This window comes from Lissotriton helveticus, chromosome 6 (genome assembly GCF_964261635.1).
Source record: "Lissotriton helveticus chromosome 6, aLisHel1.1, whole genome shotgun sequence".
NCBI lineage: Eukaryota > Metazoa > Chordata > Amphibia > Caudata > Salamandridae > Lissotriton > Lissotriton helveticus.
In genome coordinates, this window is record NC_136067.1 from 1,513,010,925 (window position 1) to 1,513,083,013 (window position 72,089).

Here is a 72,089-nt window from a genome sequence, read left to right on the forward strand (position 1 = left end):
TACCATTGTCACAACTTTACAAAAGTCTCTTCAGCTGCTTGATGGATGACGACGGAGGAAACTTGCAGCTGGAACTACTAGTTCACATGGGCACGATGTCCTGGTGCTCCGTGTATGTGCCCTTCTGGACTTTCAGCCTCGCTCTTGTGGTGACGACAGACAGATGCCAAGATGTTAGATCTGATGGATGTTGTTTTCTACCAGTCCGTCTGGTTTCTTCACTGGCGGCAGCGTGGCTTCACTTCGCAAAGGAGGGAGTAGTTGAAAGACATTCTTCTCACTAGGACGCCCATCTTGCGGGTGGTCCCCTGCCACGAGATATCCCGAGGCCCTCTTCATCAGGTTTCCACTGGGCCGGGTGTTCTCCGCAGCGTTGCTCCAACTCCACAGTCTGCGTGTGAATGGAGGAGACAATGAGAGTACTACCTCAAAGTCCGAAGCTCCACCTGGAGGGTGGTTGTTGACTCCTGCCTTTGCGCACAAGTTCCTCTTCTTCCTGGGACGTACAGGATAGATGGCGGTGGATCCATCTCTCTTATTGGTACCCTCTGCCACTGGTGTCCCTGAGGCCTTTGCCCCTTGGATATCCACGGGCTGGTGTGGAGTGGTCAGTTCTCCTTCTGCCGGACATCTGAGCGCTCTCCCCATCCAGACTTCCGCTCAATCCCAAAGGTAGGTGTTGCCAATGGTCCAGCCTGTTCATTCCTGCAGTCGACAGGTTGTTAGAGGACTTGTAAGTAGATGCCTGTTCTTCTCCTAGTGCTACCGATGTTCCCCTGGACATGTATGTCCTTGTACTTGATATTGCGGCACATATCACTTTCTCTTTTGGTGTTTGTTGGCTTGCCACACCTCTTCACATCTTAATGGACGTTGTTGTTTCTGGTGGCACCATGCCCTTCGATTCCTTTCTTCCTTTCTTTTCTTTGTGGCGTTGCGCCACTCGTTTTCTATCTTCCTGGACGTTGTTGTTTCTGGTGGCACCATGCCACTCGACTCCTGTCTTCTTTTCTTCCTCGCGACGCGGTCCGGTCATCTTGCTGCTCTTGTCCTCCTGACCAGGCTTCTCCGAGCGGTGTGCACTCCGCCCGTTTCCTTCTGGTCTGGTCCTGGCTCTTAGACATTGTCTTCTTTTCACTCTGTGACTGGACCGGTCGCCGCAACCTTCTTCCTTTGACTGTTTTACTTCTGGTTCTTGATGGGTGTGGCGACCGTCTACTTCTGCTCCTTCTCATGGATCCCTTGTGTGTCCTCTTCCGGACATCTGCTCCACGAACTTCTACTTCCCTCTGATCAGACCTCCTGCCAGGTCTCTCATCGCAGGCGACCATCTTGCTGGTCAGATCCTTCTTTTCTTCATGGGCGATCATCTGGCTTTATCTTCCTTGCGACCAGACTGGGTGGTCTGCTTTCTCTTCTTTGCGACCAGACTGGGTGGTCGGCTTTACCTTCCTTGCGACCAGACTGGGTGGTCGGCTTTACCTTCCTTGCGACCAGACTGGGTGGTCGGCTTTATTTTCCTTGTGACCAGACTGGGTGGTTGGCTTCTTTTCCCTTGTGACCAGACTGGGTGGTCAGCTTCTTCTCCCTGGCAACCAGACAGGGTGGTCGGCTTCTGGATGCGCTCTTCAGTCGCTTCTGTGACTTGCTGGTTTGGGCTTCTGTCATCTGCATGGCTGCACATTTGCGTCATGCGCCTTCGCATTTTCCTGTTGCCGAGTTTCAGAACCACCGTCTGTTCGTGTGGTGGTGCTCCTGTCTTTGCCATAGATCTGCAGCGATGGCCTGTGGCCACCAGGCATCGCTGCACTCCATACCGGCGTGGTTTCAGAGCTTCTGGAGGGTTGCGTCACCGCTCCGTCGACCTTTTCCTGGTCACTCCCTTTTGTGCGCCGATGGCTGTACTCTTCCTTCTCTTCTTGGGGTCCTAGTTCGCTGTCCTTGTGCGCTGTGTGTAGCGTATCTATACTGCCTCTGCGGAGTTCCTGCGCTTCTGGCGCTTTCCTGCGCCATCCCCTTTTTATCCTTAAAGGCTGTGTGGTGACTTGCTGTCACTCGGGCGCGGCAGTGTTCTTGTGCACTCTTCACACACTCACTGTTTTCTTTCTTTCTTTTCCCCTGGTGGTCTGTGTTCTTCAGTCACGTGCTGCACCAGTGGGTTCTGTTCTGTTGCTGTGTTTCCTTGGATTGTTGCAGGTTTGTTTGTCCTATTTCCCTGCAGTACCAAGAAACGGCCAGTAGATGGCAGGGGAGCGCTTTCCCAGGCGCCAGTAGTCTTCTTCGACTTGGGGCCTTTTCTCATTGCAGTCTGTGCAGGGCTTCTGTGCAGCCCTTAGGCTGGGTGCAGGGCCTCTCTCTGGGACTCATGCATGCAATCTACCGGTGCCTCCCAACTCCTTTCTCCGGACTCACGCGTCACAGCTGGACCCCTCGTGCCCTATCGGTGAGTCAGTCCTTCATTACTTTTATCTTTGCTTTTGAGCAGTTGGGCGCACTGTACCTCGGTGCATTTCGCTCTTTGCAGCCGGCTCCTCGCGCTCAACGGTCTGCGCGGGGAGCAGCGCTGCTGAGGCCAGTCTGTTCACTTTGTGGAGGTGGGGGGCTCTTTTCATTCTATTTGCATGGCTCCTGGCTTGGCCGCACACGGTCTCTTTTGTGAGATGCACACGGCCCCTGGCAGCAGACACTCTCGCTGTTCAGGTGGTGTGTGGGGGCTCGTGTGTTCACATATGCGGGTGGGCTCCACTTTAACCTCTTGTGCCCCTCTCTGTGGTGTCGCTGGCACCCCTTTTTGCGCCTCTGGCTGTTCAGGGGGGGTTTTGCTGGCGCTGTTCCCGCCGGCCGCTAGTCAGACTTCCCTTGCTCTTTCCAGCGCTGCCCTGTGGCTTGAGCGGGCGCTGGGGATTTCTGGCTCGATGGGGGCAGTTGCACTTTGGGCTCCGTTTCGAGGCGGGCCGCCTTGCTGCCTCTTTTCTCGGCCTTCTCCCCCACTGCGGCAGCTCTTCCCAGATCACACACTGCGTGGGGGTCCGTCAGTGCTGCTCTGCTTGACCGTAGGCTGGTTGCTGGTTCCTCGCTTTTCCACCCCGCTTTGTCTGTGGCCCCTTACCTTCACGCGGGTGGGCTCCGCATGTAGGGTCACGCTAGTGGGGCAGTCCAGTTGCGGCCCGGTTGCGGCTGATGCGGGTGGGCTCCGCTCGGCTCGCTTTTCTCTTTGGGGTCACTTTGTCACGGCCGAAGCGGGTGGGCTCCGGTCGGTCCGCTCTTCACTCCCAGAAAGGCCACGCTGTCGCGGCCGACACAGGTGGGCTCCGGTCGGTTGGCGCTTCTGTCCGGGGCCCTTCTCTCGCCAGGGCGGCTCACGGCAGGGCCCAAGAGGTGCGGGGTAGGCTCCCGGTCACCTCAGGTCGTGCTGCGGGGCTCGGTCCTGCCCGCAGGCTTCACGGCACGTCATGTCTCAGTACGGGGGTGCCCTCTGCGTGGGCAGCTCTCTCCCCCTTTTCTCCACCGGCAAGCAGTGGCTGCACATGCAGGAAAGACCCGCCTCGTCGCCATTGTAGTGTTGGGCCCTAGGCCATCAGTATGTAAATCAGCGAGACACAGACACCAGGATAGTGGGTTGGTTAATGGGCCACGAGCACGTGCGCTCAGCCTCCTTTATTGACCGGGTCACCTGACTCGTGACGCCGGTGGTGGGTGGGTGTACAGTGTGGGCTGCATTTACATAAGACTAGAACATGTCCAGCAGGACACTACATTCGGCGCCAACAAACATTTTCACACAGAGCGTCACAAATGTTAAAGCTGGCCCTGCTGTCATCCCATGTAAACTCATGGCAAACTCGCATTATCTATACTACTATTATAAAGCGAGAACTGTGAACCTTTGAGGCGGGTAAACTCGGGAACCACAGCGCCAATCCAAACACCCAATACATCATTGGAATTGTCAGGGTCTGCAGAGTGACATAGGCTATATACCACAAAAAAATATATGTTCCTTAAAAAATATACGTTCCAAAAAAAAGTAGTCCCTTGGAAGTAGCGCCGGCCGTGTGCGCTAACGACGTGCGTGCTGACATCATCAGGAGCGCGGGGAGGAGCGGCGGACAGGAGTGCTTGGAGGAGCGGCGGACAGGAGCGGAGGAATGGAGCGCGGGGAGCTTTGGCGGACTGGAGCGGGCTGAGGTAGGTCAAGCAAGGGGAGGAACGGTTAACTTTGGCGGACTGGAGCGGGCCGTTTGGAGCGCGGGAAGGAGCGGTAAAGTTTGGCGGACTGCCTGCGCGAAGCCTGATTGCCCCCGGAGGGTCAAGCAAGGGGAGGAGCGGTAAACTTTGGTGGACTGGAGCGGGCCGTTTGGAGCGTGGGAGGAGCGGTAAAGTTTGGCGGACTGCCTACGCGAAGCCTGATTGCCCCCGGACAACGTCGGGGCGGGCTGCTAGTAGTATAATATATGGTATTACCACAGATTTAGCATCTGCCATACTGGAACCTGAAATGCCTAACAATAACAACATTTATCTTATATCCTCAGCATTTTTATGCAGAAAGGCTAAAGGATGCCTATAGCTGATAACCTGCATGTTTTTTCTGTGTACAATTTTGTATTATCACATTTCATTAATGCAATAGTTCTGCAATTCTTAAATGAGTGTATTGTGTTAAATATGCAATAATATTATGGGCACATTCATCACTTTTTCAGGGCCCTATAAAGAAGATATTATATTTTTGGAAACGTAGTGAGTTGTATCTTTAAATTTGTTTCTGCTGTTGAAATACAAAAAGCAAACATCGAGTTTAAAGTATAAATAACTGCCAGATCTCATCACCCCTGCCTATTTGTATTATCATCATACATTTGTGTAGCTTTTGCCACCATGAACTGTACAGTTAACTGGAGACCTCTAGGTCTGTTATACAGACATTTATACATGAGGTTAGTTCGCGGACAATCACGCGCTGCTCATGTGATGTAAACCCAGATTTCACAGTAAAGTTAATTCAGAGAATACTCTAATTTCAGACACTCAATACCTCATGTGAGTCTTTCGTCATTAGTTCAGATGGGGATTACATTTTTTGAGAACTGGAGCCAACCTTCTATCTGTTCCCACGCAAATTCCTGTTTATTTTTTGTTTCTTGGCTCACCCTCTGGTCCTATTGATACTGTCATGTGTCTATCTCTCCTGATTGGCTGTTCGTGTTGCTTCGGTTTCAATTGTGGTAGTTCCACGCAGCTAGGTGGAACTGTAGCTAAACAGGCATCAAAGGGTTGGCAGTGATCTTTCCTGGGAGATTTTTAATTTCATTGTCATTAATTTATCACTTTTCAAGATTAATTATGCCCAGCGTTAGTGGTCAACCCTGAGAACAAGTGCAATAACTTTACCAGCATGTGTAGTTAACCCACCTGCAGTTACACAAGGGCTCAGTTAATGCCACAGCCAACTAGCTGTATCGCAGTTTGGATCTGACCCCTTAGATTTTTTTAAATCAAAGTCACATAGCGAAAAAGTTATAAACGACATTTAAGTAGATACCAAGTAAACATCAAAACAAAACAAAAATATCCTTTTTCATACTCATATCTGCAAATTCCCCAATTACATATGTAAATGAAATAACTACATTTTATTTTGGTTAATTCATTTTTTTCAGTTTCGATTCAGTCATGCCAAATAGGTTAATTCTGTCTTTGCATAGTTTCATGGGTTAAGTTGATATGATTAAATAAAGAGAGCTATATTTGTAATCAGTCAAGGCAGAGATGTGATGGACTGAACGTCGCAGAGGGATTGCAACAGTTATTTGAAAACCAGTTTCCGCATTATGTTACCAAAAGCAAGCTGTTATCGTGAGCTTGTTCCAAAGGAGCCATTTACTCCGCGTTCATCAATAAAATATATATTTTCAGGCCAAAGCACTTGAACAAAATGAAAACAACTTCAGTAGAATCTTTAAGGGAATAGAATGTTCTGATCACGTGGGGAGGAAACTGTGACCTAGTTATAAATAGCTGGTCCTGCGGTGCAGTGGCCAAATGCTAGCTGCAGATTAACAATGCAGTATTTCAGGTCAAATTTAAGATTTAACATTTATTTAAAATGTGATTGGCACCATTATCACAATGTAAGAATATCAGAATAGCACAGGTCGTCTGTTAGGTGAATTATATATTTTTTGATGATAGTGATGCTGCAAACAGGCACACATTGGACACTTATTAGCAATGTTGCTATATACGCCTTTAAACATTTTAGATTAGTATGTTTCACGCTATCAGCTTATATATCCATGTTTGTGGACAGAGGCTCTTCCCTGCCGGTGTGGGCTGTGCAGCATACACTAGGCACTTAATAATTGATCACCATTGATTTCAGCCTTGTCCCAACCGGGCCAAGATGGCAAGTCCGCTCATCTTTGTCCAGGAGGGATATGGAAAAACATTCCCCAATACACATCTTTAAAAGCTTTAGACAAGAGCAGAAGATAAAATATTTAGTCTGAAAAAGCCTTGACCTCTCTATTCTAGCCAGTTCTCAACTTGAATTGATTTCCGACAAGGCAACAGGGAGATGATTACAACAAAATGCACTAAAGCAGGGCAGCCTTGCTTTTAACATCAGAACAGCTTAACCTGGGATCAACAGCTATTGTTTAGGTATTCTACCAAATGATGTAATGCGAACACTCACAGTTTATAACAAAGCAGGATTAGCATATACTGTGCACGCATGTCCTGTGCGTGACAACACTGTTACTGTTTCATAAATCTTCATATAGTTTAATTCTTAACCGGGTTTTATTTGAAACTCCAAAAATGCAGAGGAGGTAGAATATACATTTTATTTTCCTGTTAAACTGTTAGTTTGAATATTTTGTATTAAAAAATAACACCTGTTGTTTTCGGTACCCTCCCTTAAGTACTTCTATTGGGGTCATCACTGAACAGAGGGCAACCTGATTGACGAAGCTATTCACACATTTGTGGACACAAAATACACACAGCACGTGTGCTGGTACAGTTTCTGAACGTTCAGGTCACAATTTTCGGTTTGGATGTGTGGGCAGAGAGAGCTATTGCTGACTTTACAATTTTGACCACACCTTCTCTGCTTAGCAAAGCAATTGGCACGTGCCTGTTACCTACCTGTACATTGGCTCCAAGGAGCTATGTGATGGAGTGATGGGAGCCAGCCGATGTCATCAGGCTCCATCTCTGCACCACCATCACCCATATAGAGCATTGGTACGTATGGGCTTAGTAATTCTGTACTCCACTTCTCACATTTCATGGTTGTTGGGTATACAAATCTTGCAACACAGGCAAAGGATATTTGTGCGCTATGCCTGGATTGCATCTTCTCTTGAGGCAGCTCTTTGCTAGGTTTAATTTGTGAGGGGGAACAGGAGTTACCCGAGGGCCAGTCAGATTCAAGAGCAATCATATGTGAATGAGTTTGTTTCACAAATTAGGTCTTTGTGTGACATTGTTCATTTGAAAATGGTCGCTTATGTGCATTAAGAAACCCTGCTTCTTTTTTTCAATTTGTCACCACTGCTATGTTGATTCTTTTCCACATGAGACACAGAGCACGGTCTGCATGTTTACAACACAAACATACTATTTCTTCTGCAAAACACTATTTGGTCTCTTTATTGTGCTCTGTATATAGTTTTGCCAAATTTTATTAGAGCACATGTGCAAAAGACACCATAATGCTGATCTGTGGTGGTGCAAATCAGGAAAATATGTTTGTGATTGAGGTTCCACATATGTTCATCAGGACGGATTGCTCTAAAGGAAACTGACATTCATTTTAAATCTTCCTGTGACTAAAGGTCCATAGGAAGAGCCATGAGTAAACCAGTGCATTGAAACAAAAGTGGTATACTGGCAGTGCCCTAGCAACTCTAGGGACAGCAGCATGGAAAATGCTAAACTGTGCTATGGCTATAAAATCAAAAACACAAACCAGTTGATAACAGTTAAATCAATGTAATTTCCAGTAGTTACTTCAGTTGCATTGTTTTTAACTTTTTTGTCAATACAGAAATCAAACAGTCAAAGCCCTATCAAAAAAGTGAGAAGCCATCGAAAACTGCAATGCTGGATGTATATGCAATCCCATGCACTTCTCGTCCAATTTGGAACATACATCAGGAAGATGCAGCTTGAAACTATATGCTTGGGTTACAAACCACCTAAGATCTTGGATGGAGCTGAAACCTTCACTTGTCTTTTGTTTCACATCATGGAACATTGAATGTTATGGCACATTTTGCAGAATTCCGAACTATCCAATACACTCACAACTTTGAGATAAAGATTTGGCTGAGGTATTGGAAAATGTTTAAAACTGCTTATGAAAACCCTTGGTGGTGTTTATTAACATTTGGGTCCCATGCCAGGTTTAAAACCAATAGATGATTCTCAGACATAATTATCCTTTGAGTCAGTAATGGGCCGACATTTTATCTATTATTATTCGGCGAGTTCTAAAGTGGGCTCAATATCCCATCGTAATTCACTTTATATGTGAATAACATGTAAATGTAGATAGTGGTCTCACAAGTAGTTTCTGTGTTGTGTGTTGCCTAATACAGGAAAACAAACAAGACATAAACCACAGTATATAACATGAGCATATATGTTCATTGTTGTTAAAAATACAGCTGACATTGGTGGTATTGAGATCCATTCCATTTGTTTCTGTGAGGTAAAACAGTGGTACTACGCAGCAAGTAAAACGCACCACACACAAACACAACGAAGTTAATGGTTGTGTAAAAATGTGTACAGTAGTTCATGTCAGGTTCATGTGAAGTCTCAGCTCAACTCACTCTTGTTCAAAAGTATCCGGGCATGATGGAGTACATGGACCTGTTCATGTCTTAGTGGAGGATTCCTGTTCGATATAGTGAATTGTTGTTATTGTCATATAGTAGGCCTCACATCCCTCATATCTGTAGCTGTATTGAATGTAACTTACTGCTCCAGGAAGGCTGACCAGCTAAAGCACCTGGATTTGGGGCACTTATCCAAGGCCTTGGGGTAGGAGGTGAAAAAACCCTTGTACTCGGGTGAAAAGACTCACAACTTCTAAGGTAAGGGGAGAGATGAATTGAGCTAGTCCCTGCTAAAACGGCGATATGTACAAAACTCCTCATTGTTGGGGTGAGAGGCTGCTGGCTGAGGAGAGAACTGTGAAATGCAGTTAAAGCTACTCAAAATCTTCAGAGCCTGTAGCAGCCTAGATTGGAAGGTCATAATGAAATCACTGACATTGCACATAAATTAAAGGACATTTTAATAATAAATATTAATTAGATAGCCAACATCAAAAACGTAATTGCTTCTTGGAACTTGCATCATCGAAAGCACTGAATTTCAGGGATAGGGCAAGTTACAATTTGAACTGAATACATTGTGTAAAGTAGGTGGTGCATCCACATCATCTCAACTCACCTTTCAGAATGATATTCCACCCCCAATTCCAATGACCAAGTAAACAAAGTATCTCCATAGACTTCAGTGGCATTAGTCTCCTAGCAAATCGGCATCCAGCTCCCAGCAATGGCTTACTAATAATAATAATAATAATAATCATTTATTAAGCGCCTGGCTGCACAGAACTGTGTGTCCCCGCGCTGACTGCAAGTTCAACCCGTCCAGAGGCCAGAGAACAGGAAGAGGAGCTAAGCTATGGGAAATAGATGCGTTTTGAGTTTGGCTCTGAACCTGGTTTCCGATGGCTCCATCCGGAGCTGTATCGGTAGGGCATTCCAAAGCTTGGTGGCTAAATAGCGGAAGGATTTTCCTCCCATTTTAGCTTTAGTGATGCGAGGGATTTTAAATAGCATCATGCCTGCTGATCTGAGGTTTCTAACCGGCCTATGGATGGTAAGAAGGCCTCTCAGATAACTGGGACCTTTATTTTGAGCAATGCGATGTGCATAGCGGAGAGTTTTGAATATAATCCTCTCTTTAATGGGTAGCCAGTGAAGCTTGGCGAGTGCATTTTTAATGGATGCTCTCCTAGGGAGACCAAGCACCAGTCGTGCAGCAGAGTTTTGAATGCACTGAAGCTGGTGTAGGCTCTTTTGATTAAGACCAAGTAGGAGAGCATTGCCATAGTCCAAATGAGGGGATATTAAGGCATGGACTATGGTCTTTCTTGCTTCGGTTGGGAGAAGGTCTAATACTTTACGCAGTACTTTTAAAGTACTGTAGCATTTGCCTGTTACTTTGTTTACCTGAGTTCTGCCTGAGAGATCGGTGTCAAGCATGACTCCGAGATTCTTCACTTTCTCTACAGGCATGGGTACTTCTCCCAACTCACTAGGCCACCATGCTTGCGACCAGACTGAGGTATCCTTCCCAACTATTAGTACCTCGGTTTTATCTCCATTTAAACGGAGGCAGTTGGCGTTCATCCATGTCGCTATTTTTGACATGCAGTTAGAGAAGTTGGAAGCTAAGTCTCTACTGTCTGGCGTTATTTTGAACACCAACTGGGTGTCGTCAGCATAGCTGACAATGCCCACCCCAAATTCCTCCGCGATGTATGCCAGGGGTTCCATGTAGATGTTAAATAAGGTAGGGCTCAAACTAGAGCCCTGTGGAACCCCGTGGCTAACATCGCGAGGAGAAGATTTGAAGGGTGGGCAGTGAAGTTGGAAGGTTCTTTCGGTGAGGTATGACTGAAACCAGGTGAAGGCAGAGTCTTTTACTCCTATGTCTGAGAGCCGAGACAGCAGCGTTGAGTGCAGCACGGTGTCAAATGCTGCACTTAGGTCCAATAGGACCAACGCTGCTGTCTCCCCTTCATCCACCAGTTTCCGAATCAGTTCGGTGGAATATAGAACGGCTGATTCTGTCGAATGGCCTGATCTAAATCCTGATTGGGAAGGGTGGAGGAGTGCTTCTTTCTCCAAATACTCCATGAGTTGGAGATTGGTACCTTCTCTATGATCTTGGCACAAAAAGGGAGAAGGGAAATTGGCCGCAGGTTTTGGAGCTGAGTAATAGGAATATTCGGTTTCTTTTTTAATGGGAGTACCAGAGCAGATTTCCAGTTTTTCAGGACGTTGCCTTCCTGGAATGAGGTTGTGATCATGTTGCTTATATGATCCAATAATAGGCTTTCCATGATCGCTTTGAACTGTTCCGGTGGGCAGGCATCCATAGGGGAGCCAGAACAGATAGAATTTATGATTTTCATAAGTTCCTGTTTATTAGGGGTCCTGAGGTTGGTAAACTGGGGTTTAAGGGGGCAAGAATTAAGAGCCTCCGCCTTAATTTTATTTGATCTGGTACTACAAGAAAATGTAGCATGAATTTTTTCTACCTTCTCCACAAAGAAGTCAGCTATCTGGTCGCAGATCTCTGTGGAGTAGGTGTCTTTAGTATCTAGGCGAGAAAGTGTGGTAATTTCTTTATAGATACCAAATAATTCCTTAGTAGGGTTTTTAGCTTGCACAATTCTGCTCTTGTAATAGATACTCTTTTCTAATCGTACCAGCTTTTGATATTTTTTTAACTCAGCTTTATAGTTTTCTTTAAGTTCAGGAGTGTAGCTTTTCCTCCACTTACGTTCGATAGATTTGCATAGGGCTTTAGCTGTTTTCAACTTTTCAGAAAACCAGGGGGCATTTTTAGATTGTCGTGCTGGGGGTTTGGTCGTCCAGGGCGCAATTTTATCTAATGCTTTAGTTAGCCATGATTCAAAATTGTCCCATACCTTCTGAAGGGATAGGCCAGTTGCCGGGGGGTGTTCAGTGAGTTCCTGCAACAGCAGTTCAGGAGTGCATTTTTTAAAATTACGGCGTTTGTAGGGAGGGTTATTTGCATGTGACTTAATAGTTTTGTTAGTGGTTATTTTGAATGGCACCATACTGTGGTCCGACCATATTAATGGAATGGGTGAGGACGTGTTTACCCCGTCCCAGTTCGAAAAAATCGGATCTAGTAGATGCCCTTGTTGATGCGTAGGCAGGGTAGATAGAAGTTTAAGATCGATTGCGTCAAGGGCATTTAAAAGGAGCTGTGCTTCCTTGGAGTGGCTATCCTCTAGATGGATATTCAAGTCGCCAAGTATGAGCAGTTTTTTGTGTCTTATGGCTAACTGAGTGGTTAGTTCAATAAGATGGCTGCTGAAGGATTGTGCTGCTCCAGGGGGTCTGTATATTAATAGTCCCATGATAGTATTGTTAGTATCTATCTTAATGGTAAATCTTCCACATTCACTGTCCAGGAGTTTTTGTTCAATTAGAGTGCACTCCAGTATGTTTTTGCTAATCATAGCTAATCCACCTCCCCGTTGTTTCTGACGATCTATTCTCAAAAGGCAATAGTTACTGGGTATAGCCTCTAAAACATCCGGGGATGAGGCTTCCTCTAACCATGTTTCAGTAAGAAACATGATATCCAGATCGCCCTTTGCAAGCAGGTCAAAAATCTCAGTTTTATGCTTAGGCATGGACCTACAGTTAAGTAAGGCCATATTTAGTTCCGACGTGGTGTGCAAAAAGGAGATAGTATTGGGAAGTGATAGATGGCAAGTGCTGCAATGTGCTGGTATGGATATTGGATCTGTAGCGTGTAAACAGTCGTATAATAGTGGCTTACCAAGTTTCAGCAGGTCTTCTTTAGTATATTGATAGCGCGGACTCTGATTATTATGTGGCACCATAGATGACTGGGAGCCGGGTCTATAGAGTCCTGCCCCGAGCCCCGTCCGTTCGCGGACGGGCGCAGACGGGCAGGACTCTGGCTTGACTCCGGCGCGCGATCGGCGCTCCCGCAATGCGCGTCCGCTGCGCGGAGCCATACACGTATGTATTTATGACGTCGTCCGAGCGACGTTCCTAGCGAGCCCTCACTAATATGGCCGCTGTGGTATTCCCCCAGTCCCCGCAGATGATGGCTCCTAAATCGGCCACACCCACCGAGAGAGTCCGAGCAAGTAGTCTGCTCAGGGAGAAAAAGTGGAGCGAGACTCCAGGTCTTAAGCACCGATCCACTGAAATGGATCAGGGCGCAGTGAGTGACAGAAATTCGATTTTAAAATGACTCAATGTCGGGATAGCGTCTATTGTTTCAGCGCTATGGGGGGGGAGAGGACACACAGGGAAAATCAACAATCACAAGAATTTTTAAAATAGGAAGCGGTTTAAAATAGTAAACCTCCCGGCTCAAGCCTCAGGAGGGAAAAGCAGCAGTCTCTCGATCTGAATGTTTGTCCTATATTTATGACGTCGTCCGAGCGACGTTCCTAGCGAGCCCTCACTAATATGGCCGCTGTGGTATTCCCCCAGTCCCCGCAGATGATGGCTCCTAAATCGGCCACACCCACCGAGAGAGTCCGAGCAAGTAGTCTGCTCAGGGAGAAAAAGTGGAGCGAGACTCCAGGTCTTAAGCACCGATCCACTGAAATGGATCAGGGCGCAGTGAGTGACAGAAATTCGATTTTAAAATGACTCAATGTCGGGATAGCGTCTATTGTTTCAGCGCTATGGGGGGGGAGAGGACACACAGGGAAAATCAACAATCACAAGAATTTTTAAAATAGGAAGCGGTTTAAAATAGTAAACCTCCCGGCTCAAGCCTCAGGAGGGAAAAGCAGCAGTCTCTCGATCTGAATGTTTGTCCTATATTTATGACGTCGTCCGAGCGACGTTCCTAGCGAGCCCTCACTAATATGGCCGCTGTGGTATTCCCCCAGTCCCCGCAGATGATGGCTCCTAAATCGGCCACACCCACCGAGAGAGTCCGAGCAAGTAGTCTGCTCAGGGAGAAAAAGTGGAGCGAGACTCCAGGTCTTAAGCACCGATCCACTGAAATGGATCAGGGCGCAGTGAGTGACAGAAATTCGATTTTAAAATGACTCAATGTCGGGATAGCGTCTATTGTTTCAGCGCTATGGGGGGGGAGAGGACACACAGGGAAAATCAACAATCACAAGAATTTTTAAAATAGGAAGCGGTTTAAAATAGTAAACCTCCCGGCTCAAGCCTCAGGAGGGAAAAGCAGCAGTCTACTCCCATTGAATTTAGGACAATCACTCTCTCAACAAGAGTTGGCTTCAGTTGAATTCCTCTTGACTTCGGGAGCATTATCCTTTGACGGACTGGCATATAGCTCCCAGCAAAATATCATCTATGGTATCTCAATAGCATCAAATCTCTGCATAAACCCTTCAAAAAATATTTGCCGCCATTGACCTTGATGGCATCACACTTTACATGCATGTAAGTCTTCTCAGCAATGATCCACCCGCAGTTCAAGCCCCAAATTCCCTTAGCACTCTACCAACAATGGTTTACTTCTATTGATCTGAATGTCGTAATGCGGTAGCTTCACATTCCCAACAATCACTCACCTCACCTAAATCGAATTCAGTAGCATTAAAATACCATATTATTATAATATTTGTTCATCTCCATTTCCTTAAGTAGCACCACCTACTTAATAACCTCCAGAGCCCTCCTAATACAGGATCATCTCTGCAGACTTAAACTGCATCACCCTCACAACAATGGTTCACCACATTTCAATATTGAATTGTATTGAAATTGCATTTAAATGGCATTATGACCCTTGATTAGATGTTAAATTGCTTTACGGTGAGTAGCATGCTAATTGGGAGCTCAAAGTTAGTGGTCTGTCAAACTGGTTATTGAAGTTCTTCTTGCATGCCAAAGGAAACAATTCCATTCTTTGTGGTACCATTTTAATTTCTGCTCGCCAGGAAAGTGGCTTTTTAACTAAGTGGCAGATACTCACCTCACTGCAAAAAGCAACCCTAATGCTTGCTGCGACCCCTTTACCAGCAACCGTGAGGAAGAACATCATCCAAAGGGATACTATAGCTCTCACAACAATAATTCTTCCGCACTTACTTCTAAGGCACCATAGTACATCCTGTCTCTTTCAACAATGGTCCACTTCATTTGACTTGAACAGCATCATACTACCTTGTCATCTCATCTCTTGATCACCTATGTTGACTTCCGTAGCATCACACTCTCACAAAATATCATCTCGCTCACAACAACGGATCGTCTTTATTGATATAAATGGCATCAGAGTGCAGAATCACATTCTTAACTGTAGTTCATCTTGTTTGGCTTCAATGGTATGGGCCAGCACTCTTCCCTGCAGCTTTGCCTCACTGCCGCAGCCTCGAGTCCCCCGCAGTCAGGGTTCGCGCCAGCAGCCCAACCCGCCACCTGGTGATTTTTTTTTCAGCTGTGTTTCATTTGTGCTCATTTGTATTTTCTTTGTGTTACCATTGGGATTGTGTTTCCTGTGGGATTGTTATTGCTATATATCTCTGCCGGACTCCCTGGGTTTTATTTTCATCTCCACTTGCCTGCCAAGCCTGTATTACTGCTGCTGCTGCCCCTGCGGGCCCTCTCACCCCACCACAGTCCCCGCTCCTGCCTCCCTAACTGGACCCGCCCCCTCCTACTTAATGGCGACCGCTGCCAGGATCGCCTGTTAAACCTAGACTGTGGGTTCAGGCCAACACTCTCCCCTGCAGCTTTGTCTCACCGCCACAGCCTCGAGTCCCCCGCAGTCAGGGTTCGCACCAGCAGCCCGACCAGCCTCCTAGTGATTTTTTTTCAGCGGTGTTTCATTTGTGCTCATTTGTATTTTCTTTGTGTTTACATTGGGACTGTGTTTACTGTGGGATTGTTATTGCTTTGTATCTCCGTCGGACTCCCTAAGTTTTATTTTCATCTCCACTCGCCTGCCAAGCCCGTTTTACTGCCGCTCCTGCCCCTGCGGCCCCTCCCACCCTGGCACAGTCCCTGCTCCTGCCTCCCTACCTGGTCCCGCCCCCCTCCGCTACTTAATGGCGACCACTGCGGGAGTGCGTGTGAAACCTGGACCATGGGTCCAAGCCAGCACTCTCCCCTGCACCTTTGCCTCACCACCGCAGCCTTGAGTCCCCCGCAGTCAGGGTTTGCGCCAGCAGCCCGACCAGCCTTCTGGTGATTTTTTTTTTTCAGCTGTGTTTTATTTGTGCTCATTTGTCTTTTCTTTTTGTTTACAATGAGATTGTGTTTACTGTGGGATTGTTATTGTTTTGTATCTCCGCCGGACTCCCTGAGTTTTATTTACCTCTGCACTCGCCTGCCAAGCCCGTTTTACTGCCACGCTGCCCCTGCGGCCCCTTCCACCCCGACACAGTCCCCACTCCCACCCCCACCCTCCTCCCCTACTTAATGGCAACCGCTGTGCACAATAGGCATGCCTAAGGCAAGCCCATCTGCGCCCGTCCGCAATCCGACTGCCACCAGCTCCAACACCAGGAACTCTGGATCTCTTAGGCCCCACCGCTACAACTCAACCACCCTCCATGCATTCAACCCCGTAAGACACGTCGACTGCGTAAAATCCTCACAAGCACCACCCATGGACAGTTCACGTGCAGATCCTGTGGCAGATCCTTCACCACCGACATAGCTCCCACTACTGTCGAAGGCCCGCCTGATACATGCACCTCCGTAACCCTGACATGCATCCTCCTCAACGTACGCTCCCTGCACTGACACGCTATAGAAATCTGGGACCTGATCGACACCCTCTCGCCCGACGTCACCTTCTTCACGAAAACCTGGACCAACGGCTCCTCCATCGCCTCAGCCATCCCCAACGGCTACGAGATCCAGAGAAAGGACCACCCGCCGCCCAAGAGAAGGACTCATCATTTTATACTAGACCCCCTCTGATGCTGTACTTCCAGCATGAGTTACCCCCACTCCAACAACGAGCACCTCCACTTCCAGATCCAGACCAGCCCCAGGACCACGCTATGTGGCATGCTCATCTACAAACCACCAGGATCTCGCACCCAGCCCGCTACTACTATCGCCGAGCTCGCCGCACCCCACGCCATCACTCCACAGACTACGTTCTACTCGGGGACCTGAACTTGCACCTCGACAACTGCAACAACCCCAACACCACCACTCTCCTCGACAACCTCGCCAACCTCAGACTGAAGCATCTGGTCAACATGTCCACTCACAGAGCTGGACACACCCTCGACCCAATCTTCGTGGGAGGGACAATCGTCCGTTTCAGCCGCACCACCAGCTCCCCTGGATGGACCACCACTGCGTCCAATTCACCTTCAACACCACCACCGTACCCAAGCCCACCCGCACCCCCCACAAAGGAATTTGAGCAAGGTCACAAAGGAACAAGTCAACACCACCCTCCTCCAAGACCCCCAGTGCCACAACCAACACCAACTCCGCAGCCATGGAATTTCACTGCTGGATCTCCTGCTGTGCCATCAAGTTTGCACCCCTCCGCAACCTAGCCAAGCAATGCCCTCCAAAGGTCGCCTGGTTCACCACAGAACTACAAGAAGCCAGACGCTCATGCAAATGACTTGAGAAAACCTGGCAAAACCAGAAAAACCATGGAAGCATGGAACAACCACAGTGCCCTGAAGGAATACCATCAGCGCATAAGAGATAACAAACAGACCTTCATAAGAGACAAAGTCCAGACCAACTTGACCAACGCCAAGGAACTGTTTGACGTCATACAGCAGTTCACAAAACCCCCAGCGATGCCACGGGCATCAGACCTTCCCAGGAACTCTGCGACAAGCTCAGCTCCTACTTCCATCTGAAGATCAAAGCCCTCTACGACAACTTCAGCGAACAGACGCCGGACACCACCACCCCCCTCCACACCGCCGCTGATAAGCCATACATCATGACCTGGGATACCGCCACCGTGGAACACATCTCCATGACCATGAAGATTACCCACTCAGGGGCCCCAATGGACCCCTGCCCACTGCACATTTTCCACAGGGCCGAAATTGCACACAAACTAGGACGGACCATCAACACCTCCTTTAGATCCAGCATCTTCCCAGATGACTGGAAGCGGGCAGAGGTTGAACCCCTCCTCAAGAAACCAACGGCCTACCGAACGGACCTGAAAAACTACCGGCCCATCTCTCTCCTCCCCTTCATGGCCAAAGTCACCAAGAGACTCGTATACACCCAGCTGACCGCCTTCATCGAAGAGAACTCCATCCTAGATGCCTCCCAGTCTGGATTGCGCTGCAACCATAACACCGAGACCGCCCTCCTCACCGTCACTGATGACATCCGCATGCTACTCGACCAGGGACACACTGCGGCCCTCATCCTCCTTGACCTCTCCGCAGCCTTCAGCACCATTTCACATCACAGGCTCGCAGCCAGATTTCAGGACGCAAGGAATCAAGGAGACGCCCTCGACTGGATCCAATTCTTACTCTCTGGCAGAACCCAGAGTATCAGCCTCCCTCCCTTCCTCTCTGAACCCACCGATATCAACTGCGGTGTACCCCAAGGATAATCTCTCAGCCCTACGCTCTTCAACATCTACTTGGCCCCCCTCGCCGCCATCGTCAGAAGGCATGGGCTCAGCATTGTATCCTATGCCGACGACACCCAGCTCATCCTCTCACTCATGAATAAACCCGAAGACACCAGGCTCTGCTTCCAGGAAGAATGTGGTAGCCTGGATGAAGGACAGCTGCCTGAAGCTCAACTCAGAAAAGACCATGGTGCTTATCCCCGGACCCTGCACCTCCGCCTGGGACAACACCTGGTGGCCCTCCGTCATCAGAAATCGAACCACCCCTACAGACCACGCATGAAACCTCAGCATCATCCTTGACTCCTCCCTCTCCGTGAACTGCCAGATCAACGGCGTCACTTCCACTAGCTTCAACTGCCTGCACATCCTCCGTAAGACCTTCAAATGTATCCCCCCTGACTGCAGAAGGACCGTCATCCACGCGCTCATAACCAGCAGACTGGACTACAGCATCGCCCTATATGCCGGAATCAACAGGACTCTTCTACGGAAACTCCAAACCATCCAGAACACCTCAGCCAGACTTGTTCATGGGACACCGCACCACAAGCACATGACCCAGCACCTACGAGACCTCCACTGGCTCTCCATCGAGAAGAGGGTCACCTTCAAACTCCTCACCCACGCCTCCAAATCCCTCCACAAAGTCGGACCCAAATACCTCAACAAGAGAGTATCCTTCCACGTACCCAAGAGGAACCTCTGCTCCGCCGACCTTGCCCTAACACAGGTGTCCCGCATCCGCAGACACAGAACGGGCAGGAGAGCCTTATCCTACATTGCAGCCAAGACCTGGAACGAGCTCCCTGTGAACATCAGATGCTCCCCGACCCTGCACAATTTCATGAAGGACCTCAAGACCTGGCTCTTTGACTGATCTGGAGCTTCACCCCCCAGTGCCTTGAGATCCTCACGGTGAGTAGTGCACTTTATAAACACCCTGATTGATTGATTGATTGATTGTTGTGGAAACCATCTTTGTTAATTGATACCAAATGTCTAATCTACAGACCTGCACAAAGTTGACACAAAATCATTAAACAAATGCTTGTACTTTTCCATGGTGTAGAAAGAAAGATGCTCTCGCAATGCACGGCTTGCTCAAGAATCACATTCGACCAGTACAGGATGCTAGCCTAGCCACAAGAGTGTCTGATACCATATTTAGAAGTAACACTGCTACGTGCTAGATGTTGCAATCATGTATATGGAAAAGTACTAAGGCCGGTTCATTTCATTAGGCTGGACGGTCCCAAAAGTTTCAGGTACTCAGGACACGTCATGAGCAACATTAAATATCAGACCAGAAAAGGTATCACGTAGGTTAGGCCTCCTCTGATTGGACAAGTAAGCAATGCTTAATTTGTATTACAAGCATAATGACGTTATAGTGCCCCCTCCACGTGGCGGCAAAGCAAATGAAGTAGCATACGTCCATTTGCCCTGGTGCAGATCAGATCTTATGTCTTTCAGTAAAGATTTCCCTAAATTACGAGACAAACCTAGAAGGTGGCACACAGAATTAGAAAGAATGGCTGTGATGGGAGGATTGCTGTGGAGAGGTTTTTATGTGCCAAAGGATATATGGGAAGACTGCAAAAGGAAAGTAGACTGGCCAAAGAAGGAGCAAGAGAGGAATGATGGAGGTATGCCAGGAGATGAGGTGGAAGAAAAAAATAAGGAATTAGTAAAATATTTGAAAGAAAAAGTCCCAGACGACAATGAAGACTAGAAAAAAATAACTCACACCAAACAGGAAAAAGATGAAAATGTAAATTCATACTTTACAGCAGACTAAGGAACCCAATAGGAGAAGCAATGCCAGCATTTGTCACTACTTTTGTTCAGGGATTGATACCACCTATTAAGGCACACCTACAGACATAGGGGCCGATTAGGATGGCGGTTTTTCCGCATCCTCCGGGCCGGCGGAAGTGTCCGCCGGCCTGGAGGATGCGGAAAAACCGCGGCGGAGACTCTAAAGACCCACCGCCAAATTAGGATGGCTGGTGGGTCTGGAATTCCGTCCGCCGCTTTTCCGCCGCGGTCGGCTTCCGACCGCGGCGGAAAAGCTATAACATGGCAGGCGGTGTCTATGAGACACCGTCCGCCATATTATGATGTTGGTGTAAATATGCTTTTCCACGGCGGCTTTTCCGCCATGGAAAAGCATACGGACATTCACTTTGGGGGCCCGTTGCGGGCCCCCTGGGTGAATGGGGGGTGGGGGGTGCACATGGGGGGAACCTATGGTACCCCCCTGCATTTGCGTACACAAAGCAGCAGGCACCGTGCGGTGCCTGCCGCTTTGTGCATGTAAATGCAACACATGCATTTTTAACATTGCGGCGGGTGCAGCTTGAAGCTGCACCCGCCGCAATGTTAAAAATAGAGGATGTGACCGCCACCCTGGCGGTCACATCCTAATTGCCATGGAGGGACCGCCGCTACCCATGCGGACGGTCCCTCCTACTCAGGGGTGGCGGACGGACGCAAGTCCGTCCGCCATCCTAATCGGCCCCTTAATTTGGGTGTTGGCAGCAAGAAACTATTGAAAAAGTATTGGCGGCAGCCAAATACTGTGCTGATTACCAGTTACATGCACAAACCATGGAGACAGAGAAAATTAAGAAAAAGAAGGTGAGGTTGATGGTAGCACAAGAAAAGTTTTACAACAATCAGCAAGGCAGAGGCAGGGGAAGGGGAAGAGGAAGGCGCACAGGCAGACAGCGAGATCATCAGACAGCTTCACTACCTCCGCCGGGGACGGCATGCGTCTTCTGTAAAGACCCCAACCACTCCAAGGCAGACTGTTCAGTACTATAAAACAAAAACCAGAATAAAAGGCCAGTGCAAAACAGAACACAGGGCCAACACCAACATCAGCAGAACACCCAATATAGAGACTGCAGAAATAATGCTCAGCAGGATTTGCATGCTCAGCAGGGATACGCCTCAAATGACATGCCACCACCCCGCCCCTGCCCCAGAATAGGACAAATAGGGACAAATTAATAGTTTTGGAAGAATGGGCACCAGAGGATGATGCCAATTTCTTGCCACTTCCACCACTGCCTCAAGGAACATTCTAGGGATGACTGGGAGTGGGAGACTGCCTAATAGCTTCAGCTAAAGCAGAGGGCCTGTTTGGTACTTATATGGAGGGAACACTATTGGACAAAACTGTTCTATTCCTAGTAGATACTGGAGTTCAAAGATCAATGCTGAGGGCATCACAAATGCCAGAAACACCATTCTCGGGTAACCAAATAATGTCAGTCAGCATGACAGAACAACCAGTAGACAATTAACTAAAAAAAACGCTAAAATTAGTAGTTCGCCCCTTACCGTAAACCACCAGTTCATTTTCAGCAGGTACTGCCCCTTACATTTATTTGGTAGGGACTTGACTGTAAATTATAGTGCACCATTGACTGCTCACCAACAGGGGTCTTCCTAGAAAGTAGAGAAAATGGTTTGATGCTACAAGCATTCTTGACATTCACAGACCCAGTAATACCACCAGAACTTCATGATTGTGTGCCACATCATGTCTGGGCCGGTAATAACAATGATGTGGGACAGGTGTTAAATTACCCACCAGTACAGGTTAATTTGATACCAGGAGTGCCACTGCCACAGTTGTCACAATACAAGATTTCAAAAAAATGGGAAGAGGGTATAGTACCAGTCATAAGAGACCTTCTATAACAGGGATTAATAAAAGAAATACACTCCAGCCCATGCAACACACTGACACTGCCTGTCAAGAAGGCCTCCAATGGCCCGGATGGGGCCTGTGTATTGTTTAACACAAGACCTCAGAGATTTTAACAAGATAGAGGTCCCATCATTTCCTTTGGTCCCAACCCAGCTATAATATTGTCCAACATCTCAATGGCAGCCACACACTTTACCATGCTGGATCTTAGTTCCGCCTTCTGCAACATCCCCCCCACTTCCCAACAGCCAGTATTTGTTCTCATTTTCTTACTGCTCAAATAAACTACGTGGTGTATGCTCCATCAAATATACGCAGAGTCACCCTCCATCTTCACAAATGCACTAAATACTGATTTGGACTTCCTAGTGCTGAAGAAGGTTCCATCCTTATCCAGTACATGGACAACTTGCTACTATCTTCACCTTCCAGGGATGCCTGCGTGAAAGAAACTGTTACCCTTCTGCGCCACCTAGCATTGAAGGGCTGCAAGGTCTCCCCCAGGAAATTACAGTTCTGCCGCACCACAGTAAAATACTTGGGCCATGAGCTCTCCCAAGGGACAAGGAAACTATTACCTGACAGAATATCCACCATCACCCACTTTCCCGGACCTAGCACACAAAAGGAGGTCTAGGCTTTTCTGGGGGTGGCAGGATATTGCAGACACTGGATTCCTAATTTCTCCTTGATCACCTAACCATTACAAGCACTAACACACAAGGACGTGCCAGACATTGTGCCATGGTCCCAGGACTGTGACAGAGCAATTCACAACTGAAACATGCATTCAGTGGGACCCTAGATTTAGGATTCCCAGACTACAGCAAAGATTGCCATCTGTTCTATCACAAAAAGGGGGGTTTCTCCCAAGGGGTCCTGACACAAAACCATGGATCTTTCTACCACCCGTTGGCATACTACACTGCCATCCTAGACCCAGTCACTTCTGCACTCCCACCTTGCCTGCGAGCAGTCACAGCAGCTGCCCTGGCAGTAGAACAGTCGGAAAAGATAGTGCTGGCACACACTATGGTCTTGCATGTTCCCCACGCAGTGGACACACTCCTAACGTTCACTAAGGCACAGCACCTGATAAATGCATGCCTTACCAGATACTAGCTGACACTCCTGGCACCACACATTGTCATCAAAAGGTGCACCACTCTGAACCCAGCTTACCTTTTTCCCACAGGACATGACCTAGATGATTTGCTCCCATACAATACATTTCATGATTGTGCACTGGTTATAGATCGCCATACCAAAGTCTTCCCAGACCTAAAAGACACACCACTGCCAGACGCTCAAGGAGATTTGTTTGTGGATGGGTCGTGTCTCAGAGATTACAAAGGGAACTCTACAGGCCTCACAGCTAACAAACTGTTGAAGGAGGGGAGGTTGACAGCTGCAAAAGGGCACAAGTAGATGAACTAGTGGCACTGACAAGGACATGCACCTTGGCTGAAGGAAAAAGAGTAAACATATACACGGACAGCCAGTAAGCCTTCGGGGTGGTCCACGGTTTTGGGCAGCTATGGTCATATAGGGGATTACTCACTTCAGCAGGTCAGCAAAGAAAATACAGCATGCAGAATTGATAAGTAACCTTCTACAAGCATTATTCTTACCTCAAATAGTAGCCATAATAAAATGTGCAGCACACACTTCATCAAAAGCCAATATGTCAAAAGGCAAAACTTTCATTGATGAGGAAGCAAAGAGAATAGCTGCCAGCTAACTATGGTACAAATGATTGAGCAGAACAAAGAGGTTCATGTAAAGAATGACACTACATTTTGATCCTCTATAAATTGAGAAACAGGCTGAGGAACTAGAAAAGGAGGAGTGGGCAAGGGAAAGGTGTGTGCAAACAAGGAGGGGTTATGGGCAGGACCTAATGGATACAAAATATGTTTGCCTTCATCCCTGCTCTCCTCCATGGCCCGCTTCTTCCATGGTCCCTCACATGCTTGACGAAATAGCATGATCCGCTTGTTTTCACAATGTTGGTACAACTCCAAGGGGCATAATGGTGAAGCGTGTGGTTAAGCCTAGAAGGCTAACAACAAACCTTTTTCACTTTAGAAATGCAGAGCTGAAGCATATTTACTAGAATATGGTGCAGCCCTGCTTTTCCCCCTGTGCTGGTGCTAAATTTAGCTGCCTCATGCCAATGCAGGCACCCTTGCACCATAGTGAAAGGGTGCCTGTATTGAGGTGAAGATTGTTTATGTGCAGGAAGGTCCACCTTCTTGCACATAAACAATCTTTAAATGCATTTTTGTAACTTCTATGTGTTCTGCTTATTGCAGCACACATAGAAGTTGAAAAACTGCATTTTATTTCAAAGATTATTAATGTGCAGGAAAGGACACCTTCCTGCACATAAACAATGGGCTTTTGCTGTTTTTATTTGTGCTGCACAACACAGCACACATGGAAACAGCATACATTGCTGGTGCTGCCTACTATTTATGCTGCCCTTACAAATAGAGGTCAGCATCAAAATCAATGGATATTGCGATGGAACACCCACAGCAAAACCCATTTAACTCCCCTTTCAAGGTAAGTTCAGAGGGTTCCTGATTTATAAGGCAGCGTTAAACCGCGTTAAGATCCCTTCTGCATGTCATCACCAGACAACGAAAAAAGCAGCAGGTTAGGCCTCTGGATATCATCTTTTCAAGAATCTTCATGTTTTCTTCAAGCACCTGGTGACGTCACAAACTGGTGACCTCTTACGGTACATCGCAGGGGACCCATGGTTTCTTTTGAAAGTGTTGCACCTGCCTTAATAGGAGCGTGGGATCTGATAGTTAGATACAAAGACTAACTGCTTTGCCCAGAGACTACAAATGTTTTAGATTCCAAGAACTTCTGACAATGACTAGGACAATGCCAAGAACAAGGAAAGAGGAAAGAAAGTGGCCAGTGGTGCTGACAGCGATACTGTCCCCAGTTCCAGGAATAATAATAACAGCACTTGTTGTAATATATGCAAAAGACATTGAAATACAGTTCCTTAATGGCAAGGTGGGAGATAGGAACAACTCAAAGATAATATTTGGGGAACTTAAAATGAACACCACAAAGCAAGATGTAATGGGAGATTTTGAAGTTGGAGGAGAAGAAGAAAGAGAACTATAGAACAAGTACCAGGGAAACAAATATGTGGAAAAGCTAAAAATATATGTACGCATTATGAACATTTCTGGATGATATGTTTGCACACATTTGCCAACAGATACAGGAGATCACATGAGTTACAATGTGATACCCTTTTCTAAGTATGTGGGATGTGTTTTGATGAGAGACATGCTCCTTAAACAGCACAACTTGTCCATAGTGGTGGAACCTCCCAGGAAAGGTGACATTTCCACTCGGCAAATAACAGCAACACCTAGGACAAGGAGGGTACCATGCATTTTATTTTGAAGGTTTTATATAGCGCGAACATGACTCTTGTGGGTATCAGAGTGCTTTACAAGTAAGGTAGTTGAACAAAAGAAACATTGTATTTCAAAGTAATGTTTTACGATACAGCTAGTTGTTCTAAGAGTCAGATAAAAAGATCAAGTGACTTTCATCATGAGAAGAGATTTAACTTCATTTTTGAAAGAGGCAGTTGAGGGATTCAGTCTAGTTTCTGGAGGTAATGCATTCCAGATCCTTGGGGCAATTCCAGAGAAGGCACAGTTATATGTTTCTGTTTGGCAAATCTTTGTGGCTTCAGAAGAAGGTTACTGGTGCCCCTGGAGGATCTGTTTTCGCATGAGAGCTCAAGTTTCTGGGCCAGATACCTTGGGGTGTTGTGATGTAGGGCTTTGTGCATCATGCAGGTGACTTCTAATCAAATTCTTTCTTCGAAGGGAAGCCAGTTGAGAGCTTTGAAGCCGGGGGAAATGTGGCAGTTTCTTTTGGAACTGGTAATGTTTCTGGCCGCTGAGTTGAGTGATGCTCTTAGAGGGGTAGTTGTAGATCTAGGGAGCCCACAGAAAGTTGCACTACCATATTCTAGTCTAGGGATTACTAGTGCTTGGACTGCCAGTTTAAAGTCATTTGCTGGAAGGAAGGGTTTGAATTTTCTCAAGGTTTTCATCTGAAAGTTTGCTCCTTCTGCTGCGGCACTGCTACATTTTTGCATGGTTAGATTACTGTCCAGAGTTACTCCCAGCGATTTTGCTGAATTAATTATAAGAGGTTGGCAGTTGAGCGCTGTAAGTTGTTTAAGCCATTCTTGTATGATGGCTGATTGGTTAGGTGGAGCGATTAGTAGGAATTCAGTTTTGAGAGTGTGGAGTTTTAGGTGGTTTTCCATCAGACATGACTGAGTTTTTGCAACGTTAGATTGAGAGATTTGATGTCCTCCCGAGAGTTTATCTTTAAATATAGTTGTGTGTCATCTCAGTACATGTGAAAGTGGGTATTTGATAAGTTGAGTATAGCAGTGAGCGGCCCATGAATAGGCTGAACAATGTGGGTGAGAGGGAAGAGCCTTGCGGGACTCCTAATGTGACTGGGATGGCCATGAACAAGGACTGATTCACCTTAAAACTTTGGAATCTATTTAGGAGGAAAGAGGTAAACCAATTTAGTACTGACCCTGATAAGCCCATTGTATATTTCAAGAGGTCTAGTAGGTTATCATATTTCAAAGGCCGAGGATAAGTCAAACAGGATAAGTAGACAGGATTCGTTCTGGTGTAGGATTTTTAGTGCGTCGTTTACTATGCATGAACATGCAACCAACAAAAAACAATCAGGTGATGCTAGACACATTTGACAGAACATCTAGGAATAAGGAGTGGAAGGATAGGGCAGGTTGGGACAACTTGTGTAAGAAAAATGGAGAAGAGCTAAAGATATAGAGCTTCAGGATAGAACAACAGCTTACTGCCCCATCCAGCATCCAGAATAACATGGCAATGCCACCTAATCAACCATGCACAATGCTACAATTAGTAAAAGGAAAGGAAGAATGGAAGAAATACATGTTTGGGTGTAGTCTAAAGTAATTAGCAGGGTGTGAACAAGGATGAAAGGAATGTGAAAGGAGGGACAATGAAGCCCTAGGACTTTCAGACAAAACAGACAATACAGACAGTACACCTATTTTTGTAGGTGAAAGCAACTGCTCACATGTAGTAATGATATCACAGGTCAGGAGAAGTGATCAGCAGTCATCACCAGGTTTAGTAGGATATAAAGGATTGCTCTTTGTCTGTGGTCAGTGGGCATATTTCTCTCTGCCACCAGGATGGTACAGCAGCTGCTACCTTGCTTCCATCCTGACCCGAATGACCCATGTCACTGACCTAGTACAGGTTGAGCACCAGGAGTACTGCCCAGGAAGAGCTAGAAGGACATCAGAATGTTAAGATGACGTAAAGACAGGATTCGGAGTAATGATACCTGGTGCAGGGATAGAATACACAACATTGAGGATACATCAGCTAGCAAGGATGATTGAGGATTTTGCAGACTCAACAGCAGCACCCCTTGGAAGCATCACCGAGGAGCTTACCACCATGAGGGCTGTGATAATACAGAATAGGGTTGCGTTAGATGTCATCCTAGCAAAGGAAGGTCGAGTTTGTCATGTCATTCTCCAGACTTGCTGCTCTTATCCCTGATAACAGCTGTAACATCAACAATGCGATCAATAAAAGAAATAAAGTTAAGGATTAAGCACACAACATACACACAGGAAGCATGTGGAATAAAGTTATGATATGGTTGGGGAGCTGAGCATTATGTATATTAGAGGTTATTGTAGTAGGAATAGCAGCACTGATCACCCTTTGCATAATGATCCAAGTTTGCCCTGCATTTCATTTAGCTTTGGCTTCCAGCTGCGCATTCTGTGCGCCAAAACATAAAATATAGGAACACCACAAATTCAGGACTGACCTAAGTTATGAGTGCATAGAGATGATGCTGTGGCATGACAATGAGTAAGATGTAGTGATTTGGTATCAGATGTGTAATGTGGAAACCATGTTTGTTAATTGATACCAAATGTCTAATCTACAGGCCTGCACAAAGTTGACACAAAATCATTAGACAAATGCTTGTACTTTTCCATGGCGCAGAAAGAAAGATTCTTTCACAACACAAAGCTTGCTCAGTAACCACTTTCGAACATTATGGGATGCTGGCTTAGCCACAAGAGCTTTAGCATACCGTATTTAGAAGTAACACTGCTACTTGCTAGATGTTGCAATCATTTCTGTGGAAAAGTACTAATGCTGGTACATTTCATTAGACTGGAAGGCCCCAAAAGTGTGCCGTACTCAGGACACGTGGTCAGCAACAGTGGATCTCAGGCCATAAAAAGTATGACGCAGCTTACGCCTCCTCTAATTGGTTTGTATAAATAAAAGCTGTCAGAAACTTCCCTTCTTCGGTCACTCAATGGCTATGCTGACTGCCTGTGAGCTGCATGTATTTGCCTTATCTTGCTGATCTATAATACATTTTATTCATCGTATGTGCTGACAGAGATTTGGTATTATTTGTTTATGGTTTTGTTTTAGGCTTGTACATTTTTAGAGCGAAGATTCAGATTTTTCTGATTTAAGCAAAACTAAAAAAAAACGACAAAGAAATTTAAATGTGCACCTTGAACGTATGTAGATAAACAATACTGAGAACGGGTTACGTTAAGGCATCCAGCACGGTAAAAGAGTACTTGGATAGTTTAAGAATGGCAGTCCATGAACGTAGTGATTTTGATATAAACTTTCTAACTGATTACTTATATTTCTAATAAGGATGTAGTGAAAATTAAACATGAAAACTTAGCATTTCTTGCCGAGTGACCTGATACCATATATCGGGGCAAAATTCTCATGTTACATGTTGGAGCTTTGAAATTTAGTATAGAGGCATGGAATTATATAGATTCTAGGGGCCAGATGTAGGTCGGTCGGTAACGGCCGAAAATCGGTATTTTCGGCCGTTACCGACCGGTATTGAGCGATCGGCATGTAGGTGACAGAAATTTGGCCGAATCGGTAAATTTACCGAATCTGTAAAATACCGAATCGGAATATTTACCGATTCAGAAAATTTACCGATTCGGAAAATTTACCGATTTGGTAAAATACCGAATCGGTAATTAAGAATAGGTAAAATTGAAGATTGAGATGTAGGGAGGCTCTGAAATACCGAATTTGCTTCAAATTCGGTATTTAACAGTCGGTATTTACCATGGATTCAAATCAGGTGGTAACCAGGTGCAGCCTATAAAAATGGACCCAAAATGCAATGCTGTTTGCACAATGGCGGCATTTTATGTCATCGCAAGACGGCTATGGCTACAGGAGGAAGGAGAGATGGAATGGCTGAGACAGGAGCAGGTCTACAGGCAGAGGGTGACCCTGTTCATGCTCACAGAGGAAGAGATACTGCAGAGGTACAGGTTGGCTCCAGACACCATCTTGGAGCTCTTCAGGGACCTACAACCACTGTTGCAGCACTCCACCCCAAGGGCACATGCAATACCACCCCATGTACAGGTGCTGTGCAGCCTCCACCTGCTGGCGTCAGGGAGCTACCAGAGCGTGGTTGCTGCGGTGGGAGGGGTGACACAGAGCAGCCTCTCAAGGTTTTTTCACATATTCCTTGACGCCATGTTGCATAGGATGGAGCATTACATTTCTTTTCCATCCACCCATGCTGAACTGGTTCTAACCAAATCTGAGTTCTACCAGATGGCAAGATTTCCCCATATCATCGAATGCATTGATGGCACGCACATCCTCATTTGTCCCCCTGCTGCCACAGAATACATTTACCGCAATAGGAAGTCAAGCCACACCATCAACGTCCAGGTGATTTGCAATGCAAAGTACGTCATCACAGACCTTGTCGCTAAATTCCCTGGAAGTACCCACGACTCCTATATTTTTCAGAACAGCGGCATCTATGCACGGCTGTCAGCAGGGGAATTCGGCGAAGGATACCTCCTAGGTAAGACAGAGTGTGCGACCCCTTCAATACCTGATGCAGTGAGAATCACAAGTATGCATGTGAGTAATGTATTCCCATTTCCCTTTTAGGAGACAGTGCATATGCCCTACGTTCATTTATCCTCACTCCCTACCTCAACCCCTCCACACCCAGCCAAAGGAGGTATAACCGGGCCCACAAAAGTACACGCAATGTGGTAGAACAGACCTTTGGCATCTGGAAGAGCAGATTTAGATGCCTTCACAAGAGTGGCGGTGCAAGGCAGTATACCCCCATCACCTGCTGCAAGATAATTGCTGCCTGTGCCATGTTGCACAACTTGGCTGTGAGGAAGGGTACTGAGGTGGAGTTGTCTGACTACGAGGATCATGACGACGACAATGCTGTGCCTGACAGACAACCTGCTGGAGTGTCAACACCAAGTGATGGCAGATACAGACGTGAGGAGATAACAGACAACTATTTCTGAGTGAGTAAAGAGACACAGACAGCTTGTGAATGTGAAAAAAAAGTATTTTTAATGTTGCAACAACGTTAATGCACTGATGTTGAACAAATAATAAGTATTTGAATGTGGGGACTGCTAATGTCCCAGGTTGACTCACACACACTGTAAATGTCATTTACGGGCACGCTTCGCAGACCCACTGGGGTGTGGTTTACTCCCTTCGGCATGGCCTGCAGGCTCAGCTGAGCGCCTGGTGCTCCGGCGTGGCTCAACAACTGCGCTAGCCAGGCTGCTGCGGCTGCTGCTGTTGTCTGCCACGTCCAGGGCAGGATTCCCAGCAGTATGAGAGATTATCATGGCCTCCAGGGCACTGGTAATCCTGGCCATGCCCCTGGTTACCTCCGCGGTGTTCTGCGTGAGGCTTTCTTCCATGTTGGCGCTCCTACGGCATAGCTGGGATGTTGCCGTGGCCAGCCAGTGCATAGCCCTGTTGTGCACACGCGCATCCCTGCGCCTTGTCTGCTCCTGGGCATTCATTTTTTCCAATACTTTGTTGATGGCGGAGGTCATGTCAGTGTTGGTCTTTGCAACCTCCCTGTTTGTTTCAACTAAAGCACTGATGCCCTTGCCCATCTCTCCCATTTGCTGATTCAGGATCCTAAACTGGCGGTGGCAGGCCTGAATGGACTTCCCCTGCATGCGCTGGATGCGCACCATGCTCCCCTCAAGGCCACGGAATACAGTGCCCTCTCCAGGTGGACCTGCACTGCTGGGAGTGCGTTGGCGCCTGCGTGTGCTGCTGGACTGATGTGTGGACACCTGTTCAGTAGGAGTGACTTCTATGGCTGCTGGTGCCTCACCCTCACCTCCCGGCATGACTCTCAGTGGGGCCACATATCTCCTCCTGGCTGGTGATGTAGCAGGTGTTGTCAGGGACCGTGATGGGGAGTTCTCAGGTGAGAACACCAATGGGGGGCTTTGGGAAAGGTGTGGGGATTGGGGAAACACAAGGGAGCGAACAGTGTCATCCTCAATGGAGAGGGCAGTGGTGTCTTCTCCCTCCTGCGAGGCTGCTGCGGTGCTTGGCCCTGCCTCACCACTCTCCTCCCTCGCTGGCGCAGTTCCTTCTGAGGCAGATGGCCAACTGGCTGATGTTGGCCCTAGGTATAAAAAGCGCATGTACACTGAGTGCTATTGTCTTACAGTCACTACAATAAATGCATTGCACATTTCACTTTCATTACTGTGATTGCCTTTCAATGCATTGCTGTTTTCTGTGCACTTACATGTGGTCCTACTTTTGCTGACTACATTACCCATAATGCATTGCTCATGTATAGTGCTAGCAGTACTGGACTGGGGTTGGGCTGTACACATAGGCTAAAGGGAAGCAGTTTGCTTTGGGGTGTCATGCTGCGCAGGCCTCTTACCTTTCTTAGTAGCTCTGGCGGAGCTGTCCACATCTCCTAATCCCACAACACTGTCAGGCTCGATGGTGGAGGCCACCAGTTCCTCAAGGTCAGTCAGGGGGGGCGCAGGGTTCCTGCCTCCACCGGTCACACCAGCCAGCTTGTGGATCTCTGCCATTTTTCTTTTGGTGAGGCTCCTGAGGTCGTAAAACCTTTTCTTAAGGTCCTCTTGGCTCCTGCTGGTCACACCCACAGCATTCACCTTCTCCCCTATGGCAAGCCACAGGTTTCTTTTGGCTGACTCTGCTACAGTGAGGGACAGCCTGCCAAAAAGCTGTTTGTGGACCCTCACCACTTCCTCAACCAGTACCTGCAGCTCCATGCTGCTAAACTTTAATTTTCGTTTTCTGTCAGCCTTCTGGCTCTCTGTGCTGCTTGCCATTATTTCTGTATTTCACTCCAAACAAATCTCTCCCTGCTGCTCTGTCTCTCTGCTCAGCTCTGACTGCCTCTCCAGAACCTTCTAATGAGTTGCAGCTGCCTGGGTAGCCACTTCCTGGTAGGAAGGGGGAGGGTGGTTGCACCTGATTGGCTGTTGTGTTAAGTTTCACTTTTGTTTGCTGCCCGTTTTTGAAAATACCGATTCGGTATTTACCGATTGGTATTTACTGATCGGTATTTACCGATCGGTATTTCCAATGCATTCCTATGGGCCTTTTGGCACATAGGAATGCATTGGAAATACCGATCGGTAAATACCGATTCGGTACTTACCGAATCAGTATTTTCCGATAGTCCGATACCGACTTTTACCGATTCGGTAAAAAATACCGATTTTTTACCTACATATCATTTACCGATTTTTGAATACGGAATCGGTAAAATTCGGTTTTTAAGAATCAGTAAAATCAAATTACCTACATCTGGCCCCAGATTTTTTTAAATGATTTTTGTTGAATGCTTATAAAAAGTATTTTACAATTTTACTACTTTAAGAATGGAGCAGAAGGCCATAATCACAGTTGCATATGTATGTGTATTAAACACTGACAAACATTACAGAATGCTTATATATGTTATATTTGAGTGATTTTATAATGCTTTTTAACATAAACTATGAGTTTCACACTAAATGAAGTATGAGTTTAAAACATTTTTGGATTAACTTTCTCTGTACGCTGTGTCTTTCCCATGGCCTGATGCAATGAACTTTCACACGCTTTGTAATGTTGCTTATTTGTTCAGATCAGGCCACATTCCTTAAAGGACAAACTAGACACTTTTTTCTTAATTTTCCAGTGTGTGGATTTCATGAGAGTGTAACTGTTTGACTGTGTCCATGGACAAGCAACAATTTTAAAGCTTTTTATCGACAAACCTGTGAGGATGCAATGTACTGTTCTCATGATTCGTATGAAAAAATATCCTGGAGTATCAATTTTTACCTGCTAAACTGAAGAGTGATCAGATGGGATCACTCAACATTGGACTGACAACATTGTCATGATGGCAAATATGCATGACACAGACTGTTGGATTTAGGAGGAGGGGGCTCTCCTGCTTCTTTGGTTTTGGCTGCCTGAGGACTCTTTGGAAATGCTCTTGAGAATTGTGGCCATTGCCATCATTCCATCATTTCTTTGACTCAATCCTGCTTGCTGAACTATTTTATTTTTGCTATTGCCTTATGCTAATGAATTTAATTGTTGGCTCTTTTGTAGCAGTCTTGTGATAATCCAGACTTGATTTTACTGATTAAATGCTCCATTTCCTTTTGCCTATACTAATGGACTTTCCCCTAGGCGACTTTAACTTGAATCCTGTGTCTCCTTGAGAGATTTCGAATTGAATCCTCCGTTACATTGGATTTGGAAACCATCCTTTGTATTCTTTGATTTGATTGGCTAAATGTTTGGATTTTTGTTTCATGCATTAGTACACATGACTGAATTTCTAAAGATATTACCTACTTGTATTAATTTTGAATCTCTAATAGAATAATTATTGTATTTAGACAAATCTATCATGAGTCATTTATTTGAGATTTAATGTTCTTCCTTTGAAACAGTGCTTGGGAGGTGGCTACTAATTAATGGTCCTCACTTGGTAAACCATCAGTGGGTTATTCTAGCTTCCACCCCTTACTACAAAGAAGAGAGGTCCATCAGAGGATCAATGCCTCTGTGGTTAAGTATAGCAAGAAGATTGGAAAAATTCAGCTCTCCTATGGCCCGGTGCTGGGCGACCGTTATCTTTCAAAATGTTTATCTGTTGCTGCAAATCTTGGTAGCATAGCTATGTTTTATGTATAAATGTGAGAATTTAGCCTACCCCAAACTAGATTTCCCCTGTCCAGTTCAAAAGTCAAAAATCTCATATTCAGCAGAAGGAGTGATGGAATAGCTGGCAGCTTCTATCCCTTAAGGGTGCACTAGTTCCATTTGAACCTACAAATAGTTTTGATCCTTCAACCTGGGTAGATCATTTTTACAATCTGTACTCTGATGCTCCAGCACAAAATCTAATGGCCATTATGTTATTACCAACATGCCCTCCCCTCCACACTGCTATTTGACATCACAGATGTGACTGTATACCTTTCAGCTGTGCTTCGAGGTACAGAGGCTGGACTGGAAGGTGTTCTGGCTGATTTATTTCTGTCAGATATCAAGGTTTGGGTTCCTTACATCTTAATTAGTGCCAACTCCATTGCAGCAGAGGAGGACATTCCAAAGTCATGCAACGGTGTAGTCATAATTCACATACACAACATAGTGACAGTTCTCATCCTAACAACTACAGATCAATTAGCCAAATCAACAGAATCCAAAAGGTTTTTGCCTCTGCCTGCTTGCCAAACTTCAGGATTGGATTGTGGCCATGGATATTTCTATGCCTTATCAAACAGATTTTCAATCGAAAGTTTCCACCCTTGGCTAGATCTTTCGGTTTCTATTGATTTTTTGGGGTACCATCACAATTAGCAGGGACTCTTTATATGTAGCATTTGTAGACCATAGATCCAATTTTGATTTGGTCCATATACTATGTTATGACAGGTTTTATATAAAATGAAGTTGCCCTTGAATCTTTTGTCCCTGGTCATGCGCCTTTACTGGTACAATTATGCCAAAATTAGGTGGGGGAAAAGGATGAAATGACAGAGGAGATCCCTGTATGTAGAGGTTTTTGTCAAGCTGGTTGTTGACCCCTAAGATTTTTTCATTATATATTAATGACATTGTTTCTTTTTTATTTTTAGTTGGCGCTGATGCTCTCTCACTGACTTTAATTAAAACTCCTAACCTGCTATTTGAGATGACACCCTCCTGATCTCCAAGAATCCCAGTGACTGCAGAAGCTTCTCAATTGTTTTGAGGAGTTTTGTCTTACTCTGGGCTTCAAGATCAATACCAAAAAAACTAAGTTGGTGTCAATTAACCTCCATAGATCGTTCATAAGGAGTATTGTTTTGGGGGGCCGTCCCCTGGACATGGTGGATTGCTTTCACCTATTTTACTTAGCAGGAGTATGTCATGGAATCCCCACATTGGAAAATCTGCCTTGAAGCTTAACCACATTGGTGCTAAGGCAATTCCCGCTGGGTGCTGACTTCATGGAATTCCCATTGTTCATGACAAGGTCAGCTCGTCATCAGCACAGGAGCAGTGCACTGCATGACGAGCTGACCTTGTCATGAGCATGGAAGGGGTTAAACAGCTAATGGGCGCTTTACATAAAGAATATAGTGCCTCTTTCACCAAACAAACTCTACGGCTGCTTCGTATTTACAATTCCAAGGCTTTTGCATCAGCCCTTAATGGGGCAAATTGTGGGTGGTTTCTAATGTAGACTTATAGGCAAATCTAGGCTGTGCCCATTAAATATACTGGAGAGGGTTGTGGACTACCTCAGTGTTACCTCACTAAGCTCTAGAAGTAAAGGATGTTTTAGATGCTGACCAATTTCATAAAATACCCTGGTTAGTGTATATAATGAGTTCTGTTCACCTTCTTGGGCTTTCTGAACTATGGTACCATCCTGTTACTTCCTCTTCTCTACCAAACAATAGGCTTTTCTTTCCAGGTTGACATGTGCCCTTCTTAATTTTAATCCTGTGAGCAATTATGAGCCATAGTGGGACTTGGTATACGTTCCTCTGGACCAGAGGTTATATTTCCAGTTCATAGTGGGCACTCTCCCACTGAGAGTTTTCACTTCAAGGGAGTCCAGTGGGACCTCAGACATATGTCCAGGATGTTATCTCTTAGTGGAGAGTGTTGCTCATGTTTTTTTTTGCTTGCCTTAGCTATGGCTGCCCACACAGACTCTGGTTGGCCCCCACTTGCAGATGTTTGGGCACATGCAACCAGTTTGCTGCTTTTCAAATTTTGAGGTTTGACCCCCAAACCCATTTTGGTTGTTTCTTGTGTTATTTTTACATTGCTGTTATCTTTTGTGATAAAAGTAGAATTTTATGAACTATTTGTGATGTTTCTATTTGGTTAAGTTTGTGCTTATATGGCCCTGGTGGTCAAAATAAAGCATTGCATTGCTTAAATTACAGTATTATTTTGATATGGTTATGTGTTGTTTAGTGAAGTGGTTAAAGTCCATAAAGAGGTTAAAGTCCATGTAAGGATTAAAGTCCATGTATGATTGTAGCGCTTAATGCAAAGAAGCTGAGGATTTTCTACGGTCTATTTGTGGCCTAAGATCCCGGGATAACACTTAAGTGGTGGTCTTATTGTACAAGACAATAAGTAAGTTGTCTGCTGTATTGTGTTGTTCATCATGAGACGTCATCCACAACATCTGTGGATAGGGACTTCCTAGTGCATTGGTGCTGTACGATTTGCATAGTTGATCTCTGGCACACAAGGAATACATTAATCAATTAGGGGTGAAATCTCGCTGGTCGAGATTTCATTTGAAGTGAATGATAAAACAGATATAGAAATAAGATAATGTGTATAACCTTTGAGTAAAATACATTCTTCCTTAGTGGAGCAGATGGTTTTATGTTAAAATGTATGCATATTGTTTGTGGTTTTGCTTATAAATCACGCCGAAGAAAATTGTAAAGGAGAGTGAGCTTCTACAAGGAGTGAGATTGATGGCACAGTGTGTTGTGCTATGACTGGCTGGTTGGTTGGTGTAAACCATAGAGAGTTGCACTGCTATTGGTTGAGACTGCTAAAAAAAGAGAATATTGGGATAATTTAACTTCCTGTATTTTATAGAAAGCATTTGTAAATAAAACATTGAATAATAATGACATTTCTCAAGGCTTTAAGACAATTAATTAAGGGAGATGACACAATAACTGACAAAGTAGGAGTAGAAGCACCACCAGAGGGTATGTCAGGAGACATTGTATTGATGAACAAAGTATTACATCCAAGTTTATAGCTTACATTTTGGCATAAACGTGCAGAAGAAGACGCCGTACTACATTTTCCCCTTTATGGTGCATTTAATTTGAGAGTTAGCAAGAATTTAAGGCGGAGACTGTATGAATTGATACTACCTCCAAGAGATGCTCAATTTGAGTAATTAAATACCTAGTTACACATTGGACATCAAAAAGAAAAAGAAAATGAAAAGTATCAGGAAAGATATAGAAAGACCTAAATGGAATGCCCAACAGAAAGTATGGAGAGCAGATATTGTACTAGGAACTAGATTATATCCAATGTTACATGTTGAAGAAGAAATTTGTGGAAAATTGAAAGAGAAAATAAAGCATATCAAACAGAAAAGAGTGATGCAGAAACAGAAGGAGAACATAACGACATAGATGATGAACTTTGACAGCTTTATTGAACCTATTTGAAATAAAAGCTTCCGATGCCCTGACTGTTCCCATTACCAGTGGACCTGTTGTACCTCTTTTTAATCCTATGTCACAGGTAAATACTACACATACTCTGACTATTCATGCAGGAGTAAATACCGTACATGGTAATCCATTAGATTTGACCACACGATCTTTACTATAGACGCCAATAGTTACGACCCAAAGTAATGTTACTGCTACTAAGAGTATTTGATCCGAGATGAAGAATGGTACAGAGGTTACCACCTTTTTATGTCCCCAGAACAAGTGAATCTCCTGAAGTAAGTTATCATGCTTCTGAAAACACTGTGCAAATGAGAATGAAAGTACCAGATGCATTTGGAATTAATATACAACCTGGAGCAAGCAGAGATTTGACTAATGGAGGTTTACATTCAAATAATTTGAGAGAAATATGTGAGTTGCTCCTTAAGTATTAGATGATTGGCTGAAAGGATTCAGTACCCCAATTATTAACCAAAGTTCTGAAAATGTTTCAGTCCCAGTAAAAGTTAAAACCTGAGATGTGATTAGAATGAAACAATATCTAGAAGAAATGATTGTGGCAACTTTTAGCCCATCATGATTAGATAGCTATCAGGAAGAGGAATAGTGATATATTTGTAGATATTACCAGGTAAGCTAGATTGACACATGAAAAGCTACTTGAATTAGCTTAGAAATATGGAATTGATGTCCAAAAGTGCTGCAAAAGTTCCACAGATTAGACTTCAGTGACAAAGATCTTGCAAACATGAGACCAGCTGGAATGATATTACCGATGAAAGCATCAATAACATTGATCAAGAATGGGGTGAAGAAGATAAATGGAAAGGTAGATTGTCGAAAAGGAAGGAAATACAGAGAGTTAGATTCCAGACACCTCCTTTTGTAGGAGGGGTTGGAGAGTTTCCTAACCTAACCAAGGGAATGGGGATTCCGCTAAATGCGCTAAAAATTATTTTCTTGAGTCCCCTCACTCACCCAGGGTTGCCCCTAGGTGACATGCTCCATCATTGGGGCATCCCAAACAGCTGCTAACATAGTTATATCTTTTCCCTATTATTGAACCTCCTTTTTATCCATACCAACTAGGAGCAAAAATAAAATATTAGCTCACTAGCTAGGTATTTTTAGCATCACTTTCACCACTCGACTAAAAAAGTGCTCCTATGTAGTTCCACAAGTCGCAGCACGCCCCAAATAGCAGCTGTTTGTGATGGTCCCAATGATGAAGCATGTCACCTATGGGCAACCCTGGGTGAGTGAGGGGACCCAAGAAAATAATTTTCTTTTCTTTGGACAGGAGGTTTTTTTTGCGCATTCAGTCGAATCCCCCATTCCCTTTGTTAGGTTTTTGGATCTGACATTTACAGATTTTTTATGAAACTATATTCACATTGGAGGCTGAACCTAACCAGTACCTCCATCTACCCCCTTTTGATTATACACATCATGGACACACTTTGGTAATTCCTGGAGTCAGGGAGAACAGGGATGCAAACTGTCACAGCACCTGGCAACAGTACCTCTTCTGCTCTGAGGTCAGGGTGGCTGACAGGAGGTCAGAAAGAGGCTCACTCTCCTCTTCCATCATCTGTCACCGGGAGCATTGTCACTTCAGACCTCTCAATGTTAGGCTTGAGGTGGTTCAGGTGCAGTTCCTTCAAAGGGTGCCGGAGAACCTGCAAGTAGACCAAGTAGGTTACGACACTCTTGCGCTCCACCACCCCAAATGGACAATTCCACTTGTCTGGGTGTGCACAAGGCTCCACTGGTGCCACCATCCACACTTTTTGGCAAGGTTGAAACTCAACCAGAGTGGTATTCAGGTCGTACCAACGTTTCATCACCTCCTGGCTGGCTTCCAGGTTCGCCTAAGGAATTTTCCTGAAGCACATGTTGGGCAGCATGGAGCTGAACACATCTTGGGAGGGACTTACCAGGAGTTTTCTCCCAGCTCTCCTTCACCAGAATCAGAGGTCCTCTCACAGGGTGCCCATACAGAAATCCAAAGGGACTGAACGCTAAGGGTTTCTGCAGTACCTTCCAATAGGCAAACAACATCTCATTGGTTCTACAAGACCATTTATTATGCCTTTCAGGGTTCGGTTGAATATCTCAACCAACCCATTTCCTTGGGGATGGTAAGTAGTGGTGAGTTTGTACATTATACTGCACTCCTCCCACAATGACTTCATATATCTAGATATTTAGTTGGTACCATGGTCAGTGACCACCTCCCTGGGGTACCCCACATGGGAAAAGATCCCCATCAATGCACGGCTCAGCACAGGGGCCGTGAATGTTTGGAGAGGGACTGCTTCCGGGTACCGGGTGGCATCGTCCACCAAGACCAAGATAAACTTGTTGCCTAAGGCTGTCCTGGGTTCCAGTGGCCCCACAATGGTAATGCCCACCCGCCTAAAAGGGCTGCTCACCATAGGAAGGGGTTGGAGGGGAGCCACACAACTGCCTCCGCTCTTGTGACTTGCCTGCAAAGTCTGATGAGATCTACAATGTGTGCCAACGTGCCTCTGCATTTGGGGCCAGCAAAGTGGGTGACAAGCCTGTGATAGGTTTTGTCACACCCCAAATATCCTGCTAAAGCCACGTCATAAGCAAGACCCAGTAGGAAGGTCCTGTAGCACGTGGGTACCACCAGCACACCTAAGACTTACTATAGAGGAGCCCATTCTCCCAGTAAATCATATGTGATCCAGACAGACCACCTGCTGCCTGGTCTGCAGCCTGTTGCCGCAACCAACAAAAGGTGGGCACTCCATCTTTGCCTTGCAGAACTTCTCCCTGAAGGGACCTTCTCCTGCTGCCAATGGGTCAGCTCAGGCACATCTCACAGTTCGGCCACTTTCTTCCCTGTAGACTCCAGGGCATCCCACTCAGGGTCTGCCTCCTCCTGGACCGTGGGAACTTCTGGGGCTGGTTTTCCATGCACCCTGCCCCTTTCCTTTCTGGCAGGTACCTGGGCCACTGTTTCAAGTTCTCTGGAATACCTCTACTGGCTGCCATTGACTGAGTGGTCACACAGGCCCTCTCAGGTAAACCCAACATTTTTAAATGAGCCTGACGCTCCATTTCTTTCCAAGGGAAACTCTCCAGGTCATTGCCAGGCAGACAGTCAACATGCATGAATGGTCTTACAATGACCTGCAAGGAACCTGAGACCCCCTCAAAGGGAACCTGTGCCAACTTACACAGGTGTTCAGAGTTGTCTGCAGCAACTACAGTGTGAAGCACATTGGGGATGACCTGCTCTTCAGACATCCATTGACACATGACAGTTGTCACATTGGCTCCTGTGTCTCTCAGCCTCCACCCTCCTCCCATTGATGGTCACCCATTGCAAGCACTTTTTAGTGTCTTCCAGCAGGTTTCTTGGACCATCTCTCTATCTCCTAATGAGTTAAGGGTCATCACAGCTGGCTCTCCACTCTCACTAGGAACCAACTCCTTCTCCAGCACTACACTAACTAACCTCAGTGACGGTGCCCCAGTTGGTGTTGGTGGTACTTTGGGGCTCATAAGGGTCATTCTACATGCGACCCTATTGACCACACGCATAACACTTGTGGGTACCCCTGTTGTCCTTACTACCTTGAGAGGGACATGGCTTATTAGAACTGGGGGTTGGGAACCTTCACCCTGTGAAATATTTTCGGGCCCTTTAGAGAACTCCTTTTGGTAACCCTTTCCCCCCCACTCTTCTGCTGGGGACCCTGGGCACCTTTGGTTGGGTTTCCCATATACCCCTTGTAGACCCTGGAACTCATCTAATGGTCTGCCTCCTGAGCAAGCTTCCTGGGTCAGTCAGCTTACTATTCATCAGATGCTGGTGCAGCTCTCAAACACAAAGACTACTCAAGTGCTCCAAATCAACCAGATTGTACAACCCTTGATAATCAGTTATCTTGCTGCCCTTTATCCAAACATCCAGTGTTCTGGAAAAAGATACACTCAACCCAAGTATTGTATTCAAGCTTCTTAAGAGACCTACACTTTTCCCGGTACTGCTCCAGTGTGAGCCCATAACTAAGGCATAAAGCCTTCTTCATATTGGGGTAGGTCAGAGCACACACCTCCTCCAAAGGTGTCAGGGTGTTCCTCACATTGGCCTCAAAGTGTCTCCCCAGGCCTGCCCCATAGTTCTTCCCAGAGACCTCATTCATATCCAGCGCTGCCTCATAAGATGCAAGCCACTCATAAATATCCTCCTCCTTCTTGAAATTCTGTGCTAGGTCCTTGGGAATGTAAACCTTACCCCTTTGCACTGCTGTACTCTGCCACCATTTGTACTGGACTCCGCCTGTTTGGCCTTGATATCCAGTTCTCTCATGCTCAACTCATGTGGCAAGATCAATTTCTTTTCCTCCAAGGCATGAGCATTCCTGCATGGTCTACCAAGACCAAGATAAACTTACTGCCTAAGGCTGTCCTGGGTTCCAGTGGCCCCACAAGGCCAAACAGCTACAGAGATGAAAAGCATGTATAAACTGCGACGACTCCAAGACGGTTCTTGTTTGCGGGGGATGCGTCGGGAAAACCTGCTGCCAGGTGTGATGAAAGGAAACCTGGAATGCGTTGCCAATCAATCCGGTGGCGACAAGCTGCGATCCCATGATGCGTCAGTTCTGCCTTGGCCTGGAGCCTCATGACATTTAGTTGATGATCCTTGGGCCTTTCCTCCACTTCCTCTGGAGCCCACATTCCTGGAAGAATAATTGCTGCCAGTCAAGCGGCTGCTCGCCCAATAGACAAATCCTGGGATCTGAAACTGCCTTCTGGCACCCCCAATCCACATCTGCACCATCTGTGTCCCCAGCTTCTTTGACCTCCCACCAAGCTCCTATGGCCTTCTGTAGCTCCTCTTTCTTAGAGTTGCTCCTCATGGGACATCCAAGTCTCTTGCAGAACTGTTTGAGTTGCTCTACTTTGTAACTGCTTAAAATTTCAATGTCAAACTCCAATGCCGCAGCATCATTTGCTGGTTTACCATTCAGAGACATGGTGGGCAGATACTTCAGGGACCAGATCACAAATAGAACCAACAATAAAACACAGTATGTGGTTGCGTAGTGGTCTGCACTAAACTAGTGATGTACACCAATCACTGTGGGTCACGTACAAATACAAGCTCAAATCCTCACGGCTAACTACCATTGTTAGAAATGGGGGTTTCTAGTTGGCAGAGATCGGGACCCTTGCTTCTAGTAAGGGTAAGCCGGATACACACTTTAGATAACCTCGCCTCTTGTTTGCAGGGGATGCATTGGGAAAACTTGCTGCCAGGTGTGATGAGTGGAAACCTGGAATGCGTCGCCGATCAATGCGGTGGGGACAAGCTGCGATCCCATGATGCGTTAGTTCTTGCAGCCACGACAGGTGCTACTTCGTCTCAGCAGCGGCACAGCGATGCGTGGAGATTCTCCTCACGCAGCAACTCCCATGGTGGTGTTTCCGTGAGGTGCCTTTATTACCTTCACATATTTTTCTTTGCTGTGATTTGCACAGTATACTTTTCGGTGTGAAATATATAGGCCCATTTGTGTACTGGGGTCTGACATATAACAATTTTTAAACTAAGGATAGGAGCACCTAGAGTGTACAGCATTAGATAGCTGTTTTATAAATATTAGAGCCAAGATATGGCCTTGGATCCGCTCACGAAGAATGTCCAGTTTTATCGCAGGTCTTTGTTTGTGATTATATATGCCATTTCTAATAGACAACTGTGGAAGTCATTCAGCTGGTTAGAGTTATCATTGTCCAGAGATATAAATAACTGGGTGTCGGCTGCATAATTTATGATGGATAACCTGAATGATTTTATTATAGTTACTAGGGGGGGGGAGTATACATTAAGTAGGATGAGGCTTAGAGCTGACCCTTGTGGTACTTCGTGTAGTAGCTCTTCGAATTCTGATCTGAAAGGATGGAGAGATAGCTGCCATCTCTCAGACAGATAGTATTCAACCCATTTGGGAAGGTGCTTTCCACCCTTATCTCTTTTAATCTATTAAGTAAGATCCAGTGGTTATCGGTGTCTGTCAAATGCTGCTGAGAAATGTAATAAAATCAGGACTGCTGACTGTCCATCATGACTCGTCTCCTCAGTTCGTCAAATGACCATCATTTGGGCTGGCTCGGTACGGTGCATAAGACACACAATTGAAGGATGGAATGCAGAACAAATCAAAACAATCACCCCCAGTCAAGAGATCTAGGTTAAATCATCATTCTTTTGCTCACCAAGCCACCCCAGTTTAGACCTAGCTCTATGCAAATCAGTCTTGACCCTGTGCCTCATGGGACCAGTCCATTCCGAACTGCCAAGCAAGGTTCTCCCTGGACCAGAAACAAGCAGAGTGGCCTGGTATAGGTACATTGACAACCTTTTTCTTGTCTGGGATGGTCCCATAGAAGAGGCCGAAGACTATATAAAGTTGCTTAACACCAACGCCTGCAACCTACGGTTCACTGGTCAGGCGAGCAAGGAAACTGTCAACTATTTAGATCTGAAAGTTGAGGTTAGTGGAAGGAAACTAAAAACTTCACTTTACCGAAAAGTAACTGCAGGAAACAGTGTCTTGCACGCGCCCAGCAGTCACCAACGTAGGCTGATTAACAGCATACCCTATGGGGAGTTTCTGAGACTGAGACGCAACTGTTCACTTGACAGTGACTTTGAAAAGGCCGCCGATGAAAGTGTGGGTAGATTTCTTGAAAGAGGATTTAAAGATAATCTTCTGCAGGAAGCATTGAATCGAGTACGAAAACAATCCAGGGTGTCGCTCTTTGTCAAGAAAAATCGATCAAGTGGGATGGGGGAGGGGGGGGCAAATTCAGACTAACTACCCCTTACTCCACAAACTCAAACAGATTAAGGGCCATTTTAAAGAAACACTGGCATGTCTTAAAGACCGACAACATTATTGGTCCAGAAATTCCTGTCGCTCCACTTATAACCTTTAGAAAGGCACGATCACTACGAGACCAGCTAGTCAATAGCCATCTTGAAACATTGGTAAAAAAGACTAGGACTTTAAAAGATGCAAAAGGTTTCTTCCCGTGCGGGAGGTGCAAAGCTTGCGCCTCCAGTAAACGCACCTTAAAATACGAGGTTAAAGGTTGTAGAGGAGGTAGGAGGATTAACAAATTTATGTCCTGCCATACTAGCCATGCCGTATACTGTCTATGTTGCCCATGCAATTTGAGATATATCTGAAGCACCATTAACCCAGTAAAGCTTAGAATCCTTGAACATATGAGAGCTATTGTAAATAAAGACTTCTCCTACTCTGTCGCACGACACTTCGCCATTAAGCATATTAGTGACAGGAACCTGCTACAATATTTTTGCTTAGACTATGTGTCAGACAACATGAGGGGAGGCAATAAATTAAAAAAATTAAGGAGACTAGAGTCACGCTACATAGTGGACCTAGAAACAAAGGCACCTGAGGGTTTAAATATCGGAGAAGAAATGTCAGCTCATCTGGGCTGAAGATACATTAAAATTGAATGGAAATTTATTAGACACAGACCGTAGACTCATATGAATTTTTGTTACATGGCTGGCTAATTGTTAATAGTGTTGTCTGTTCCTTGAATCTGGTATCCTATCACCATATATGTGATTCTCTAGGTACTGTAAAGTTGATAACTCTGATTATTGAAATGTCAAGTAGGACGACGGGTTGAGAGGTGATGTTTTTGTTTTAATCTAATTCACCTGTATAACAGAGCCGGAGATTTAATTTTGGGATTATTGTTTGCATTATATATCCATTAAATGGAGTGAGGGTGGAAGCAGCCATATCTAGGCTGCAATAGCCGATCCACGGCTTAGATTGAAAAATGTAGCCTTTGATATACTTTGAACAATGTATTTAGAATGAAAAACTATTTTTTAAACATATCAACAACAGGATATGTTTTTCCCTCATTTTATGTGAATACTTTGGATATGGGCAGACGAAACCGATGAATTATGCATGATGACAAACTGTAAATAAAAGGGGGCGCAATCCATGTAGAGGATTGCTATTGCCGATCCACGGCAAGATTCTAATATGCACGTGCAAATTAAGTGTAAAACTATTAAAGTTGTGACAACAATATGCTGGCAATGTGCGCTAAAACAGCCTTAAAGATGGCGCTGATGTTAACATAGGCGGCTTAGTCCCTCATCAGTGTTTATTATGTAACACAGGCTCTTGAAAAATGGCGCCGCGTAGCGCGTTCTTTTAGACACCGGGGAAGGGACGCTTCCCGAAACGCGTCTGTCTTGAAAATAAAATCAGTTTAAGCTGAAGATCCCGTGAGTGCTGTATTTCTTCCCACTGAAAGAACTTGGGGAGAATTTTGGAGTGTTGATATACATATATATATATATATATATATATATATATATATATATATATATATATATATATTCACTGAAAAAACCATAGGTTATAGACCATATATAGTTAGGAATTAGCATTTAAAAAACCTTATTTTACTCACACAAAACCATTGAAATTCCATATATAGTTAGTTGTACTAACTATATATCGCGCACCCGCAATCCACTGCTGATCATGTCACATATTACATCATTCATGACATGGTCAGTGACATCACTGATGACATCACTGATGACATCTCAAATGACATCACTGATGACATCACTGATGACAACATCCAGTGACTGTATGTTTCTGTAAAGTTAAAATATGTCTTACATATTGAAGAATGAGTGGATGTATAAGTGTCTGGATGAAGGATTTAGTAGGTGCATGACTGACTGTATGAGTGAGTGATTAAATGTGTCTCACTGAGTGCATGGGTTAGTGACTAAACTGTCTTAATTTGTGCATCAATATGTCTGTTGTTCTGTAAACTGCTGCATGTGTTGATCAGTAGCTATATGAGTAACTATATGGGTTATTGATTGGTTGCCCAAGTATTTGTATGGGAGACTGAGTGAGTGTGTGGTGGCTGGGAGGTGTATGACTCTGTGCATAGATGTGTGAGCAGTTGATTCACTAGATGTATGGGTTCAAAAGTGCATGTGGAAACAGCTGTATGGGCGGTTGACTGTGTGCATGAGTGTATTGGTGAGTGAATGGATATCTCAGTGCTACATGTTAAAGTAAGTACATATGTAAAACACAGTACATGTGAGAGTTGACATATATAAATAACTGTGCATAAGAGCCAGTGAATGTGTGAGTGGCTGTATGGATCATTGTGAACTTGTATCCAGGATTGTATTGGTGAGTGAATATGTTTTAGTATATGTTTGAATAAGTAAGGTGTGTATAACTGTATAGTTGAGGAAATGGAGGTGTGATTGATTCTTTGTATGACTGACTAAGTGTCTGAGTAACTCCATGGATGAGTGACAGTCTATGAGTGTCTGTTTACACTGATTGTATCTAAGGTTATATTAGAGTCTGAAGAGGTTCATCGTATTATCACATGAATGATGTCATCAGTGATGTGATCAGTAATGTCAAATGAGATGTCATCAGTGATGTCATCAGTGATGTCATTTGAGATGTCATCAGTGATGTCATTTGAGATGTCATCAGTGATGTCATCAGTGATGTCATTTGAGATGTCATCAGTGATGTCATCAGTGATGTCATTTGAGATGTCATCAGTGATGTCATCAGTGATGTCACTGACCATGTCATGAATGATGTAATATGTGACATGATCAGCAGTGGATTGCGGGTGCGCGATATATAGTTAGTACAACTAACTATATATGGAATTTCAATGGTTTTGTGTGAGTAAAATAAGGTTTTTTAAATGCTAATTCCTAACTTTATATGGTCTATAACCTATGTTTTTTTCAGTGAATTTTCAAGGTTTTGTAAATGCTAATTCCTAACTATATATGGTCTATAACCTATGGTTTTTTCAGTGAATTTCATTGTTTTTTTAAAAGCTAATATCTATAGCTGTAAAATGTATTCTTCTTTAAATCCAAAAATATATTTTATATGTTTATTAATAATTTTTTTTTTGTTTCGCTCCCGGTCCGCGAACCGGGAAGCTTCCCGTTAGCTCAATTTAATTCCGCGACCCGGTCCGCGAACCGGTAAGAAATCAACATAGTGACGGTATCGCGTTGCCGCGTAATGCGTCTTATGACGTACTGCGTTAGCGCACCCGGAAGTGCCCCGGGGCGCGGACCGAGGCGCGAAATGCAGCTCCCCGGAAGCGATCCGCGGCGCGAAAGCGCGACGTATCGCGTTGCCGCGAAATGCGTCTTGTGACGTATCGCGTTAGCGCACCCGGAAGTGTCCCGGGGCGCGGACCGGGGCGCGAAGCTTAGCGACCCGGAAGCTAACCGGGGAGCGTTCCGCAGCGCGTAACATGAGCGTGAGAGGTCATGTGACTTGTTAATAAAACTTTTCATTGGTTCATTTCACTTTTGGTTTCATAATGATGGAAGGCTAGGTCAGGTGACTTAAAAATAACACTTTTCATTGGTTGAGAAGTATTGTTTTTTCCCAAATGATGAAAACCCCTCCTTCTTTCCTCACTCTGACTTTCATCATTGTGAGAGGAAGACCTATTTTGCTTGTTGGAAAATGGCTTCATTGGTAGCTTCAGCTGGTGGACCCCCACCACCACCACCACCTCCTCATGGGAAGAGAGGACCACCTCCCCAGGTCCTGACCAACACTGAGGAGGAAGAGGAAGAAATGGATGAGGAGGGAGAAGAACCACAATTTTTAGAAGAGTTGCCCCGGGTTTCCAGAAAGAAAGCCAGTTTCATCGGGCAGTTTTTTTCAATACCTCGTGGCCAAAAAAAAGTCAACGCGAGGTATGTCACCTGCCTGATATGCAAGGAACAATTGTCCAGAGGGACGGACAAAAAATATAGCTTTGGAAATCATACAATGCACAGGCACATGACGAGGAAACATCCCCTAAATTACAGCCGGGCGGAATTAAGGGATATGCACGACAATCCAAGACCAACTCCTGTGGCCAGACCAACAATACCGGTTTCTTTAACACCAGAAGAGGCACGGGAAACTGTGCCAAATATTCAAGAAAATTTTGGGCACATGATTCACTTATGTATGCACTGTCGTGCATTATTAGCTTGTGGCAACATGAGCATCAATGCTATAAACCTGGCGTATGAACACCATGATTGCCCTAACCGCCCCCAGTAATTTTTTTTGCTCCTGTTGAGCCCTTTTCAACGCCTGTTTTTTGTTGTTTCCCCCCCCCAAAAAAAACCAAAAAATATATAAAATCGTTCAAAAAATACAAAAAAAACAAAAAATGTTCAAAAAATAAAAAAAAAATATAAAACAACAAAAATATTTAAAAAAAAGTTCTTTTCAGAACTACCTTCCCTTTCCAAAAAAAATGCTAGAATGTTTAGCACTCTGGCAAGCTCTATTTCTTTTGGTTCGCTTCCGGGTTAGCTTCCCGGTACGCGGACCGGGAGCTAACCAAAAAAAAAAAAAAAAAAAAAAAGTGTAAGTATAAGGAAAGGAAACAGAGAGTGATGTTAAAAGAAAGACAGCTATAGGGAGTAAAGAAGAGATACTGTTTAATAGATCTATTTACCGAAGAAAAGACAGAAGAGGGTATAATTGTGAAAAACAAAATAGATAACGAAGTGAAAGAAAAAAAAAGAGAGTATAACATTAACAAAGAAGAGTTTCTTGGAGAATGTGAGTGAATGTTCAAAATAGGATTAAAACATGAGGAATAACAGAGAGAAAAAATAGAAAACAGAAAACAAAAAATAACAGAAAAAGATTAATTGAAACAGCAAAGAAATGTAAGTAACATAGAGCCATATCATCAACATAGGCAATACAAGTTTTGCAGCTTTTATTGGCAGAAATGTGTCGCTAAAGCTGCTTTTGTGGCAGAAAACTGCCACTAAAACCACTTTTGCACCAGTTTTCTGCCAATAAAAAGAGCAATAATTTTATTGGCTGTGTTCATAATATTCCCCTTAGTGTGCTTCAACTACACAGAGAAAGCATTATGAACAAGTAGTGATAGAGTGATCAGTCAAAGACACTAAGAGTAATAGAGACGCAGTGAGTGAACAAGAGTGAGGAACTATGAGAAGAGAGGGACTGAGAAAAAGAGTGGAAGGAGTTGAGTAAGTAGGTAATAGAGAAAGGAATGAGGGAAGTAGCAAAGGCAGGAAACTGAGGGTTAAAGAAATGAAGCTGTCAAACTACTAGTAGGTGAATGTGATAGAAATGTAACGAAAAGAGTACAAAACATTTACCTTATAATTGTCATTAACTTACTCACTTTTTGTTTTTATACTTTCAATCTGTGAAAGAGAGAACAAACATTTGAAAAATATTAAAACATGTATTTAAAAATTAGAAAAGACAAGGGAAAAGATTGAAGGACAAACAGTTTTTCAACAACTTTGACACTTACAGAAGCTTCTGCTTCTCCAGGCCCCCTACACAGTCCTAAAGATATACATTTTAAACTAACAGTATCTTGATGCAGATGAAGTGAGGCCTATCTTAAAACATGGTGCATCTTTTGCATTGCTGTTGTTTCAGAAAAGTGTCACAAGACACTAAAATTTTAAATAATTGCTTCAGGATGCCAATAAGATGTCTACTATCCAGAGGTTTGTTTCAGGTGAGGCCTACTCAGGGTTGCAGATGAGATTTACACTTGTTGAAGAGTACAGAGGAGATAATACATGTGAAGGTCTACCAATGAAGTGAGTCATGTCCACTGCACTCTTCAACAAAGTTCAAACCTCCTATGTTTCCCTGGACAGACCTAAACTTGATCTGCACAATGTGATTCGTAATGATAGGAAACACAGGTGATGTAAATGAAATACGTGCAATTTATTTTGCTCATTTCACAATCACATCACTTGTGTTTCCTTTGCTTAGGTATCTCATTGTGCAGATGTAGTCTATCATATGAAAGAGTACGCAGAAGTGCAGCACTGCATGCAACAACTTTGACACTTACAGAAGCCTCAGCTTCTCCATGCCTCCTACACAGTTCTACATATACATCATAAATGCAAACAGTACAGAATTAATTATACATGTTAAATGGTTTATTTTTGCTGTTCTCAGAATGTATCAAAATTCACTAAAAACAGTGACTTGAAGGTATTCATCATATAACAGCGGGGAAAAAAAACCACAATCAAAATGATTGTGTTTAAAAAACCCATACAACATAAGAAATGAAAATTCAGAACTCCTTAAAGTTAACTTACTTTCCATGACGTCCAAGGATGTCCTATGAAAAGCTTACACTCTTTTGTGCTGTTATTACTTTCAGCCCGCCACTTTCTGAAAGAAAATCTCCATCGTTTTTAAAAACACGTTACATGCAATAAATGACTTCTTGCTCTCTACCACAAGTTTCCACAAGGCCAAATCTGGTCAGAGCCATTTATAACTCTTGGATTTCTTGTAAGCCAATCCCGTCATTTGGCATTTCCGCAACTTTCAGAATTAAAATGTTGAAGATCATTTTCACAATCCTGGAATAGTAATATCTTCCCCTTCTTGCTCAGTCATGTTCTACATTTCCTATGACACTGATACTGCTTACTATGAAGCAGACTTACACTACCTCTATGACTACTACAATTATTTAATTCTCTACATCACTTTTAATCACAAAGCAATGTAAAACAGTAGACAGCATTGCAGACTTACATTCCCTCTACTCCCTGTTTTGATTGGCTGCTTCAATTAGCTTATAAAAAGAAACAGTTTTTCTGAACTCATTCAAAGTGCACATATTTCTCCATGATGTCCAGTCCTATGGTTAGAAGTTATGTCTCTGAAATACACTTATCCTCAAGGCCAAATTGTGTAGGAGCCATTAGAACTTCTTGAAATTCCACAGAGCACATCCCGAGATTGTTTCCCTAAAATTTTGGTTTTAAAAACACCAGGTAAGAGTTTTTAAGGTTATACGGCAATTTTTTTTTTAAAATTAAAACAGAATCATTGCAGAATGACCAGCCATTTCTAGACTTTAAATAAGCTGTGTAATGTCCTGATGTTATTGAAGGGCCATCATGATATATAATTGCTGCAGTTACAAAAGTCCTTCCTGATATTGACAACTGCGAAGCTACAAAATTTTTAATTAAAGTTGTCAATTTTGTTCCATCAGGCCTACATCGTTGGAACATTAAAATGACATACTGGCCATATGTTCGTATAAATAATGTGGACATCATTTCAGATTTACATTGGCTACACTCCATGTTGTGATCAGCTGCTTTTACTAGCTTATTAAAGGAAACTGATTTACTGTCTGGCAAAGTTAAATATATAAATCTTTCTGAGTCTACACTAGTAGTACTTGATACCATACAGTTCTCGCAGTCATGCTGCCATTGATAAGAAAGCCCAAACAGCTGATCTACATCTACACCTTCAGCATGTAATACATCAAGCATATACATTAAAAACTCCTGACAATCTTGCTGAATATTTTGAGAGAATTGTGTTTGGCCTGAACATCTGTCTAACAGATTTCGAATTTCAGACACACTTTCTATGTTTCTTCTATCAGTGGTACATTTCTCTAACACAGAATTTAACAAACTGCAAAATCTTTGATCAGAATTGACCACAATCTCTTCTTTTACATTTTTTAGAGAAAACAAAACATTAACCACTACATTAGCATAGCAGTTGACACCAGAACTGTTTTCAAACTGAAAACCAACAACATCTTCAACAGAATCCTTTTTGTTTCTGCTTGTAATTTTAGGTTCATTGACTTTTTGTCTTTTTGCTACAACCTCCCCAGTATTGTTCTCATTTCTTCGTTTCCGGCCTACCACACGTTTCTCAAACAAAGGATACTGAGGCAAATGTGGCGCATACTCTCTTCTTAACCTATTGTATTCCTTAACACAATCTAGATCCGCACAAATGTTTGTGACATCACACTCAATCAAGTACAATCCCGATAAAGTTTTAACTCGTGACAATGCCACATATGCCATACCCTCCTTGAACACAGAACTGCCAATATTCACCAATGCACTGTCTACACTTAAACCTTGCGATTTATGAATTGTCACCGCATATGCCAAGCAAACAGGAAACTGCTTACGGCGAACATATAAGTCTTTTACAAGCAAAAATCTAGCAGAACAACGAGCAATTAGCTGTACTTCCTCAATGCCATCAAATTTAATTTTTAAAAATTCAATTCCATCTCTATTTCTGTATTTCACAAAATCAACAACATTACCCATTGATCCATTTACCAGACCTCTTTCAACATGTAAATTCCTTCTTAAAATTATACGGCAGTTCAAGCACACATTCAGAGTCTTTTCAAAACCTGCAGTTTTAGATATACTCTTCTCTAATGAATCCAATTTTGTTTTCAGATTCTCGGACAAAATAATTGTTGATCCCATATGCTCTACTCTATCAATAGCTTCCAGTTTCACAATCTCTTGCTTTTCTAAATGCAACATTTTGTTGTTAAATTTGGCACATTCTGCAAGAGTTGGCATCAAACATATTCCAGATTTCTTCTCAGTAATTTTCTGAAAAATATTCTCAGGCACAACATCTTGTTCTGGATATAAATTTGACAGTAATCGTGCATGTAAAGCTTCTTTCCCATGCTCGGTCACTTTTCCAATTCTAACATCTTGTAGAATAGTCTTGTAAACTTCATCCTTCGCCTGACGCATATTTTCATGCAGTTCAGCATAATTGAAGTTTAACCATATATTGACGTTGCCAATGCTGCCTAGGCACTTCCTGGTATCTTCATGCGTGAGCATTTTGAACACAGGTTGCCCTTTCACTGGTGTCAGCTGCAGAAGATCTCCGAAAACAATGATGTGTTTGCCACCAAATAACACATCATACTCTGTTTTGAGAACTTCTTGCATCCTCAAATGCACAAAGGCAAGCATGACATTGGAAACCATGCTTACTTCGTCAATGATAAGAAGTTTCATTTTCCTCAAGATTCTTGAAACTTCAAAACAAGCATCTCCAGATAGCTTGTGATATTGTAATTTGTTGTCATGCTCCACTGGCAGCATCAGTAAACGATGTAAAGTAATCCCTTTAATATTATGTGCTGCCAGTCCAGTTGGAGCAGTGACAACACAAGACAGCGATGACTCTGTCCTTTCCTGCAAATAGCATGAAATTGCTTTAATGAGGAAACTTTTTCCAGTTCCCGCTTCTCCACTCACGTACAGTCGGACAGGCTTCAACGACGTACATGAGCACTCTTTCTTATCATGACTTAATCCATGATCAATTTGCATGGTAACTTCGTCATATATTTTCCTCTGCTCAACGTTGAGTTGTCTTTCCAACTCTTCTAAGTTAACCGCATCCTCTTGAGCATGTGCCATGGCTCTTTCCACTTCATTCATAGCAGTGGCAGCTTAATTTTCAATAACAGGTCCTCCTAGTGGATCCTGACTCAATGAAGCAGAACTCTGACTGTCCTGAGAACTGTCTCTGGCAATCTCGGCTGCAATCGTTGCTTCCTGCTCAATTTCCGCATTCAACATTTCTACATATTTGGGAAAAGCAGGACATTCTATGGTCTCCTTGGCGGCATTGAAAGAGTCTTCGTAACAGAGGAAATCTCCAAGCAGTTCCTCTTCTGCACGCCAAGGCTTGAAAAGTTGCAAAAGTGCTAAATAGAAAAACTCCTTTTTTTCAGGAGATTCGCCACTCAATTTTCGATGGTTTACCAAGTGGCATTTTCTTTGCTTGACCAGACATCCCTCACTTCCTATTACAGCATACACTCTTTTCTCAGTATCTTCTTTGATGTTCCTCTTGAATATGTAATTTTGCAGAACCTCATACAGACAAACATTCTCGAGGTGACTGCTTCGATTTGGATAATATGTATCCAACATGTTTGTCTTCAAAATGTCGGTACTGTTTGGCTCCTTTTCCGCCAAATACTCAATTTCCCGCACAGGTTTGAGAACTCGATTACGCGTTGCTGCAAGACCAAGACTTGCCCAAACGATACTCCTGGACTTGGCATAGAGACTTGCTGAAGACAACCGGTCAGAACATTCGTACGCTCCGATTTCTCGATGCGACAACATCTTCAGACTGAAACTGTACAACTTCTTGCTGAGGCTCTTTTCATGGGAAATGTCCTCCCACATATCCTTCAATTCTGTCTTCTCTTTTTTGGTGATGTAAGACGTCACATACCGAGCCACAGCCATACAGTTATCAGCCACAAACTGTATATCCATGTTAGCATTCCACATGGACAAAATCACCGGGTTGTAGTCGTTGATGTACTTGGACTCTTCGTTCCTCTTCAAATTGTAAGTGTTTTTAGGTGATTTCTTCATGACATTGTGTCGCAGCGAAGACATCAAACTGTTTACTCTTCCTTTAGAAATCACCGGTCGTGGAAAGCCGAAACGACATTTAGTGTAGAACTTGTCCTTGTTTCGGAATTTACGACGGCAGTACTTTCCACATCGATGGCTTTGGAAACGCAGAACTTTTTCTCTTAGGCTTTTCTTCTTCTTTGCGTTTGGAACAGCACACGTAGAATACTGTTGGATGAAACTCATCACTGAGTCTTCTGGATCCGTTCCAAATTTAGGTGCATCCTTGATCCACAGCAACATATGTATATGAGGAGCACCTCTTGCTTGGTACTCCTTTCTCCAGAAGAAATCCAACACCTCTCCAAGAGGTGGATTCTTCTTATTCATGATGAAAGACATCATAGCTTCAAATCTATGATTGAAGTACCTACATACATTGACTGGATCCAAAGAGCACAGTTCTCCGGGTGTCTTGAATTCGATGTTATCTACGTTAGCATTTGCCTCTCGTAGAAATTCAAGTAAGTCTTCCCAGCCATACTCGGCACAGCTCAGAGTGAGGAACCATGTGGGAGTACCTAAGTTCCTCAACATACATTTTAAATCACCATGACGACGGTACCAGTACTCATTAGTACCACGCTGACACGCCATGAGATTAATCAGGTGAGAATCCAAAATACTGTCTTGGACATTGACTTTATCCATAAAGTCACTTGCCGAGATGTTTTGCATGTGTATACCACTTTTCAAGATGTGGTTCACTGCATATGACAGTCCAGACAGATCGCTTTCAAACAGGAGATGAAACAAATAGGGAATGCATTGTCGAAACCTAGCATCTCCTGCATACAATCGCAAAGTCCGGTATTCAGAAGCAGGAATTTGATGAGGTCGCTCATCATATCTTCCTCCCTGACCTGTTGGAAAAAGCTGTGGGAAACACCGAGCTTCCAAACTTTCCTCCCAAACACTAATGGGACTCCCTTTGGCTTGTTTCATTTGAAACAACTCAATAGCATTCCCCATGACTTCCTTGGAATGCAAAGGATGAACACTATAATGTTCATATATTTCTTCACTAGTAGAGGGTTCTACTTTCTCAATTTGACCAGCACACAAATCGCTATCCTCTTCCTCACTTACTTCCTCTTCTGCAACATATACATTCTTATAGTACTTATTATTTTTTTTCAAATACAATGTTGCCTTTTTAACTTTCCTAACATCTACTAAATCTTGCCATATTTTCTTATTCTTTGTCGGAACCCCATTAACTAAGATAACCAGAGGTTCCTCTTCCACTTTTTCTACTCCAATTGTGTTAATGTTTTTCTTCAAATCTAGAGGCAAATAAACAACTCTTCCCTTTAATCCTCTCTTTAAATCTGATGGAGGCAATTTCCCTGTCTTTGGCTCCATTCTTACAATAGCCTGAAAGGGATGGATACTTTGAATCAAAATAGATTCATAAGTATTTAAATCCTTCAATTCAGAAGGAATCTCAATCAATTCCAGATTATTATGAACTGCTCTAGCAGGCATCTGGTTTTGATTTAATTTGTTACAACAATAAGTACACACACGTTGATCCAATCCCAAATCAAAACAATTTTCTACCATCAAGTATGTTGCGAAATCCTTCCATTCACTATTATTTTCCCTTTCACTTTTTGCATATAAATCCACTAACTTAGTCTGATTCTTATAATAAGTGCGTCGACAACACACACAAGTGAAATTTGGCCTCTCACTTGATTTGACCTGAAACGTCGCAATTTCCCTCTGGAAATTATCTGTACTGGAAACCTGTACACTATCTTCCACATTACCCGCTTCTTCTTGGTCAATTTCAACATTCTCCTCTTTACTTCCAAAGTAACAAAACTCAATTTCTTCACATATATTCTTCACATCTATTTCAGAACCATGCAAAAGAGCAGCGCATAATTGTTTAAGCATAATTGCTGGACTCTTAGCATAATACAACATTCTAACTAATTTCCTCACTTTATTATGATGCACTGCTAGCATCCTGAAATGATGAAAAACACTCTGGCATACTCTCCTGGAAAGACAAGCCAGTGAATGACCATGCAAACCTGTCACTTCTCTCACTCTGCAAGGATCTAATTCTTGCAACAACATCATTTTCTGCTTCAAACTTTTCTTATTAAATGACCGTACAAAATCACAAAGCAAATTGATGGAATCCTGTCGCACAGTGCAAATACTACTACACTTCCAGGTGTACACAGGACCCTTAGCACATCTTCCTAAAACCTCATTACCTAACACCTCTTCTGCCTCTGTTGTCACAAGTTTTTCTTTTTCAACTGGACAACCATCTTTCACTTCATAAGCACGACCACTGGTGTCAACTGCATGCACCAAATCATTATCCTGGAAATAACTCTCCTCATTAAAAAATGCCTCACAGCTTGAACTATGCATCCATTCTCCAGAAAAAACTTCACAAAAATTACTACGATTAACTATTCTCTTCCATCTACTATTTCTTTTGAAATCATAAATTGCCTTGTTTAGCTTCCTAATTCTATTGATTATCAAAATAAATAACTTACGTTTAATTTCAAATGCCTGATCAATAACTTTCTCAACTTTTTTTTTCTCTTATAAAAAACCAGTTTCTGTTGACCTTTCTTAATATTTTTTAACAAATTGCCAATTATCCTGTTGCGGAACATTCGTTTACGAATCTCCCTAAACTGTTGTTTCCTTCTACTATCATGCACAGAGTTATCTCTTGCTCTAGCAGTAACATTTTTCATTGGCCTTTCCTTTCCATTTGAATTCCTTCTCGTTTTATGGACTGAAACATTTTCTGTAGTAATATTTTTTTTACTACACATATTTCTTATGAAATATTTTGTGCTCTTACCCGGTGCATTCTTCGTGACTTGACAAATCTTTTTGTTAGAGGACTGCTGCTTATTTTGTTTCACCTGCTGTCTTTGACGTTTTGCAGCCTTTCTCTGTCTTTCTATTGTTGGCATGGTGAAATCTTGAAATGATCTGCAGTTGAATCTGTGGTAAAATATAATAAAAAATGTTATTAACCATTATTACCAAACAGTAAAACAATAACAGTGATCAAAAACTTAACACACTACTTGACATTTTAAATAGAAGATTTTTTAGTCCTTGCAAATTTACAATACAGAAATAGCAGAAAAGAAATGACATTTATATTTATGTTACCTGTGCTATTTTATATGTGAATCTGATCTAATTTTATGAGCATATTTTAATATTTTATTGAAGACACTACACATAACCTGCTTTTGAAGGTGTCTTTATTTTTAAATTAAACGGTTTACCTTTTTACTTTTTATTAATTATAAATTTTAAAAATAAATGTTTATATTTCCATAGGCTCAAGCAGGTCAGCTTCCCATCCTATGTCATATAATTCGGACAAATCTGCATCCTCATCACGCTCTTCTTCATCCTCAGGATTTAAATCATCCAAGGGATCAACATCCACTGATGTTTCAATTACAAGTTCAATGATGAGGTCAAAATCAACTGATTGCAGATTGTCGCTCATGTTGAGGTTGTCTTTATCTTTAAAGAAAGATAACAACAATGAGATGTTGCAGAGTAAGAGACAAATCTCAGAGATTATAATAGTAAAATTGTTTAACAAGAGTAATATTTTGCAGCTATTATTTAGCCATGTCCAGCAATGCTGAGCAGGTGAAGACTATGTCTAAATTTTCAGTGAACAGGACTCATCTCTTCTTAACCTTGGATAAGCCTCACCGACTCTGTGTGTCCTGCACATACTTAAATGTAAAGGGGCAGATTTATGTTAAATGGCACATCCCCAGGCATGCACCAGTTAACGTGCACCACTACTCTGCCACCCATGGTGTGCCGTATTTACAATCAGATAGGAGAAAGCTTCGTCAAAACCCTTCGCCTGTTTTAAGCAGGCATAGGTCTTGACGCAACATTGTGGAGATGGGGCACCCCTGAGCCTTGCTTGAGCTGCATCGCACTTGCGATACAACTCCAGCAATCACTACCTTTACAGCACAGATACGTCACGCATCTGTGCCATTTTTGCCCCATGATGCCCCGCATTCTAAATGCAGCACACCATGGGTGGCGGAACAGCGGCGCAGGATGACTGACACATCCCTGGTGATGCACCAGTCATTATAAATCTATCCCTAAGCTTCTTATCTTGTTACAGATGAACCGCCATATGTAGCATGAAACTATTTTGCATTTCCTAAATAGCGAATTTTAAGGATTAAATAGCAATTCTTTACCATTCCTAATTTGCAATGAGCAAATTGCTAATTGCAAATTAGCACCGCCGCTGCATCATAAAAGTGACGCACAGTGGCACAAAAGAGGCATACACCTATCATAAATCTGTCCCTAGCATTTTAAATGATTAATCCAGGATGACAATAAGGTGTGGCCTATCCAAAGGTTTGTTTAAGGTGAGGCCTACTCAGGATTGCAGATTAAAGTTACGCTTGATGAAGAATACAGAGGAGATAATACATGTAAAGGCCTACCAATGAAGTAAGTAATGTGCACTTTATTGCGCCAGTCATCATAAATGTATCCCTAAGCTTCTTATCTTGTTACAGATGAACCACCATATGTACCATCAAACTATTTTGCATTTCCTAAATAGCAAATTTTAAGGAATAAATAGCAATTCTTTACCATTTCTAATTTGCAATGAGCAAATTGCTAATTGCAAATTAGCACCGCCGCTGCATCATAAAAGTGACGCACAGTGGCACAAAAGAGGCATACACCTATCATAAATCTGTCCCTAGCATTTTAAATGATTAATCCAGGATGACAATAAGGTGTGGCCTATCCAAAGGTTTGTTTAAGGTGAGGCCTACTCAGGATTGCAGATTAAAGTTACGCTTGATGAAGAATACAGAGGAGATAATACATGTAAAGGCCTACCAATGAAGTAAGTAATGTCTACTTTATTGCGCCAGTCATCATAAATGTATCCCTAAGCTTCTTATCTTGTTACAGATGAACCACCATATGTACCATCAAACTATTTTGCATTTCCTAAATAGCGAATTTTAAGGAATAAATAGCAATTCTTTACCATTCCTAATTTGCAATGAGCAAATTGCTAATTGCAAGTTACCCATTCACTTCCATGGGCTAGGAGGCTCATAGGAATGAAGGTTGCAATTTGCGATTAGCAATTAGCTCATCACAAAATAGGAATTTTTTCAAGCGTGCAGGGGTATCTCAAGAACACCCTGCTACACCCCTGAAAAAGAAATTTGGGGGCATATGGCACACATACATGCCCTAAGGACATGTATAGGCGTCATATGGCACCTTTTGTTTTTTGGAAAAAAAATGCTTTTTGAAAAGAATTCGCAAATTACCACAAACTAGAAGTTGGTGGTAGTTTCCAAATCCTTAATATCATTTTTTACATATTTTTTGTTTGATACATTGCATTTAAGGAATCGCAAAATTTGCAAATCCTTCAGTGCAATCGCAAAATAAGGAATAGCAAATTTAAGAATTAAGGACATTTTAAGTAATTTCCACATGTGCAGTGTTTTCAAATTATGATTTGAAAATCGTTTTTGGGGAAAAGTAATGGTTTGCAAATTTATGACAAGGACATAATGGTGTATGCTTCTCTATAAGGCATTTCAGTGTCTCTGATGTCATTTTTCCCATATTACATTATAAGACCTTTCCCCATAGAGCACATTCCTTGTAAATATGCTCCCACCTGTGCATGGTGAATTTAGATTTTGACTGTTTGAGTCACATAGCCATGTTAAAAGTCACCCCAAAAAATTGCAAACGCTTTAAAAAAACACATTCATGTGTCTTAAGGACATTTTAAGTCATTTCCCCGTGGACAGTGTTTTGTAAGTGGCGCAAAAGAGGCATACACCTATCATAAATCTGTCCCTAGCATTTTAAATGATTAATTCAGGATGACGATAAGGTGTGGCCTATCCAGAGGTTTGTTTAAGGTGAGGCCTACTCAGGATTGCAGATTAAAGTTACGCTTGATGAAGAATACAGAGGAGATAATACATGTAAAGGCCTACCAATGAAGTAAGTAATGTCCACTTTATTGCGCCAGTCATCATAAATGTATCCCTAAGCTTCTTATCTTGTTACAGATGAACCACCATATGTACCATCAAACTATTTTGCATTTCCTAAATAGCGAATTTTAAGGAATAAATAGCAATTCTTTACCATTCCTAATTTGCAATGAGCAAATTGCTAATTGCAAGTTACCCATTCACTTCCATGGGCTAGGAGGCTCATAGGAATGAAGGTTGCAATTTGCGATTAGCAATTAGCTCATCACAAAATAGGAATTTTTTCAAGCGTGCAGGGGTATCTCAAGAACACCCTGCTACACCCCTGAAAAAGAAATTTGGGGGCATATGGCACACATACATGCCCTAAGGACATGTATAGGCGTCATATGGCACCTTTTGTTTTTTGGAAAAAAAATGCTTTTTGAAAAGAATTCGCAAATTACCACAAACTAGAAGTTGGTGGTAGTTTCCAAATCCTTAATATCATTTTTTACATATTTTTTGTTTGATACATTGCATTTAAGGAATCGCAAAATTTGCAAATCCTTCAGTGCAATCGCAAAATAAGGAATAGCAAATTTAAGAATTAAGGACATTTTAAGTAATTTCCACATGTGCAGTGTTTTCAAATTATGATTTGAAAATCGTTTTTGGGGAAAAGTAATGGTTTGCAAATTTATGACAAGGACATAATGGTGTATGCTTCTCTATAAGGCATTTCAGTGTCTCTGATGTCATTTTTCCCATATTACATTATAAGACATTTCCCCATAGAGCACATTCCTTGTAAATATGCTCCCACCTGTGCATGGTGAATTTAGATTTTGACTGTTTGAGTCACATAGCCATGTTAAAAGTCACCCCAAAAAATTGCAAACGCTTTAAAAAAACACATTCATGTGTTTTAAGGACATTTTAAGTCATTTCCCCGTGGACAGTGTTTTGTAAGTGGCGCAAAAGAGGCATACACCTATCATAAATCTGTCCCTAGCATTTTAAATGATTAATTCAGGATGACGATAAGGTGTGGCCTATCCAGAGGTTTGTTTAAGGTGAGGCCTACTCAGGATTGCAGATTAAAGTTACGCTTGATGAAGAATACAGAGGACATAATACATGTAAAGCTCTACCAATGAAGTAAGTGATGTCCACTTTATTGCGCCAGTCATCATAAATGTATCCCTAAGCTTCTTATCTTGTTAGACATCAACCGCCATATGTATCATATAACTATTTTGCATTTCCAAAATAGCGAATTTTAAGGAATAAATAGCGATTCTTTACCATTCCTAATTTGCGATGAGCAAATTGCTAATTGCAAATTACCCATTCATTTCCATGGAGCAGGAGGCCCATAGGAATGAAGGTGCAATTTGCGATTAGCAATTAGCTCATCGCAAATTAGGAATTTTTCCAAAGGTGCAGGGGTGTCTCAAGAACACCCTGCTGCACCCCTGAAAACGAAATTTGTGGGCATATGGCGCACATAAATTTTAACAACATTCCTTTACCTCAAAAACGATTTTCAATTCATAATTTGAAAACACTGCCCACAGGGAAATTACTTAAAATGTCCTTAAGACACATGAAAGTGTTTTTTTATTGCCTTTCCAGCATGGTTGGGTCACTTTTAACATGACTATGTAACACAAACATTTAAAATCTAAATTTCCCATGCACAGGTCGGAGCATATTTACAAGCAACTTGCGCCACAGAGAAAGGTCTTACATTAAAATGGGAAAAATAACATCAGGGACAGTCAATTGCCGTATAAAGAAGCATACACCATTATGTCCTTGTCATAAATTTAAAAACAATTCCTTTTCCCCAAAAACGATTTTCAAATCATAATTTCAAAACACTGCACATGGGAAAATTACCTAAAATGTCCTTAAGACACATAAAAGCGTTTTTTGATTGCCTTTGCAGCATGTTTGTATCACTTTTAACATGGCTATGTAACACAAACATTCAAAATCTAAATTTTCCATGCACATGTGGGATCATATTTACAAGCAATTTGCGCCACATAATTCATAATTTTCTCCTTAAAGCACACTATTCTCTATCTAAATTAAAGAAATATTTTCTCACCTTAGCAAATACTTTGAGTTTGAAAACAGTCTCAGAAACACACCAATTTGTCTTCAGCAGAGCAAAAGGTATGCACTCCAGAGTCTGCAGCTATCAAAAGCACAGAAATGCTGTAAATCTTCACACATATCTCTCATGTCACCCAATCAAAACTCTTCCCTCACTTTTTTTCAAATGAAAACCCTTCCCCCCTCTGCCATTTCATGCCTTTTCTGCATGGCAACCACCTCATTGGAAGACTTCTGGTGTTTGCAAGTTCACACAACTTTGTTGCAATTGAACTCTGAACTCTCAGTGCACCTGCATATCCAGTGCATTCTTTCATTTAATGATTTTTTATTGACCATTCAAAATACATCTTTCAAAGAACACATCCGTGCACCCTAACTTTCTGTTTTCAGCAATCAAAATCCACCAATCACTGTTACTGCTTCATGAACACAGAAACTCCACAGTTTTTTTCATTTTAAACTCTCATTTTTTCAACTGCCATTTCATTGCCACACTTCATCTGACTGCAGGAGAACCTTCTCTCACCATGTTTTCTGTCTGGATTGTTGGACATAGTTATATTCACTGGGCTCAAAGGTACGTTGAAAACAGGAATTTACCTAACCTCAATTTACAAGATGTGGAAATTAAGTGGTTTGGCCACAGAGGATTAAAATGTCACCAATTGATACCATTGGTGAAAACCTTTATGCATTTGCCCAAACCTGACCTGTTAATTGTGCACTGTGGAGGTAATGACTTGGGCACTTTGACTGGGGTAGGTCTGGAAATGCTTTTAAAGGACACCTTTGAGCAATTAATGGCACTTTTTCCTCAGACTGCCTTGGTATATTCAAATATATGCCAAAGACAGAAATGGAGGTGGTCAAACCAATTTTGTCCACAAATTGAGAAGTCGAGGAAGCATGTAAACAAATCTGTTTCAGCTTACATGAGAGACCATGGAATGGGCTCCCTGTACAACAATAACTTGCGTTACTACATGCAAGATATCTACAGAGGAGATGGAGTTCACTTCTCAGATGAGGGCAACAGAGTTTTCACTCTGAATTTAAGAATGTGCATTGGTACCTACTTATAAGTACCTAAATGTACCATAAACCCAAAAGCTCTTCTCAGAGCTACCCTACATCTAATCACTCACAATTATTATTTTACTCTAACATTTTTCACTAATTTTCAACAAAGTACGCTCCCCGGGGCGCTACCCGGTACGCGAACCGGGAGCTAACCTCGCGAAATTTTTTAAAAAAATGTTTTTTTTCCGCACATATAAGCCTCCTCAGCCACCCTCACAAAACCTAGGGTGTCAAGATAAGTCTACCGTGCCCCCTTCTACCCATTCTGAACATTATTTGCCCTCCATTTTGTATCTTAATTCGACCGAAACACAAAATGGTGGACTCCCGTAACGCTTAAGGTTCGCGTACCGGGGCGCTCACCGGTTCGCGTACCGGGTCGCTCCCTGGGAAGCGCACCATCAAAAAAGGTGGGAAAGTAGTTCACAGAAAAGCCACTGGAGACAATTTCACCAAATATAGATTAGCTCATACTACATACCAATCCCTACCATTTTCACAAATTTGATTGGAATTCCATTTAGTCATTTAGCCTGTAGACCTCTCTAAATACCCTGAGGTAAATTACTTCACAAAACACATCTGAAGTGTTGGAATTGACAACCAATGAAAATGTTACTTTCATTTTCTACTTTTTTTACCTGACATTTCATTGGTTATATACCTGAATATATATAAAGGAAGAGAAGAAAACACAGCCATTTTGACTACTACTTCTTGCTGTACATTTCAATAGTATTTTCACTAATTCCTTCAACTTCTTTCTAAAGGTAAGTTTTTATTTTTAAAACTGAAGTATATTGTGCACTATAAGTTAATATGGTAAACTTTTTCTGATAGATATATACTATCCCTCTGTAGTAGTTATAGATTTAGAGAGACTTCTCTGTTATAGTTATGGATGGAGTTAGGCTTCTCTTGTATAATTATGAATTTACTTACGTTAAACCACATACACTTTTTTAAATTCCTACTTCCACTCTGATACTATACACTGCCCAAAGATAAATTCACTGATAAAAAATGCCTATCTAAAATTATTCCCAAAATTGCCCTATCTCTACTAATATATATTTTTTTAATCCAAATTTCAGGCAAAATGGAAGGCGAAAACCAAGTTTCTTTTGAAATGGACCTGCAAGAGAGCAGCCAAGAATTGATTGATACAATTGATCAAATTGACATTGAATTTTTCGATGAAACTTGGGACAATGAACTACTGCAATGTGTACAAGCAGTAGATAACCTCCTTGCAAATGAGGACATTTTACACCCTCAGAGACTACAATGTATATTCCATGATAATTATGAAATTTCTGACAATGAAATGTTAGAAAGTTTAATAAATTATGAAACACAATCACAATAAAAAAAAAATGCTTAAAAAATAAAGAAAATAAAAAATAATCAACAAAACCAACAATCAATTAACATACTGCATTTGAAAAGTCTCTCATTCTTTTTTCATTGTAGTACGCTGCCCAGAACGCTTCCCGGTTCGCGTACCGGGCGCTACCCACGCAAAAAAAACAAAAAAAAAATTATTTTTTTTTGCCCCGCGGGGCCCTTTTAAAGCCTCCACATTAAACCTAGGGGGTCAGGGAGGATCTACTATGCCCCCTTATGGTCATTTCCCCCTTTGTTTTGGCCTCCTCTTGTCTCTCAATCCTACCGAGAGACAAGATGGCGGCCGCTACGGACTGTTTAGAATGTTGACAGACACCGGAGAGCCAATCAGCTTCGCTACGCGAAGTTCCGGTACGCGCCCCGGTCCGCGAACCGGGGCGCGGACCGGAGCGCGCTTACAGATATATATCTTTTTTTAAACGTTAATTTCTCAAAATCCACTGGAGCACATATATTGAGACCTACAAAAGGCACATCGGGCTACCAGTCCCTACAATTTTGCCAAGTTTCGTGCAAATCCATTCAGCCGTTCGGGCTAAAAGTGAGGCCAACCGCCCTATGGAAAACTCAATGTTAAAAACACGTTTTGGGACCCCCCTTTTTTCTCGGCCCCCCCTTGACGAACCCCCCCCAAATTTTCAAGGGCTGCTCAGAAACAAAATGTTCCATTTTCCAGAAAATTTCAGCCAATTCCGTCCACAAACACCAAAGTTATTAGACATAGAATTTTCAAAAATCCCATAGGGAAAAAATCCTAACTATATATACCTACTGGCGACCGCCAGTAGGTAATATATATATATATATATATAAAATCCATACAACCTTGTTACCGGAGTCTGTGTCCCATGGACAAGTGGCAAGTTGAAACGGAACAGGTCTCCCGGCATAAAGTATTTCCACAACAATCTTCTTGAAAGAAGGACTTGCACTCAAAGTCAATATCAAAGTGTTTATTCTGCCGTTACGGCAGAATAAACACTTTGGTATTGACTTTGAGTGCAAGTCCTTCTTTCAAGAAGATAGTTGTGGAAATATATATATATATATATATATATATATATATACACACACACACACACACACACACTTCCGTAACGGTTGAAACTTGAACCTGATGGCTTGAAACTGAAACTGCGGATCATAGACTGTATGCTCAACTGTGAACCTGACACCGCAAATAATAGACTACACTTTAAACTGCAGCCTAATGACCATAGTGAATCACTAGGGACTATGAGGTAAATAAAGCGGAGAGCCCATAACACATATACTATAGACATTTACATGGCATGTGATATATTTGCATTGGGTATGTGCAGGCACCGTACAAGATGACAAAAGACTCAGCAAAAAGGTCTGGTGTGTGTTGCATAGCCACATGGCTATATGGTGATTTATCACTTGTGATATTTTAGCAGGGATCCAGTCGTGCCTTGCAACCATCAAAGTCCGTGCAATGTACAGGATTTTCCAATCCCTACCGCCATGCTGGTCGAGATAGACCATAAATACGGACCGCACCTGGAGACGAATGCTCGAGATCAATGCTTCTCCAGACAGCAGCATCAGCCGCAGAATCACGGTAGGTCGAGTGTTCCCTCAGGCTCATCATGCATGGGCTTAGCCTACACTAGTGAGTGAACTTTTGTCAAACAGTCATGATTGTTATTCTTGAATGCTGAGTTTTAAGAGGCACAGCCAATTTATTGTATAGAAGAACTTTATTAAGTTCACAGGAACAACCCCTAGATATGTCCTCTCTCTGCAACTGTCAGCTCTTCACTCCCTGGGGAATTGAGAACAAAGCATCCGGGTTGCCATGAAAGGGATGCTGACATGTTGCCTAAGCTACCAGATTAAGACACAACACATCTTCCCTCTTTAAACAATACAATAAAAATGTACAAATTACAACTTAAGGAAACATACTTCAAATAGAAGAAAAATAAAATGTAACACTTATATACTATGCAAAATGCAATGCCTAAGATATATTAATAGGTCACATAATCACTATGCCATTTGGGACTTTTCCTGACACGTTTGTCATTGTTTACATCATCACAACCATTGTCCAAATTATTGTTACCATCCCTTTCCAACCATGCATCAACTTCCAGTTTGTTGCACAAGGTTACGCTCCATGTGTTCCATACCTTACCATCACTCAACCAAACACTGTTACCACTAACTTTATTTATGGATTTTGGTATAGACCATTTTGATAGACCTCTTTTCCGTAAACCCATGCTGTACATCCTCACCCAATCTCCCACAGTGAACTTTCGACTGTTCCTTTTTAACTTGTCATTGTGTCTGTGCACATATTTGTCTTGATAGACCTTTACCCTACTCACTACACCCCTCTTGCAAACAGGACGTGAAAAGTCTTTGAACATCCACACCGGGGCAGCCTTCGTGCCAGGTTGCCTACCTTTGAGGAGTTTAAATGGGGATTCTTTAGTAACTGAATGAGGCGTGGTGCGATAACTCCATAACATTTCCTTTACTGCCTCTTTGCAATCTTCGCCAGATTGTTCAGTCAATTGGACACATTCTTTTAATGCCCTGTTAAATCTCTCCATGAGACCATTTTCCTTGGGATTATAAACAGCTGTGGTGTGGTGAATAATACCCATTCTGGTTAGCTATGTCTTAAACTCTTCAGAAATAAACTGTGGACCATTGTCTGTAATTAATGTATCTGGACAGCCTTCTCTACGAACAATTTGGTCACAAACTTCTATAATGTTGTAAGTTTTAATGTCCCCTGTAAATGCCACTTCCGGCCATTTGGAGTGGTAATCCATTAAGACTAAAGCATACTTATTAAGAATTCCTTTAGCCAAAAATGGTCCACAAATATCCATGGCTACCCTTTCCCATGGTCCACTGGAGAATTTAGTTGAAGAAATAGGTGATTCCTCTACTCTATGTGTTTTATCACAGCACATGCACTCCATGCATCCACGTACATGTTCCTCTATAATTTTGTCCATCCCTGGCCACCAAACAGTTTCTCTAGTTTTTCTCTTCATAGCCGACATACCACCATGTCCTTCATGCAATAATTTAAGTAGTCTATTGTGCAAACTTTCTTGAACTACCAGTCTACCACTTCTAAGTAACACACCATCCAGACTAGTATATATTTGTTGAAGGACATTAAGGTAATGGGTATCTGTCAACTAAAATATTGCGGTTGAGGTCTCTCAAGTCAATACACATGCATAGTTTGCCATCAGGATTTTGTGCCAAAACCACCGGGCTAAGCCATTCAGACGAATCAACAGGTTCTATAACCTGTGCCTTGCATGACCTTTGTAATTCTGATTTTAATTTCTCTCTAAGCGTAAAAGGCATATTTCTAGCTTTGTGCACACATTTTTCTAAGCAACCAAACTTTCCTTCAAACAATTTAGGAAACTTAGAACTCCATTTAGTTGTTTCATCTTCATCGGTAACTACCATTTGCTGTGGATGGTTAGGATCTAGAGTGATACCCAACATTTTTTCTTCACACCACCCAAGGCATGCTGTACCTTTTTCCACAACATACACTTTGCTGGCAGCCACCTTTCCTTTAAGAGACAAGGTGCAATGAAGAAACCCAACAATGGGAGTTTAACACTGCAATACCTCACTGGTTCTACATCAGGTGGACTTAATCAGTGACTTCCTACTTTCTCCCACATATTCTTATCTATAATTGTATATGGGGAATATGAATCTGCCCATACCGTTATTTTAATCACATCAATACCTTAAATCACATTTTGGTGGATTGTAACTTTCAGATACCTAATTTATGGCAATGACCATTACTTCAACTTCTCCTTCAATGTCAGAATTATCTTCCTCACTATTTTCTCTAATGGTATTTACGGGAGGATTCCATTTGGTATTAGATAAAGACCCAGCTTTTCCCATGTGTGCTAGGTGACCAATTTTCATACATTTGTAACATTTCTCTTTGGCTGCAAAACAGTTGTCAGAATCAGCTGTGTGTCATATGCTACCACATCTGTAACATACTTTGTTATTTTTAAAATTAGAAATATTTTTACAATTAATTTCCTTCTTTTTGACAACGTTTTTTTCTATAATACACACTTTGTTAGTAGGAGGTTTTTCTGTACTTAACTCCTTAACATACTTGGAAGTATTCTTGATTCATCTTGCTACTTGTATAGTTTTAATAGGGAAGGATCCTTCATTTCTAGTAATGTCTCTTGAATGTTTGTGCTATTTGTTCTGTTAATGAATTGATCTCTTATAATCTCCTCATGAAGGTTTCTAAATTTACAGGTGGCAGCAAGTGTTCTCAATACAGAAATATATTGCTCCTCTGACTCCCCAGGTGATTGTAAATGAGAAAAAAATGTATGTCTCTCTACTACAATGCTAATCTTTTTGCCGTAGTTTTCTTCTAATGCCTTTACTACCTCAATGTACTCATTAGTAGAAGCTATTTCGTCATAGTGTTCCTCTACTACTTCCACTACATCCACACTTTCATCATAATTTTCACTATCATTAGTTTTCTCGCTAACAACATCTTGACCCTTAATTGTGTTAATAGGTAATATTTTAGCACCTTCCTACCTTGTATACCTAAATTATGATTAAGTAAGGCTACCTTACGCGAAGCAATACAATCCTCCCCACCAATAGCCTCTAAATAAGTTTCAAATGATTCTATCCAATCCTCCCAAGGTAAGGGGGGGTCACCTGGATTTTTTATAAATTTAGGTGGGGCTGTAATGGACGACATGTTCATGATGATAATCCTATATCTGCAGAATAAAACGCTTAAAACACAATACCAGGATGAAACATACACTAATGATAACAAGTTAAAGTGTCTGAAAAGAAAACTAGTCAATAGAAAAAAACATGCTAAAAAAATTGAAGTAGTCACCGTGGTCTACGCAGTTGTAACCGACCGCAACACACTTCCATTTTTTGTGCAGTAATCTGTACACAGTTCACAGTTGCACTCGATGGCCAAATCCTTTTAACTTGTATAAATTGTTCTTTCAACTTGTATAATTGTTCGAATCCTTTTAACTTGTATAAATTGTTCCTTTCAACTTGTACAATTGTTCCTAAATTGAAGTACAATTGTAACACGCTCTTCACTTTCCTTTATTTAAAAGGCAGTGACCGATATCATGCTCTTCACTCCATTTTATTCGTGCGCTTGCATTGCCATGGTAACTAAACGCCAATTCAGTCTCCTTCACGTTTCACGTCATCACGCGATGCCATTCCCATATTGCATTGAGCTTGTGATGTGAGACAGACTCTGAAACTCTTCACGGAACCTTGATGGTGTGCAGTGCAGAGACGTTCGAGTGCTCGACAGTGAGTTTAACTTTTTGAATATCAACACAGCAATGCTGCAACTATGTGAACTACCATTGTAGTCAAGAGTAGACTGATTTTTTTCATATTTAAGGAATTTTTCATACGGTAAAGATAACTCGTTGATCCTATCACACACTCAACTTCTTTGTACTAAACTCAGAGCTTCATTAATTAGAATATTATTAATGTGTAGCGCCTCATCAGTTTTAACACAGTCCGAGTCTGTCACACGGATAATGTAAATTCTCCTCGATTCCTTTGAATGTATTCAGGTGCAACAATCCCCGGACAGTGCTAATTACCCTCACTTCCTTAGAATGCAGGAAAGTTTCAATTCACGGCACTATACGGATAACCGCATTTACTCTCAATTCATTTGAACACAGTCAATCTAAATTCTTTTGAACGCAGTCAAGCTTTATTTCATATCTTCAGTTCACGAAAATGCATTGACAGTGCCAATTACTCTTATTTATTTTGAATGCAGTCAGAAATAGGTGCAAATTAACTCTTACTCGGGCTCAACATATATGAGCCAAAAGAACTGTCCAATCCAGCCTTTCTACCTTTCAATCCTTTGGACGTTTTCAGCACTAACCCATCATGGATCCACATTGTTTGATAATCCAATTGGCCAATATTCATCTAGGGGTTCATGCTTCTCAGTCTGTCCTCAAGGAGACTAACATCCCATCCTCGTCGCCACTTTTAAGAGGCACAGACAATTTATTGTATAGAAGAACTTTATTAAGTTCACAGGAACAAACCTTAGATACGTCCTCTCTCTGCAACTGTCAGCTCTTCACTCCCTGGTTAATTCAGAACAAAGCATCCTGGTTACCGTGGAAGGAA